Source organism: Perognathus longimembris, chromosome 4 (assembly GCF_023159225.1).
Source record: "Perognathus longimembris pacificus isolate PPM17 chromosome 4, ASM2315922v1, whole genome shotgun sequence".
Classification (NCBI taxonomy): Eukaryota; Metazoa; Chordata; class Mammalia; order Rodentia; family Heteromyidae; genus Perognathus; species Perognathus longimembris.
The window spans coordinates 41,536,402-41,608,490 of NC_063164.1; the positions used below are offsets into that span (position 1 = coordinate 41,536,402).

The 72,089-nt window shown below is 35.1% G+C and overlaps 1 long non-coding RNA gene across 1 annotated transcript; it reads right to left on the reverse strand.

The window, feature by feature from the left end:
* Positions 1 to 520: 520 nt before the first annotated feature.
* On the reverse strand, positions 521 to 16,965 carry LOC125349956. The gene is made up of 3 exons (XR_007210661.1): positions 16,828 to 16,965; positions 897 to 899; positions 521 to 532 (listed from the first exon to the last, which is right to left on the reverse strand). It is a non-coding gene; the product is annotated as an uncharacterized LOC125349956 (long non-coding RNA).
* Between the last annotated feature and the right edge of the window lie 55,124 nt (positions 16,966 to 72,089).

Below are 72,089 nucleotides of genomic sequence, written 5' to 3' on the forward strand. Positions count from 1 at the left end.
CATGGGAATTTTCTTTATCCACACCAAGTGTTCTTGGGAATGCTGGGGCACAGGAGGCAAAGCTCGTGGCCCTGGGTCTACTAGAGTCAATACTTCTGCTCCGGGCTGGAGGGCTGCCTGGTCAGCCAGATTATTCCCTCTAGTCACCGAATCAACTCCCTTTTGATGACCCGGACAGTGCATAATGGCAATTTTTGCTAGTTCCCACAGGGCCCGGATGAGGCTTTCTTGATTGCCTCAAAGGCTTTTTGCATGTGCTCAGTCCAATGAAACTCTGGGAGGTTTTTGGTGGCTTCATATAGAGGCTTGGCCATCTCAGCGAACCCAGGTATCCACAGCCTGCAAAAGCCTGCTGTTCCCAGGAACTCTGACTTGTCTGGCTGACTTAGGCACAGGGATTTTTAACACAGACTCTTTACATGCATCCGACGAACCAACGCTTGCCCTCTTTCAATATGAAGCCCAGATAGGTGACTTCAGGTTTTCAAATTTGGGCCTTTTAACATTCTAGTTTGTAAAAGCTTTTTCTTGACTTGCTGGGGAACTGATCTTTGATGACCTAAAAAAAGGCCTATATTACCTTTTGCAGGCCTTTAACAGATCTCAATAAGGACACAATCTCAGGTCTACAAGCTTTCTTTCCTGAACAGATGTATCAGCTTAAAATTCTCACTGCCAGTTAGGGCTTTAAGTAGATGTGGGGGTTGGGATTTTAAACTATCCTCTCATTTGACAAACTTATCCTAACTACCCACTATCACAGATGACTGGCAAGTTCCTGCCCAGTAGACAGACATGGGCATTAGAAAGGCATGCTTATGAACTATTCTTCTAGGACTTCCAGGATTTGATTAACTTTTGAAAGACCAAACAGGAGTGACTCTAGGATCTGACACCATCTCTGCCATCCAAGCAGCGGCTTACTGCCTCTGGATGCTCCATCACTTTTGTCCCAGGAGGAGTGACTTTTCACTGGACTTGGACTCAGGGCCTGAGTGCTGTCCCTCAGCTCTCCAGCTCAAGACTAGCACCCTACCACTTTGAGCCTCAAAGCGACTCATGACTCTGTTCCCAGCACTTCTGCTGGCCAACTAGAGATGAAGACTCTCACAGGGACCTTTCTCTGCTCAGGCTGGCTTCGATCTGCAGATTTCAGATCAGTGAGTCTTACAAGAGGCCACATTACTCCAATTAAAAGCAACAAGGTGGTCCACACAGAAGTAGTTTTTAAGCATGCTCTTACCTGGAACTTATTAAGGACCAATGTTACATCTTGACAAACTTGTAGGAATCACCTGTCCTCTGTGGGCCTGCTGAAAACTGTTGCAAAAAACCTACAAAGAAACTGGAATGGCAATTAAACATTTGGTAGCCATAATTCTCCTTTTCTCACTTTGCGATAATCATTTAGGACAATTTTACTTCCAAATTTCTTATAAATGTATTCCAAAGCCTTTTTACTAACCTCTGCTTTAACACTAACACTTTGACTTTTATCTGCATTGGAAAAATTCTGAAGCTTACAGGCATTCTGAAATCAGGTGCCACCCTTTGCCTCTGGGCTGCTTGTTTTAAAAGAACCTCTTTTTTTTTTTTTTTTCTTCAGTCCCAGTTACCACATGGCATGAAGACCTTTGAGCTCAAATGACAATTTTTCCTTAATGCAAGAATTACAATTACAAAATTAGAAATACTTATTCATTTAGCTTTCCAATAAATTAGTGAGAAACGTTAGCCAATATTGCCATTTCTACCTACATACATAGAGTTAATGAGAGTTTACTTCTATCCCCACTAGTTTAATATATATATTCTTTAAAATCCAAGTGAAAAAATAGCATAGGAATCGAATCACATCAGATAAATAAACTTTTCAACCATTTAAAAAAACTTTTCCAATTCTTAGTACCTCAAGGGGCAGTTTTAGAAATTCCAGTGAAAAATCATTCATTTTTACCACAAGGTTTCTAATGTTCACCTGAAAACAAAGACGAAAGAAAGCCCACTATTGGCTCCATCCTGACCCCATAGGGCTTGATGAATTCACGCCAGCTTGCCCTTTGTTAAATCAATTATCAATTAAGATACCCACTTTTTTTGACTGCTAATTAAAGAACCCTGAGAAATCCTTTTTTAACTCTAGTTCCTGTTTTTTTTAAAAAAAACAATGCATTAATTTTAAAACATTTGGTAATGCCCAAACTTGATGACCATTTGAATTTAAACTTAAACTCATTCAATTTTACATCATACTAACAGTCTTGAACATGTTCACACTCACACATGCACACACATACATACATATTCAAAAGATCTTAAAGCACGCAAAATAAGCATCGGCTGTACTTTTTCCAGTGGCAAGAGGTATTTTTGTCAATCTTACTCCTCAACACCCAAATTTTAAGACAAAACCTTTAACAAATGATTTTAGCATTCTCCAGCCTCATTTTCTAGGGCTTGATAGTCTTAGTTAAACATTTTAGCACACCAAATAATTTTCTGCTGAAGGCGGCTGAGCAGGGTTCCGCCAGAGTTCTTTTTGCAGACACTCACACTGATTGTGAGCTGTCACCTGTACATCTTATGCAGGTTTGACACAGAAGAGCCTGTCAGAATCACAAACAACACAGACTACAGCGCTGGGAGGTGGGGTCACTCCCTGCCGCCTGCGGGTGGCTTGGGCTGGCCCCGCATCGGCCCTTGTAGGCTGCTGCGGGTCAGGACTCAGGGCTGATGCGTCCATGTCCTGGGCTGCCGGCACAGGTGAGTTGACTGGGTGGGACCCTCTGGAGCGGAGGGCACAGCTGAAATATTTTCCTGAGTCCTCCTCTTGTAGAGTTAACTGGGGTGGGGAGTATGGTGGGGGGAGCATTTCCTCCTCTGTGCTTCCTCCCTGGAGAACAGGTGGGTACAATTTCTTCTCTTCCTTCTTGGTTTCTCTCTTGTCTGGATGGCCCGAATGTGGGGTGTAGATTAGGTGTTGCAAAGTCCTGATCTTACCTATGTCAAAGCTCCCTTCTGGTGGCCAATTTTCTCCCTCAAAGGTGGGCCATTCTGACTTGCACAGGGTGATCCACTTATCTCCTTAAGCTCCCTCCAGTGACCTAGGAACAAGTCTAGGGGGCTAGATGGAGGTCCCCAAGATAGAAGGTTACCCATAGGTCTGATGAGATGTTCACTCCAAAAGGCTACAAAAAAACAAAACAATTAATACAAAAGGAGGAAAACACACAGGCCTGAGAAATAGAAAATCTACGAGTTGGAGATATCCCAAGTTTGGCTACGACCTCCTGCAAGGGTGCAGAAGGAGTGGACCCAAGTTATGAGTTGGAGTTCTCCCAAGTTGTCCCACACCTCCTGCAAGGGTGCAGAAGGAGTGGACCCAAGTTCAAGGTGGGGTTTCAGGGGTCCCCTTTCAAGGGTGGTGAGTCTTGGGCATCCCTCAGTCTCCCCAGGATTGCCGAGTAAGAGTGTCTGCTTCAACAACCCCTTCAAGAAATATGAGTCGGAATGGCTGTCCTCAAAAAGGAAGCAAAGCAGAAAAACAGACAAATTACAGGACTAGACAAATGAACAGTGTTGTTTTCTTACCTTCGGAGTCTGGGGTCTCAGGGGTCTCTGGGGCTATCCTGGACGAGCCCCCAACTGTTATGTCAAGTCCCGAGATGACCACCAAGAAGGCCACCAAGACTCAGAAGTTCCGAAATGCAAAAGCAAGGCTTTATTCAGGCAAGCTGCAACTCGGGCCTCATCCTACCCACAGACACAGCGGAGGTTAGGAGGTAGCCCCGAGCTGCGATTGCACAGAACGTATAAAGGCAAAAAACAAAGTTACAGCCATCAGGTGTTCAGCAAGACAAAAAACAAAGTTACAGCAATCAGGTGTTCAAGCAAGCAAGATTAGGACACGGGTACAAATCTGATTGGCTCAGGGCTCGAGGCATTCTGGGGGCAGTTAGAGTTAAGCATTCCCAGGCTGTTAGAGTTCTTAACTGGCTGGGCCCTAATAAGCTTGTCCTGGGTTTGCTCACAGGGCCTGCTTATCTCAGGTTCGCGTGCTAAAGTGGGGCCTGACTTCAAAATGGTTTTAGTCTGGCTCTTCATAGCCAGGCACCAGTGACTCACGTCTGTAATCCTAGCTTTTCAGGAGGCTGAGGTCTGAGGACCACAGTTCAAAGCCCGTTCTGGCAAGAAAATCCATAAGACTTTTCTCTCCAATAAGCTAGTCAGAAAGAGCCAGAAGTAGGTCTATGGCTCAAGTGGTAAAGCACTAGCCTTGAGAACAAACAGTCTCAAGGACAGTGCCCACATCTTGTGTTCAAGCACCAGGACCAGCAAAATAAATAAATAAATAAAATATAAATGATAAAACTTTTGTGAAGTATTAGTCCATGAAATTGAAATAGAAAAGTTATAGAGTGATTGATTATTTATCAAAAATTCTTAGGTATTCCTAAATATTCTTTCCATTCTTCCACTACAACATAAAGTATGACCTTTAAATTTTTATTCTAAAAAACAACGGAAATTATGCCATTATTTTATAATTACCCCCTCTTTTTTCGTTAGTGATGCAGTTTAAACTCAGGGTGTGGCCGCTGTGTCCTGAATGAGCCACAGATCCATTTTGTGGATCTTATGCCTCAAGAAATAAATATAAAATAAAAATCTAAAGGAAACCAGTCACTACTACAATCAATGTACAAAATTACTCAATTACATTACAACATTTCTTGTCCTTTTTCAGTCAAATGCTACCCTCTATCAATGAAAAATAATTGAATAATATTCTGTTAATATGGTTTGATTTTTTAAAGAAACAGCATGTAAATCTACATTACTAATTGAATGTGGATTGTTTTACTTAAAATAATGTGATTAACATCGCATGCTGGTGTGTGATTGTTGTTGCTGCTGTGAGTTCTGTATAGATGTATCATAGTAGTTTCGCACACTCTCATATGAAACAAGTATAAATTGCTTCATAATTTTTTAGGATGACTATAAATCAGTCTTTGCAAACAAACTATTTTCCGTTGACTGTCAAATGCATTCATTTGTAAAATACTGAGCTTCCATTTTATGAGTCTTTCCCTAGACCTAAGGTTAGATGGACAAAAGAACAATGAGGTTGCCATGAGGCTCATACAGTCATAGCATGCAGTATAGTTTGTGGAATCAGAAATAACTATGAGACTTTTTGTTAATGCTTGAGTGATCCAAAAAAGATTAAGACCAATAAAACATTGTTTCATTTGTAAATCCTATCAGACAACATTTTCAAAGGAAAACTTCCTAAATCTTGGTAGTCTCATTTGGAAAACATGATTGAATAAAGTGAATTGAGTGGCTGTTTTTTTTTAATTTATTATTATTGTTTAACTTTACAGCACATATAACACCACAAGGAGCATATTTTTAAGAGTTGGTCTTTTCAATTTCTGCTCAGGTTGCCCTGGGACCATAAACAATTCTCCTTACCTCTACCTCCTGAGCAGCTTGGATTATAGATATGATTCACAATGTGCATGATCTACCATTCTTTTATCAGTACCAGTTTCAAAATATTTAATATTCTATTTCACTGTATATAAACAAATGATTGAGTAAAAATGAACTTAAAATACTTTTTGACATGGAAAAATTAAGTTCAATTTTGTAGAACTTTAAGAATGGTATTCAAATTTTAGAATCTTTAGAAAAATCAGACCTTAATATGTTGTTTATGGAACATTGACCTTAGATAAACATTTAATCCCTGACATATCGGATAATTGACAGATTATTTGCTATACAGATTTTTGTGTACAACTATTTCAGATCATTTTCTTTGACTTTTCAAAACTTCTTCCTAGAGAAAGAGAACTTTATAAGATACCTTAATATGAATCTGAAAAAAATTTAGAAGTAGACCAAGAGTGGTGGTCTGGAGTAGACATGGTTATTTTATCTGTGTGAAGTCACTTTTTCAATTATTCTTTGCTGTAATCTAAAACTGGAAACATTTCGTCTAAAACAATTTTGTATACTCATTACATTATATAGAAGCCAAGGAAGGAAAGAAAATTAAACACAGTATGAGCAAATAATTATTGTACATATAATGATTTATTTTCTGACATCCTCAACAAAAATAGCTTGCTAGTAGTGACAAATAAATTCTTTTCAAGCCAGGTCTAAAGAGAATGTTTTAGGGAGAAGTACAGGAAGTTCTCGCCTAAAACTGACATCATATATGTCCAGAGATTTTCTATGAATGACCTAATACACTTATTTTATAACTAAATCTCAATTTTATTAGCAAAACTTGAACATAAAATTGAAATAATTTATGCATATAATACTTTCTGAATATAATTTAAAATTGAAAACCACTATAAGTTATATATGTACATTTTAATGTCTCTTTGGAAACTCCAATATGCACAATGAATTTTGTAGAGGAGGTATTGACTATTTCTCAGTTAATTTTTCAGTCCCTTTTAATGAAAATTCTCTAGGATTGATTATAAAATTCTTCTCAATATCTTCCATATCTTTCCTTAAACACCAGTTTAGAAAACCTTTGTTTAGAATTTGAAATTCATTTTCTCTTGGAAGCTTATTTTCTTTTAATGAATATATTTTTGTGGGGTTGTTTATGTGTCTTAGTTTCTATAATTTATTTGCTTGTTTTGTGTAAGAAAGTCACTTGGGTTTTGTTTCCATCAGAAGTTGGCCATCTGCTTCCCAGGTGTTTCCAGCCAGAAACCTGGCGAAGCCATCCATTATTAAGACCTGCCTGCAATTACTGGAAAAAAATAATATTCTAGAGGAAGTTAGTAGGGCGCCTGTGGCTCCAGCCTGGAATCCTAACTATGCAGGAGGCTGAGATCTGAGGATTGGGATCAAAGCCAGCCAGGCAGAAAAGTCTGTGAGACATTAATCTCCAATAAACCACTCAGAAAATGCCAGAAATGGCTAGAGCTCTAGCCTTGACCTGAAGAATTCAGGGACAGCACCCAGGCCCAGAGCTCAAGACTCATGACCGACAAAATTTTTAAAAAGAGGGAGTTAATTGTCTCTTGGATTTTGTTTGTCTTTTTATTATCGCTGACTTTTTTTTTTTCAAATTTTTATTATCAAACTGATGTACAGAGAGGTTACAGTTTCATACATTAGGCATTGGATACATTACTTGTGCTGTTTGTTACCTATCATTTTTTTTTCTCAAATTTTTATTATCAAACTGACGTACAGAGAGGTTACAGTGTCATACGTTGGGCATTGGATACATTTCTTGTACTGTTTGTTGCCTTGTCCCTCATGCCCCCCTTCCTCCCCCCCTTTCCCTCCCCCCCCAGTTGTTCAGTTCACTTACAGCAAACAGTTTTACAAGTATTGCTTTTGTAGTTATTTCTCTTTTTTTACCCTGTGTCTCTCGAATTTGGTATTCCCTTTGAATTTCCTACTTCCAATACCAGTAAACACGGTTTCCAATATACTCAGATAAGATTACAGAGATAGTGTAGGTACAAACATAGGAAGGTGATACAAAACATCATCAATAATAGAAACTACACATACACATAGGACGTTGAAAGTAGTTATAACTGTGATATATCACTTGTTTCCATATCATGGAGTTCATTTCACTTAGCATCATCTTATGTGTTTCTAAGGGTATAGCTATTGGGCCTTGTGATGCTCTGCTATGGCTTGCCTAAACCTGTACTAATTATTCCCAATAAGGGAGGCCATAGAGTCCATTTTCTTTGGGTCTGGCTCACTTTACTTAGTATAACTTTTTCCAAGTCCTTCCATTTCCTTACAAATGGAACAATGTCATTCTTTCTGATAGAGGCATAAAATTCCATTGTGTAAATGTACCACATTTTCCTGATCCATTCATCTATGGAGGGGCATCTGGGTTGGTTCCAGCTTCTTTTTTTTCTTTTACCGAGGGCTGGCATTCTACCACTTGAAATACAGCTCTACTTCGAGCTTTTTGCTGGTAAATTTGAGGTCAAAGTTTCACGTTGCTCCTGCCTAGTCTGGCTTTAGATGGTAATCCTCAGATTTCAGTCTACAGAGTAGCTAGTATTACAGACATGAGCCAATGATGACAGTTTAGTATGAATGTTCTGAGTTCAGTGTATGTTGGGAAAGTTTTCTGCACCAAATGGTGAGATGCAAGCACTTTAGAATAAACAAATAAAAAATCCAAACCATCAAAAAAGGATGCTAAAACAATTATTTGAACTAAAAGTAGGAAGATTAATATGGTACAGAAAACCACTACACACAGTCAAACAACTTGATAAATGTATATCTATTTATATCAAATATATTGATATTTATATATGTTTGCATATATTCTCCACATTCAGAAACATTACATATTTACATAAAAGTTTGCAATGTCAATTATATAATATTTCAACATTAGAAATTATATTGAAAGATGAAACCTAGAGATTAAGAAAGAGCAGAATAATAGGTATAATAATAAAGATAAGAGCAAAACTAAATGAAATAGACAACATACAACATAGGCAATTATTAACATTTTCTCTTTTAGTAATTTTCAATTAAGACATAGAGAAATGATCAGAATTTTAACTAAGACATGTACATTTCTACAAGCATTAATGGCACCTAAAGACCAAGAAGAAGATAGTCAGTTGAATGTCAAAGTAATAATTCCCATAAAATGAACAGTTTCTCGAAAAATATGTTGAAATGAATTGTATTGTCAAGGAACTTCTTTATACTGCCCAAGATCTGAAGAAGGAATTTTGCTAAGTTCAACACTCCTTAAAGATGCAAACTCTTATCTAAGGGAACTTGTATTATTTGATAAATTTATTTACAATAAATATTTTTCATCCTATTAAATGATACAATATTTAATGTTCTTTTAACTCAATTTAAATTTATTTTAACAATTTTTATAAAAACATTATATTGGATTTCCCATATAACAAAATATTTTTAAATTTAACATAATACTTTTAAATATCACCAAATTAAAACTGACATATTTGTTCAGGCACCTATAGCTCATATTTTTAATCCCAACTATTCAGAAACCTGACATCTGAGGATCATGGTTCAAAGCCTGCACCAAAAATTCTTAGGACTCTTATCATACAAAAAAGCCTGAGGTGTAGCTGTGGCTCAAATTCTAGCCTTGCTCAGAATAGCTCAGAGACAGCTCCCAGGCCCTGACTTCCAGTTCCAGGACTGGCACAGAAAAAGAAAAAAAAAGAAGAAAGAAAGCCCTGTATTATTTAAAAATTACTTGGTTTTGCACCTTATTTAAAAGAATGTATATCAATAACATTAATTAAACACAAAAGAAAATATGTTAAAGTTAGTCAAAATGATAATTGAAATAAGACCATTTACAAGCTCAACATACCAAATAAATTAAATGCAATATCATAACATCGAATACAAACTATACCTGAAAGTAGATTTAAAAGACATGACCTTGTCTACATTGGTAATTATAAACAATTCTATGGGAAGTTTCATTTTAGGCAAATGACATATTCAGGACATATTCAAAGTTCACTGGTCGGATGGCTCAGTATTTTTAAGGTATCTGCATTCAGGTTTCTCCCCTTCCCCCAGCAATTCCTAAGAATCTAACTCTAGACTGAAAAAGCAAAATGACATAACTTAAATTGAATCCAAAAGAGTTTTTCATTGTTTTGGCCCCAGCAACAGACTTGTGATTGAATTTGACTTGGTCAATCTAATTAAAGAACTCTCAGGATACTGGATTTGAAACAATGTCTCCAGACAAATCATCTTCCTCTCCATAGATAGAAATTAAAAAAAAATGTGTTACCATTTCTGGAGGCCATCTTTGTTAATATAGTGGGCTGAGGCTGAGGTTAGTGGGACAATTTAGGATGAAACTTACACTTTGTAAAGAGAAAATTGCAGAAGAGGAAAAAAAAACATGAAGATCATTCTCTGGTGAAATCAAGTATGGTGAGTCAAATCTAGGAGGAAATACCTGCTAAAGATGGCATTCGGTAATCCCTGAATTGTTTACATCATTAGGAGTCTGATTTTACATATTTTGAAATACTATTTATCGTACGGGGGAGAATCACAGACTCGGAATGTGTTTTCTATTATAATGAAAAGGAAGATATGCTGCCTTAAGTAGGCATACTTCTATTTCAGAAACCCAGAGACAGAAAAAGTCCACCAGAATGTTCTTTTTCTACCTCTATACTTCAGCTTTACGGAATGCCAGGTTACTTAGGATACAGGCATGTTCCCTGAGAGATTTTGCTTCTGATACAGGAAAATTATGATGTACGGATGTTTCCTGAAGAGGAGAGGACTCAATCTAACCATTGGAGTAGTGAAAGTATTTCAATAAATGGGAGACAAGAGAGAAATTTCCCAAGGAAGAAGTGGACATGATCAATGATATAGTAAAAGATAAATCATTTCAAGAAAATCCATCAGAAATCCAGCTTGCCTGAAACTAGGTAATCATTTTGGATAAGTACAGGACAAAGTTTGGAAAATAAGTCAAGACAGATGTAAAACCATTGAAATCTGTATTTGAGAATTTCCTTTGCTACTTAAAGAAATAAAATACATCAAGCATTTTGGGGGGTGGCACAGTTAGAAGAACGCAGTCCCAAGAGAAGATGGTAGTAGTTAAAGCGTGAATAATAAGTATAGGTGTGATTATAAATATGCCATTTTTTGAGAAGTGGTTGAGAACAAAGAATTCTGGGACTTCCAACTGGAGGAAATCTTCACAAACAAACTGGAACAAAGTGTTTGGTAACTCAATTAACCCCAGATCTCTACACTTATAATTTCCTTCACATTACCATTTTCCACAAGACTTTTCAGTGGCTGAAATGGCCAAATAGACCTGATCTTGGCTGTTAGTTTAGCATGTCTGAGCTTCATTCTCCTTACCTGTGATATAGGGAACAATAATCATATTTATCTCTTAAAGTTCTATCACAGTTAAAGAGCTCTAAATTCTAAAGTAGCACAACATATAAAGTACTCCTACCAAAAACAGAGGAGAAAAGTTAAATATTCTGGGTGCACTACTCTCTTTCATTAATAAAATGATATGTTGGCCAACTGTTATGTGCTGTCACCAAGACATACTTTAGGTATGGAATTTGGCTTAGTTTTCATGATACACATCAAAAGGAGCTATTACTCTACCTGGTCTTTATGTAAAAAGACTGAAGATAGGGAGATTTTGTGTTCTTTTCAGTGTTATACAACCAGTAATAGTGAAGCTTGACTTTGAGCAATGAGCTCCTGGATTGTGTGTGTGTGTGTGTGTGTGTGTGTGTGTGTGTGTGTGTGTGTGTACGTGTGTGTGTGTGTGTTTTAGTCCTGGGGTTTTTACTCAGGGCCTGGGCACTGTCCTTGAATTGTTTTGTTTTTTTCTTTCCTAAGGCAGTACTGCTCTACCAATTGTACCACAGATCCACTTCTGGATTTTTGATGCTTAGTGGATGGTAAGAATCTCAGAGACTTTCCTACCCAGGCTGGCTTTAAACCATAATTCTCAGATCTCAGCCTCTTGAGAGTCTAGGATTACAGGCCTGAGCCGCCAGGGCCAGGCTACTACTACTCAACTTTTTAGCCTTAATATGTATAGCCTCCATAGAGATTCCTCTTGATAAAATCATTGTAATAGTTTGCATGTCAGTATCTGTACCGTTATTGTGAATTCCATGTAATTTATACTTTATGAGTACAACAAACACATGAATGTCAGCAGAAATGAAATTAATTTGTGGTCAAATAGCACACTGCCTAGCCACTGAGCCGCTATACTTCTTCCAAACTAGAACCATTTGTGCGGCACCTATGTGTTTTCCTTTGACATTACAAAGTGATGCCACAATTACAATAATCAGATGTATTTTTTTCTAATACAGATGTACTTCCATATGCTATAAGGTCTATCTGCCATCATGAGCCAGTGAGTCATAACGATAATTCCAGCTACTTGGGAGATTTGACACTCAAGCCAAACATTTGTAAGATTCCATCTTCAAATAATCTGTATGAAGCAAGACTGGAGTCATGGCCACTATGGTTTATTAAATAGGTCAAATAGAAAGTAAAGTATCAACTTTATGGTTTAAAAATGAATAAAACTTTATTATTAGGGATGCAGCAATTCACAACATTGACTCTAAGCATGGACTCTCAAGGCTTCTCAACCCCAAATATTGATGACAGAGTTATTGTATTTAAACATATCTTAAGTGGAATATGGATCTGTATAATTTTATCTTGTTCTTAAATGACTTTTAAATAACATAAAATTTTCTATTGTTGTTTAATATCCATTGACAATTTAAGCCTTCCTCATACTTTATGTCAGCTGTCTGTCAATGATATATTTCCTTATCTTATTGTGAAGGACACCTATAATATATCTAGTATTTAGGATCTAGAAATGATAACTTATCATGTAGTCGATACCTCTTTCATAATACTTACAAAAGACATATAAAGCTGGGTGCCCAGGGCTCACAGATAAAATCCTACCTATTCTAGAGGCTGAGATCCCAGAATTATGGTTCAAAGTTGCCTGGGCAGACAAGTCCCCATGAGACTCCAATTAACCACTCAAAAACCAGAAATGGTGCTATGGCTCCAGTGGTAGAGCACTAGCCGTGAGCACAAAGAGGCTCAGCGACACAGCCCAGACCCTGAGTTCAAGCCCCACAATGAACAAAAAATGACACATAAATTCTCAGTATTGATAATCAGAGGAAATAGTTGTTAAGGAACAAATGAAAGGACTTCCACAATCTAAGTTTAAGAATATTAAAATAATTATAGCTCATCGGTTTAAACTTTGTTACACAAAAGGAATGTATATTTTTGAAAATGGTAAATGAAATCATTAAGCTTCAAAGTAACTAAGCTGTGTAACAAATATCCCTAAAAATATAACTCTTTTTTAATTATTAGAATATAAACATAGTGAATTTAATTTTAATAAGCACATCAGAAGAATTAATAAATTTTCATGACTTTCTTATGTTTCGTTTTTAGCTGAACACATTTCATTTTCAGTTAATGAAATCTTTTCCTCTATCTCTCATGATTTGTTTTATGTATGAAAATTACCCTAAAGAGAAAAGTATGGTGCCTGTGTGTAAGAATACTACTTCCCAGTCTGTAATTTTAAAACAAATGTAAGAGGAATAGTTACTTTTCTGGGACTTTTAAATTCCTGAAATATATTCCAAAAAACTCATGTATGTGCAGTAAACAATTTTATTCCTTTAATAGATTGTAAGGGTGACGGTAATGCCTACATTTTTCTTATCCTGTTTTAAATATCCAATTTGGCTGTGTAATAATTGTAAAGCTAGCTTTAAATTTTTACAATACCATATCAGTATAGGAATTCAAGCACAGTGATCTCAGAAGCAACCAGAAAAGGTATACCCTGTCTTTGCCTGTGTCTATATGGTAGTAAAGTAGTATTTTATTGGATAGAGAGCATATTTTTTCGATATGCAAATGTGCACCCAAGTTCTTAAATGCACTGCTTAAAAATGATAGCTTTTAATGAACTTTCTGTTCCCTGTTCATTCTAAAATTTATGTTACTATATTTTACTATCATGAGACTCTATGTCCTTGAATCCCAAATGTTCTAGTTAACAATATAAAGCAAGATCCAGAGACCACTGAGCTAGTTACTGACGTTAAAATATCAAATCATTTGGTTCAACAACTGTCATAATTTTTTGAGAAAAATATGGTTTTGGAGATCATGCTTACAGAACATACTCATGATTTCAAGCCCACACAGTATTTTAATTCCATAAGGTGTGTGGGTGGTTATTTCAAATTGACATAGTTTTGTGTTATTTTTTACATGCAAAATTATTATCAGATGAAGGGGAAATTAAATATTCTAAATGTGACAAAAATCCTCAATGTTCTTGATTTAATTAGTAATTTTTACCTCCTGCAATAATGTACCCAGTTTTTGGAAAATGAACAACCTCAACAACTTTTAGATTAAAAATAAAAATAGATATTTGTGACAATACCCAAAGAAATTTTCTTCTGTTTAAAGACTCAATATATAAATAGAAGAAAAATTGCCAAATGATCAAATCATTTGACTACACTTTCAAACCATTCACTAATACTCACTGACAAAATGTTATAGAATTTCATGTTAACCTTCATTTAGTTGAGCTTCTTAGGACAATTTTACAATAATACATACGTGCATGTGTATATACACATATATAATATAGATTAGAAAATATATGCAATACAGATTTTGCTATTATTTTGATATGATTGAATATGTTAACTGATAGGTAATTAACCCTCTCTTTCTAAACAAGAACATCAAAGTATTCTTAACAATAGCCCAAAAGAGAATAATGTGGAAAAAGCTGAGTAAATCTATGTCTAGTATCACAAGGCTGGGTATTACATGCAAAATCACTATTGCCAAGTTACCACAGATACATGCATGACCTTTCAACATCAATGAATTTATAATAATATCTTAGGATTCATAAATTGACATTCTAAATTCTATTAGAAAGAGTTTGTGTACTGTCATAGGCAGAAATGTTAACTTTACATGACTAAATTCTGAATTCCTCTACACTAAAGCTTCCTGGGTTTTTGTTTGTTTTTTTGTTTTCTGATGTATTCTGAGGAAATATAGAATATCATCAGTACTTCATTTTGCACTTTTTCTGAATTTCTGTGATATGTCTTCAGTATTTTGAGATTTTCAAAAGTTTATTTATATATATTATGTCTTCTACAAGTGAACTTCTTATATCTTCTTAAAATTTTCATCAAATTGTTTTTATTTTTAAAACCATATTGGAGTTAGTGTTTTTACTACTTTTGTGTTTGTGTCTGTTTGTGCCAGTCTTAAGACTTGAACTCAGGGCCTAGGACTCAGGTTCTGGCTCTGTCCCTTAGCTTATTTGTTCAAGGTAATGCTGTACCGCTAGATCCATAGCTCTACTTCTGGCATTTTTTGGTGGTTAACTGGAGAAAAGAATGTACTATGTGGAAGCATTTTTTTTCTTGCATTTTTCTTCCCTGTGGTTTAGCTCCTGTTGTCAATGTAGTTGATTTTGGTGGCCTGGGTATTGTATATACATTTATCTGTATTAGGAGAACCTCACAAAAGGATAGAAGGATAACCAATGCAACAGCAATACTTAAAGACAATATGTTGTAAACTAGCTGTACAACTGGGGAGGGAGGAATGGGGAGGGGGAAGGTGGGAGAAAAATAAGGGAGAAGGTAACAATTTGACAAGAAATATACTCACTACCTTACATATGTAACTGTAACCCCTGTGTATATCACCTTGACAATAAAATTAAATTAAAATAAAAGAAAGGGAGGAAAGAAGAGAGAGAGCAAGAGTGGGGAGGGAGAGAGAAAAAGAAATTAGCCTTTCCAGTCTAAGAACTATGAAAAATAATTTTATTTTCAGATTAAAATAAAAAGAATCACACCTCACAGACTTTACTGCCTGGGCTGGCTTTGAACAGTGATCTTAAAATATCAGCCTCCCAAGTAGGTAGAATTATGTGCTTGAATCATTGGTGCCAGGTCTTGTTACTCCTTTAAATTCTGGACAATCAACTTGATTCAGTTTTCAGAAGGCTGTTCTCCAAATCTGTAGTTAGTAAAGAGACCAGAGCAATCCTTATGTATTGAGAACACTTAGTAATCAGATAACAGCACCAGGCATCACCTCCAACATGCTCTCAAGGCAGCAGTGCCACTTGAGAGTAATGTACAAGTGCCATTGAAGTTCAGATTCCTTGTATGGATTTGCAAGTATTTGTTATCTATAAGAAAGAAGGGGTAAAGAAAAAGCATGCAGGTCAATAATTATAAAATTCTGTTCATTCATTTAGGCCAGCAGGTCCTAAATAGTCATATCTCTAACCAGCTGATTTTACATTTCCATGAGCTGAGTGTTAGATAGCCCATGACCCAATATTCTGTAAAGGAATGCTCTCTACAGAAAATTTTAGTGAAAGGAAATCAAGATTTATCTTTTCTCATCTGGGGGAGGGAAATTATTAGCTTGAATTTTTTCTTTTCAATAAGTTTTGCAAAGCTATTGCATTTGCATATCTATGGCAGAAGCAGGAGGACCTAAAGTTTGAGGCTAGCTAGCCAGGCTACCTAGGAAGTTCAAGGCGAGCCTGAGCTGCCTAGAGACCCTGTCTCAAAAAATCAAGAAAAAACTAAAAAAAGGGCCAGGAATGTAACCAAGTGATACATCATTTACCTACATATTCAAGGCTGTGGGTCTGATGCCCAACACCTCTAAACAAGTAAAATCTGTTAGGTTTTTAAAGTAGGTAGCCGGTAAAGGAGAACACCACGCGGTATTCAGGCAGGAAAGAAAGTTTATTACCGAACTGCTGGCCTGTGGCCAAGATGATCCATGACGGGAGAGAAGGGAGAGAGAGAGAGAGAGACCCTCACCCAGCCCTGCCTTATATCTAGGGCAGGGGCAAGGGGTGTGGCCAGGTGGATTAGGAGGTGACCTCAGGGAAAGTGGAGGTAACTGCCTCCAGGTCTGCAGGTTACCCAGGTAACTAGGAGGAGACTTAATGAGGTGGGGGCATCTACATGGAGCCCTCTGGGAGAGGACCTAACAAAATCTCCAAAACAAAAAACTACCTATGTAAGTATTTTGTTTACACACACACAAACACAAAAAAGAAAATTCAGGATGGTCCTTCAACATAGCAGTTAAAGACAAGTTGTTCTGATTAAGTAATGACACCCCCAAAACTCATTCCTTACATGTAGGCTCAATTGTTTTCAGTATTGGGTTACTGGTTCCACAAAAGCCAGAGAAACAACCTTGTAGTAATCAGAAGGTTACCCAACTGTACATTGTTTACTTTATTGTAAATAATGGTGAACAGTGGTCAATAAATAGTTTTATATTCCGTTAAAAAAAGAGAGAAGGGATCTGCATTTCTAATTTCATGTTTCTAAGATAACCAGCCATCATTACCGTACTGACAAAATTTACCAAAAATTCAGATGAATTCAGTGAGAGGTATTCAAGTTCTCATCTTCACTGAAATCCATCATCCCCATTGATTTAAAAATAAAATTAACTCTTTGCTCCACAAACAGAATAAAAAGTAAGCCAAAACCCTTTCCTACAACTTCCTGATGAATTTGTCTTATTTATGTTATATTATTGAACAAAAAATGTTTTAGGATTGAACATATTCTTCTACTTCCCTGAAGTGCTGCTACCATTAATTCTCAGCAAAGTTCTTTTTTGTTTGTTTTTTTATTTTGTTTTAGCTGTTGCTGGCCAGGCAACTTTCTTCATGTTCAAGTCCATTTCTCAGGATAATTTGACTCACAATGACAAATGGGACAAAATGGTTGTGTAGTTTGCACTCCAACTTCTCTCTGCCCAATCCAATTTGTAAGACTTTCTTCAGATGCTGGGGTATCATACTGGCATCTCTCTATAGTGAGTGTACTTCTGAATTTAAATCTCTTAGACCACATTTGCCAGAAATCTGGAATGGAGATACAGAATGTACACAGATTTCCATTACTAGTTATATTTGGTTGGTTTCTTTGGGGTTGCTTGGTTGGATTTGAGCCATGGTATTGTTTGTATTTAAACTCAAGGTCTTACACTTTTGTGATTGTTGGGCAGGCATTCTGCCACTTGACTCATGCCTCCACTCCTAATTGATTGTTGATTGATTGTTGTTTTTTTTATTCAGATAAATTGTCACATATTTTGCCCAGGACCAATCCAGCCTACAATCCACCTACCTCTGCTTTTCTTGAAGACAGCATTACAGGTCTCAATCATATCTAGATTTCTTTTTTGCTAGTCCTGGGGCTTGAACTCAGGGCCTGAGCACTGTCCCTGGCTTCTTTTTGCTCAAGACTACCACTCTGCCACTTGAGCCACAGCATCACTTCTGGCTTTTTCTATATATGGGTGCTAAGGAATCGAACCCACGGCTTCATGTATGCGAGGCAAGCACTTTACCATATATTCCCAGCTCCTTGGATTTTTTTTTCTGAGACAGAGTCTTGCTAACTTTTGCCAGGGATGTACTCATACCAAGATATTTCCCTTCCTCCAGATTGTATACCTAGGAATTGTAACCTGGTATCACCATATCCAATCTTCCATGACCAATCTTAAATACATTGATAATACATAAATTACATTGGTAACTTTAAACTTCTGATAATTATTCTCTCCAATGAATCATGAGTAATAAGCACAGGGAACTAACTATAAGTAAACAAATAGCCTTATGAAAGCACAACTGCAACACAAAGTGGAAACTATTACCAAGCAAAAGCCAATCACGACCAATACTTTGTAACATAATAGGATTCAAACAGCAAATTAGTAGTGTTGTAAAAACACAAACAGAAGCATTCAGGCCACATTTTACACAGTAATTTAAAATGGACTCTAAAATAAATATAAAAATACTCTAAAATGAAGATCTGAACACAGGAATAAAATCTTTATCATTAGAGAGACTGCTGTGTGTATGGCTCTCCTAATCCTAATAAGCCACAAACTATATATTTGAAATGTGAAATACATTCATCACAAAGGGAAAATATGGTTTTATGGGTTGCATAACGATGGCTAGATGTGTTCTACAATAATTCATGGTTTCAAAAGAAGACAAAATATTTCTATGTAATAAATCATATCAGATGATCTCACAAAGTCTTCTGTATTGAAAATAAAGAATAACTGATAAATTTGGAAATTCTGAGGCAAACTCCAAGTGTTTTAAAATAACAAATGTTCATTACAGAAACAGTGACATCCCAAGCTCTGAGGAAAGACCAACATCCTACAAAGTGGGCTGCTCAGAAGTACATGACCTTTATATTTATATTTTTTTCTTGTCCTGGATGTACGATATTATATTTTCAAATTAAGTAATCACATATAAGAATTAATTGCACTGGTCTGACCCTATGCCAGTGTAAAGATGGCACTTGGCTCTGGCAGTGGGGGAAGGGTTAGCTTCCAGAAGCTGTTCTGTGGGCATGAGTGAGAATCACAAGAGCCTAATAGCTATGCCCCTATGAATGCAAAAGATAATGCTAAGTGAAATGAACTCCATGCTATGGAAATGAGTGATATATCACTGTTTTAATTACTTTCAACATGCCATGTGAAACTGTAGCTTCTATTGTTGATGATCCTCTTGTATCCCCTTCCTGTGGTTGTGCCTGCACTATCACTGTATCTTATCTGAGCACATGGAAACTGTATATACTGGTATTAGAACTAGGAAAATGCAAGGGAATATCAAAATCGAGACACACAGGATAAAAAGACAAATGACTACAAAAGTAATGCTTGCAAAATGGTTTGGTGTAAACCAACTGAACAACTCATGGGGGAGAGGGGAAGGAGGAGGGGGCATGGGGGAATAAGGGAGGAGGCAACAAACAGTACAAGAAATGTATCCAATGCCTAACGTATGAAACTGTAACCTCTCTGTACATCACTTTGACAATAAATAAGAAAAAAAATTAAAAATAATTAATTGCATTGGAATCGTCTAATAAAACCTCATTTTAGTCAAATTTCACATTTAGAGAAAATTAACACTTAATTTTTTATATTTATACATACATCTACTACATTGTAATTGAGAATGTATTAAGCATACAGTTGTAGGTGATTTTCTTCAAATGCACAAGTTCTTACAGATTTCATCATTAAACAAATGGACCCAACTTCTAAAATGTCTCTTTAAATGTTCTCTTTATATAATTACTACAGAATAATAAGTTGTGTAACAATAATTCTAGTTATGACATCATAATAGAATCTTTTAAAGCACATTTTTCAATCTTAGACTGAGACTTTGTATGCTACAATGCTAATGGTTAATATATTGCTGACCTGAACTGAAGACAATCATTTACTAGTCCCACTGCCTACTCCAACATCTCTTGTCTAAGAACTGCATCTTCCCTAATAGGCTATTAAGCATCACAATAAGAGCTAACTGAAAAGCTTTTCTTTTAGCTATTGCCAAAATTCCCTTCTCTTTCATTTCATATTTGCAGTAGAAATGGTATCATTACTGATTTGCTTCTAAATGAATGTTTTCCCACTAGGCCATTACAAAGTATGAGTACGTTGCTATCTTTTTAAAGAAGAAGAAAAAAAAGAGTATAAGCACATGATTTTTTTTTCATGTAACCATGCATTCAGTGTTGATGAGCTAAAATAAGGTCTGATGTAAACAGAGCTTTAAAAGCTTTGATCTGCTCTTTATTATATACTGCTAGAATTGGGTACTATTCCTGCCTCTCTAACATAAACAATCATATTTTATCAGACCAGATGGGGCGTGTTCAGGGTGATATGGCCATAGACAACAATTGTATTTTATCTTAACTTCAAACCACTGGTATGTAATGAATCACATTGCCTGTATCTTGTCAAAAAGGCTGTCTTTTATTGGAAAACAATATTATAGTTTATAGTTGAGCTGATGCTTTAATTAAAGACAAGTTCTTGAAACTAAGCATTGAAATGCAGTTAACACTAAATTATTTCTGTCCCAATTAACCTTGCTTGATGAAATCTCCCTATACTGCCCTCATTGGACTCATGTTGCCAACCTTCATCCCCAAGTCACGAGCCATTCTGTCATGAGAGTCACAGTGAATTTGATTATTAAGTCAGATGCTTCCAAATGCCTTTATTAAGAAGAGATAACAAACAGAGGGATAGCAAAACATTTAGAGAAACTATTAATTTAAATATTAGCTTTCCTTATTTCTTTGGATGTGTTCATGAATATTTCATAGCCTTGAGATACTTTTTTGAAATGGGAATAATAAGAGATAACATGTTTCATTTACTTCCTTTTAGGATCTGCTCTAATTTCTGTATGCATTTCACAATAACTCACAACAAACATACAAAGCTAGCATTATATAACCCATATTTTTTCTTTTCTTTTTATGATTCTGGGAATTGAACCAGGACACTATGCTTACTAACCAGGTGTTATATCACTTGAACTGTGTCTTTAGCCCCTTTCTGTGTTGGTAATTTTTGAGGTAGGGGCAAAATACTGCATTTCATATACCCAGACTGGACTGGCCTGTGATAATTCTACTTAGGTTTTCCTGTATCATTGAAAATGGCAATTGTGCACCATTGTGTTCAATCACTGTGCTTCTTCCATAATTGAGATAGCCCAATCATTACTTGAGAAGGAGTCTTCTGAACTTTCATTTGCCTTGACTGATCTAAAACTTCCATCTTCCCATCTCTGCCTTCTGCTTAGTTAAGATTACAGGCTTGAGCTACTGTGGCTGGCTAAATCAAAATTTTCTAGATCAGTAAACTAGAGATAATAATTCCTATCATTCTCATTCTTTTGGGCTAGATGGAACATAAATTTTATTAATATAACTGAAAATAAACTTTCTTGCCTAAAATGTACCACAAGACAAAGTCATTAATGCTCTTTGTTTTCATTTACTCCTTCTGAACTCTAGAACACTTGTCATCTCATGTATTTATTGTATTATGAATTTTTATTGTTCTCACCACACACATATATAGGTATGTGTGTGCATATATATTCATATGTATACATACGTGTGTGTGTGTGTGTGTGTGTGTGTGTGTGTGTAGATAGACAGACAGGTAGATAGATAGACAGACCAACAGACCGAAAGAACACATGAGACAACTCTTCAGAGAAAAACAAAGCATTAAAATAATCTCAATAGCATCATTTGACAAAGCATTCTAGACACTTGATGCAATGTTAACTGAATGGAACAGAGAATTGCTTGAACAGTATGAAACAGAGATTCAGAAATTACTCAATATATAGAAATGACAGAGCAACACTTAGATATATCTATTTATTTATTTTGCCAGTCATGGGGCTTGAACTCAGGGCCTGGGCACAATCGCTGAGCTCCGTTTTACTCACAGCTAGCACTCTACCACTTGAACCACAGCACCATTTCTGAGTTTTTGTGTGTATGTGGTACTGAGGAATCGAACCATGGCAAGCACTCTACCACTGAACCACCTTCCCAGCCTGACGTATTTATTCTTTAGTTTTCTTTTGACAACTCATCATGGAAGATCATATAGTACTATAATCAGAAGGTACATTTACATCCTCACTAGTATTCCAACATTATTTCAAATGCTCACTATTACAAATAAATGTACAAGTTATTCAGAATATCCAAAAATATGATTACATATTTAAACATTCAGAGTATGCTGACTGAAATAAGTACAAACCTTGAATTTGAACTTTTTTTTATTTTTGTTACTTTAATTTTTAACGTTCTGTTTTTTTGTTATGAATACTTGATATACAGAGGGGTTAGAATTACATGAATCAAGTAATTAGTACAGTTTTTTGAACCATGTCTCCTTATCTTTAAGTTGATCCTCTTTAGAATGAGACTTCAATACCAAACCAAGCATGTAGAAGTCATATAAAAACATACAAACAAACTTCTAACTCTCTTCTATAATCCCAAATATTGTTTACTTTGGCAATGTGCTATCAGAAGCTTTACTTTAATAGGAGGTTCATCTTCCCAGAGGTACCTGCAAGAGCAGATAGGAATGATCTTTCACTTTTAGAGAGTCTGAGGAAAAAAATTGGCTTTAGTAAGTAAAAGGAGTAATAAGTAAAGTGGTCATTCCAATTAAAAGTATGTACAGCAGATACTTCTGATAATTCAGTTTCTAAGATAAAACATGCTGGAGGGGATATGGCCAAAAGGGAACTCTACTACATTGTTGGTGCGATTGTAAACTTGTTCAACCACTCTGGAAGGCAGTATGGAGGTTCCTCAAAAGGCTAAACATAGGGCTCCCCTATAACCTAGCAGTGCTACTTCTGGGCATTTACCCAAAAGATTACAAGCAAGACCACACCAGAGCCATCAGCACAACTATGTTCATCACAGCACAATTTGTCATTCCTAAAATATGGAACCAATTCAGATGCCCTTCAGTAGATGAGTCGATCAAAAAATGTGGTACATATACACAATGGAATTCTATGCCTCTATCAGAAAAAATGGCATTGCTCCATTCATAAGGACATGGAAGGACTGTGAATAAAATCATACATAGACTCCATGGTTTCTCTCATTGGTAGTAATTTGTACACATTTAGGATACTCGTAGCAGAAGATCACAAGAGCTCAATAGCTATGTGCCTATGCATATGTGTATGCATATGAACACATCTCATGGTGCTAATTGAAATGAACTCCAAGTTATGGAAACAAGTGGTTGCTAATTATTGTTGTTATCTTCAACATACCAGGTGAAATTATGCAATTTTCTTTTGTCGTTCTTTCCCGTGGTTTTACTGTAACTGAATTTAGTGCCCTGGATACTATATATGTGTGTGATGTGTGTGTGTGTGTGTGTGTGTGTGTGTGTGTGTGTGTGTGTGTGTATTCGAACTAGGGAAGGGAAAGGAAATACCAAAATAGAGAAATAAAAAGAGAATCAAATTCAACAGCAATACTTACAAAACTATTTGGTGTAAACCAACTGTCCAACTCATTGGGGGGAGTGAGGTGGGGAGGGACAAGTGGAGAAAAATGAGGGAGGAGGTAACAAGTTGGATAAGAAATGCACTCATAGCCTTACATATGAAACTGTAACCCCTCGATAAATCACTTTAGCAATAAAGAAATGGAAAAAAAAAGATGTACACAGAAAAAAAGATAAAATACAATTTTCTTTCATTGGTGCTAAAGAGATACAGTATCAATGTCAGAGAATCTCATTAAATATCCCAATGGTGTTCTTATGACTGAGTATTACATTTAAAGGATGAATAATACAATCTTATGTTATTTTTCTTCTTAGATATTTTGTACTCTGGGACAGATTTATATAAAAATATAATTTGTACCTTAGAACTCAATTTACAGAGTAAAATAAATCAATATAATCAATATTCATTCATTTGTTCTCCCAATAACATTATCTTTGCCAGGCTGTGTACTGGAGACCAGGAAAACAACTTGAGTAACTCATATTCTTGGTTGCTAAAGATTGGATCTAAATACAGAAGTAAGTGTAAAAACAGAAATTGTAAAGTGAAAAAATTACCAAATTAGATATACAGTAGTTTATAATGTGTGGCCTTTCTGAATATTACTAGCATCTATCCCAAACATATGTTTAAACCCAAACATGGAGGCACATGACAGTAATCCCAGGTACCTTAGAGTAGAGAAGGGAGAAACATGATTTTGAGATCAGCCCAGATTAAGTTATCAAGAACCTCTTTGGTAGTGGTCTTCTGGAATTTCCCCTGAGCAAATACTTATACTTTTGCATTATATATAAATTTCAGAACATCCTAAATTCTTTGCCAATGTAATTGTGGAACCCATTTCATATATACATATATGCATGTGTGTGCATGTACTTTCTAAAAATTTTGGAGACATATTCTCCTCTTTGCTAGCAATATTTAAGGTGAATAAGAGCTATTTATTTTATTTATAGAGAAATGTATATTAAAGTTATACACAGATTGATCTACGGCTATTAACATGAATCTAGAAAAGAATTAATAAGCTACATATAATGAAAATATTCATTTGTGTGGGTTTTTTTTTGCTTTTTTCAGGTTTTACCTTTCTTGTTTATTTTAAAAAAATTAACGTCTAAGTATAGTATAGGAAAATTAGGAAATTGGGCATTTACCCAAAGGATTACAAGCAAGACCACACCAAAGCAATCAGCACAACTATGTTCTTTGCAGCACAATTTTTCATTGCTAAAATATGGAACCAACTCAGATGCCCCTCAGTAGATGAGTGGATCCAAAAAAATGTGGTACCTATACACAATGGAATTCTTTGCCTCTATCAGAAAGAATGGCATTGCCATCAGGAAAATATACAGAAATTTCAATACCTCAATTTCAACAGAGATAGGTACTATTAAATTTCTGGCACTTATCCTTTAAGCACTTACTGTAATCTTGTGTTTGATGCTACACACCATTATATCAATACTCATACTCAGCACATTTGCGTGTATAATTTATACACATTAACATCTCACTGAACATGAAGCCGTATTTGCTACAGTGATATTTAAAGCATTCTATTTTTTCTCTTCTTTTCTTTCTTTTTTTTTTGGGGGGGGGCCAGTCCTGGGCCTTGAACTCAGGGCCTGAGCACTGTCCCTGGCTTCCTTTTGCTCAAGGCTAGCATTCTGCCACTTGAGCCACAGCGCCACTTCTGGCTGTTTTCTGTATATGTGGTGCTGGGGAATTGAACCCAGGGCCTCATGTATACGAGGCAAGCTCTCTTGCCACTAGGCCATATCCCCAGCCCCTTCTTTTCTTTCTTTGTTCTCTTTTATCTGTTGTTCCACTTTGGGTATTTTTGCTAGATAACTGGAGATGGTCTCATAAACTTTCCTGCCTAGTCTGGCTTTGAACTGTGATCTTCATTTCTCAGCCTCCTGTGTACCCAGGATTGAAGAGGTTAGAGACAAGTACTCCACTTAAAACATTTTAAAGGCCACATTTATGCCATGTAGAATATCTCAAAAATTGATTCTCTGATTTTTATTCATGGCAAAGTTAATACTTCCATTTTAATTAAACATTATAAATTACCTTACACACTTTTTCAGTTGCTATCAGGAGCTCAAGCTGAATTGAAAGCAATGTGTAGTGTGATTGATTGATGACACACAATTGCTTATATTTTAAACGTTTTAAATGCATTAAAATTTTTAATCAATTACATGATATTTTGTGATTTTCTTTTAGAATGGTGCTGGGGTTTGAACTCAGGGCCCCTTCCTAGGCAAACATTTTCACGCTTGACCCATGATTCTTGTTCTTTGGGCGTTTAGTTGTTTTTCAAGTAAGTATTATTTTTTTTCCTATGACCTGCCTTGAAATTCAGTCCCCCTACCAGCTTCTCTAATGGCTGGAATTATAGGCATGTAAGACCACATTTTCTTAATTTGGGGGGTAGGTATTTACTTTTTGTTTGTGTTGCCTTTGATGCTACCTCTCCCCATCTTTCAAAGATATTTGGTTTTTTATTTTATTTCATGGTAGTATTTAACCTATGCCCTTGAGAAAACTAAGCAAGCTCTTCACTTCTTACCTACATGCCCAGTCCTCTAGCTTACAGTGGTGACGGAATGTTTTCCAATTCTTCTTAAATTTTATCTTTACCTTTAAGTAGCTGAACAAATTAGTTGTACATTCGTGCAATGAATCTTGACCAGCTTCCACCCTTTTGCCATTTTCCTCCATCCTTCCAAACACCACTATTCCTTCACTTTTCTTAATTTTATTACTATATTCTTCTGTACCTTCTTATTTTCATTCATCTACCCTTTTCCTTCATTCCATGAATTTCTAATTATCCACATCCTGGTGTTTACTTGGTCTGGTTGTGAGTTAGCATTTCTAACAAATTATACATTTTGAGCTCTCCTCTAAATATATCATATTTCAATTAATACATTTATGCACACTTGCATATCATGTTGAGGTATCTACTTATGTAGTTTTAAATTAATTCTAGATTCTGCATGTGAGAGGAAACATTCATTGTTAGTCTTTTTGGGCCTGACTAGCCTAACATGATTTTTTCCAGATCATTCTATTTCTTTATAAGTGATGCAATCTCATGATATTTTTAATAAGTGAGAAAATTCCATTATGTATATATACCACATTTTCTTGATTAGTTTGTATATTGAGGGGCATCTGCACTGATTCCATACTTTGGCTATGGTGAATAATGCTACAATGGGCATGGTTGTATAGATGGCTTTATTGTATCTCATTTGTAATCTTTTGAATAAATGCCCATGAGTGGAATTGCTGGATCATAGATAGTTCTGTTTCTTTCCTTCTTTCCTTCCTTCCTTCCCTTCCTTTCTCCTTCCTTCCTTCCTTCAGTCCTTCCTTCCTTCCTTTCTTCCTTCCTTCCTTCCTTCCTTCCTTCCTTCCTTCCTTCCTTCCTTCTTCTCCTTCCTTCCTTTCTGGAATTTCCATACTTCCTAATGTGTTCCAGAGTTGTTAAACATGTTTACATCACCAACAACAATATATCAGGGTTGATTTTGCCTATATCCATGCCAGCATCTTTTCTTGTTTGTAATCTTGATGATGGCCATTCTGACTAGAATGAGTTCATTTTGATTTGAATATCTTTTATGAGCAGAGATGTTGAGCATTGTTTCATGTGTCTGCTGGAAATACTTTTAAGAAGTATGTATTTACTTCTTTTGCCCATTTATTAATTGGATTGTTAATTTTTTGAGGATTTTATTTTTTTACCTCTCTATATATTCTAGATATTAGGTCTCTGTCTGATATATAGTTGACAAAGATCTCCCATTCTGTAGGTTGTCTTTTATGGTTGCTATATATGTGCTTTTCCAAGCATATCATTTTCAGTTTGATGCAACTCCACTTATCATTTTTTGTTAAAAATTTTACATTATTGTAACATTTCAATTTGAGAAAAGCTATTTCAGTATTAGAATGAAATTATACTTAGGAAATTGTAACTAGAGTCTATCTATAATCTGACTCAAGTGGTTTAAAGGACTGGGACAAAATGAGAATGAAGAGATAAAACATAATTGCAGTTGCATTTTAGAGACTTTCTAGTGGTTTCAAGTTGCTGTGATCACTTTTGCGTTCCTTTATTATATCTAGTGGCATCCTTTGATACATTCAGTGATTTGAATAGGATTTCTATAAGCTTCAGTATGTCTCATAGACATACCATCATACAAACAACAAAACTATGTAGTGAAACATGCTAAAACCCTAGATTTTAAAAGCAAGCCTCAAGTGAATTATAACATTTTACATGCTTAATTATTTTCTTTTGACACCCTTAAAATTATTCCAATTAAGCTAACAATGTAAACAGCAATGATTGGTAGATATCTGGCTTTCTTACAAACAACTGTGAACTGAAATCAAATGGCATTGTATCTTTGTACGAAAAATTACAAGAGATCTTGGTTCAAAAGCTTAAGGATAGAATCCAATAAAAATGAATGATTTGAACTAAGTTTAATGTTAGCTCTAAATCAATAGATACATTAAAAATGGAGAAAGATTTAGTCATAAACTAAAGCAGATCTTATAAACCATCTAGTATATTCATACAATGCATAGTTTTAATCATCCAGTATCTTTTCTCCACTTTGTAAATGGCAATACACCTCACATCTTTCTTTTTAAAATATATCTACATCTTTAGGTGATGCTAATCAAAGTATATGTCCACTCTTCCCACCTTTATTTATTATAAAAGATTATATAAAACTAGTTTAACCATAATATATTTCAAAGAGAACAAAGTTGTTTGTAACAGAGTCTAATTATAACTTAGAATTGTCTGGTACTATGAAACTTTATATATGTTTAAAGCTGTAGTGTTATGTTATTGAAAATGTGTATCTATCACAATAATAAAACATTAGTGCATAAAAAACAAGTGATGAAACAAAAAGATCAGAAGAGAGATGAAGAAATAGATACATGACAGATGGATAGATGACAGATAGATGTAGATGACAGAAAGCAAGCAAGCTCATAAAGCTAGATGATCCATAGGTAATAGATGATAATCATACAAGATAGATAAATAGATAAAATATATGCATAGATATACAGATGTAAATACAGGTAGATATTGACAGGTGGTAGGTAGACAGAATGACAGACAGATAGGTATACCTGGTGATAAATGTTTGGGTCCATTTTGTTTACTGTAGAGGTTGTTCAGAGTTATAAGAAGAAATATGTTTATTTTTCCAAAGCTAACTTTACATAAATTTCATTACTTTTGGTGAAATAAACCAATTATTTTATAATTATATAATACACTAAAGTCCCTGTATCCAATGATGCATTACCTAGGGGACATTATACATAGAATAAATGAACGCAGCAATTAAGAGTAAGGTAGAGTAGAAGGAAAGAAAACACATTGATTTAATTTGTTATCATGATTCTGTGTTGTCTTCCACTCATTTCAGCAAGGATCTGTCAAGTTTAAATACTGATCACTTAAAGTATTACTCATGTTGAAATTGAGTGATTCTCAACTTAATACTTATTCTTAATTGAAACACAGGCACTACAAATAAACCATAAATGCCTTGAAAAAGCAGTAAGGAGGTTCCTCAAAAGACTGAACATATAGCTCCCCCATGACCCAGCAATCCCACTCCTGGGCATTTACCCCAATGAACACAAACAAGACCACACTAATGTTACCAGTACAACTATGTTCATTACATAATTATTTACCATAGCTTAGATATGGAAACAACCAAGATGACCCTCAGTGTATTAATGGATCAAGAAATTGTGCTATACTTATAAGATAGAATCCTATGCTTCCATCAGAAAGAATGGCATTGCCTCATTCATAAGAAATGGAAAGACTTGGAAAAAATCATATTAAGTGAAGTAATCTAGACACAAAGAAACATAGGTTCCATTGTTTCCCTCATTTGTAATAATTAGTATAAGTCTACACCAGTGCCAGCAGAGGATCACAATAGATCAATAGCTATGTACATATGACCATATACAATGATGCTACCTGACATGAACTCCAAAAAATGGAAATAAGAGGGTGTTTTTGGTTGTTTTTGTAAATGTACTGTGTGAAGTAATTTTTTTATTTCATTTTTTTCCTTTCATTTATCCCTTGTTGTCTGTTTTGGATTTTGTTACTTTGTGTCTTACATATGCATTTATCTAATTTTGGGAAAGGAAGGGAATAACAAAATGGTGGGACAAAGAACAAAGGGTGAACCAATATAACAGTGATACTCACAAGACAATATGTTGGAGATGAACGTCACTACTTGGGGGAGGGCAGAGAGGGAAGTAGGAGAAAAACAAGGGAGGAGGTAACAGTGTGTGAAAAGAAATTACTCATTGCCTTATTTATGTAACTGTAACCCTTCTGTATATCTCCTGTACCATTAAATTAAATTAAATTTAAAAACAACACTTCTAAAACTCATGGAACTTCCTTCCCAGCCTCTTCCCCTCCCTCCCTCTTGTCCTTCTTTCTTTCTATCCATCCTTCCTTTTTATGGAAGTATTTTAGTTTAATCTCAGTCTGCTTATATGTATCTTCATCTCCCACTTGATTTACATCTATAGAGCTGGAGAATAGGGAATGAATAACAGAGCACAGAGGATCTGCAGTGAGAACTCTGCATGACACTAATGGGCATGGGCCACGGATTCATCCAAATGCTCAGAATGTACATCAGAATGAATCTTCATGAAAAGTATGGAATCTAGGTGATAATGATGTGTCAATATAGTTCTAACAATAATAACAAATGCACTAATTTAATGGGAATGTGTGGTAATGCATGTGTGGTAATCTCTGTGTCTTCTCTAATTTACTATACCTAAGAAACGTACTCACTACCTTTTGTATGAAGCTATAATCCCTCTGTACTTTGACAATAAAGAAAAAAAACATGTTGACAAGAAAATTAGATTCAGTGATATTTGAATTTGTAAAATAAAGACCAAAAATTGTTCATTGTTTTTCAGCAAAATTCAGAGTGGCTTGAAATTCTACAATACCTTGGTACTTCCAAAATTTATTTTGTGATATTGCACTGTCACAAAGGTTGTAGAAATTATTTCTTTCCCTAGGAGAGGGAGTAGAAGAAGAGGGAAATGTGAGGATGAGATGGGAATATGTGAAAGTAATTCTTTTAAGTGCAAAGGCTTCTTAATTAAGTAAACTTTACTGTATTTTCCTACAAACGATCTTGTTCTTTTTGATTGTTAGTCTCTGTTGCTTAAAATATACCATTGCCTCTGAGTTCGTTCTATTTCCTCCTTAGATGCAAATTTATTTTAAACAATCTTCTTGTAAGAATTTGTCAAATAGTAAATTACAAACAAGAAAATTACTTGTGCAATTTCTCTCCAGGCAACCGCAGTGAGATGACTTGGAACTATTCTAATTCCTCATTCATTTATGAAACTTGAATACTGTTCTTTCTACTCAGAGAATGTTGTGTGTTGGGTCTCATAAGTTTTACTTACATTTTTGTTTTACATAGCTAGAGTTGTTTTTTTTTTTTTAGATGGGGCATACATACTCTTCTCTCTAATTTCTTCCAATGGTAATGTTTTCTAAAATGTAGCATAGTATCATAATCAGGATACTGACATTAAGATCCAATCAAAATACAAGAATGCCTCCCACTGCTCTTTTATTGCAAGCTACTTCGTGTCTAAAAGAGTTGATTCTTAAGCATCTGAAAACCTTAATATATTTTCCATTTTTATAATTCATTGGTTTTTAGAAATGTTATACATATAGATCCATATTATCTTAGTTTGGAGATTAAGATTTTTGCTTGCATGTTTGCAATCACTATAATTTTCCTGACATTCAAATTGTGTTCCTTACCTGTTCCTTTAGTGTGGCATACCAAGGCAGGCATGTACCAGTGTTTAATATTTACCCTTTAAAATATTGATGTACACAGTTTGGACTGCTCTGATGATACATATATAGACTTTATTTCAGCAAGTCTTGTTATACTCCAGAAATTAATGCCCCAAATACAATTACATAGGTACATAATACCACATACATATGCAAGAGAAACAAAACTGGGCATTTCAAGTCAGTAAAGTATTTACTAAATAAATGATACATGTTTGCAAGTCTAGGACCCCAATTTTCTTGGTAAAGCTAGCTTCTTAGAACACAAAACAAAAATCAAATCTAATGCAAAACTTTGAAAAATTAGCCCTGTCCAGTAAAGGTAAATACATATTGCAAATCTTAGGAATTGATTATCAAAAAACATTTACTTGAGCATATAATTTAAATATATTTAAAGGTTTATAGCTGCTTATCAAATGACATCTGCCATAATATTCAGAGCACTGTTGCCAAGAGCCAATCCAAACCAAACCAAACCAAACAAAAACCTTGAATCTGAAAAACATTCAAAGTCCCATTAAGTTTAAAATCAATAATTATTTCCTCTGTACACGGTAGACATTTAGGTACTAATGGAAATAAATGACCTATATTATATAAACTGGGCATGTTTCCTAAAATTAATTTTGAATGTAATAATCCAGACACAAAATAAATATGTATCCTGAATAATCCACTCATAGACAAGATTTTAAAAAAATTATTCACTTATGCACTTGGAAATGGTGAGAATAATGTTTCTGTGTGGGAGTGATGGGAAGAGGAAAGAAGGACCATCCCCAGTAAATGCTTGTGATTCTAGTAGTTTCCTGAAATGTATTCTTTTTTCAGTGCTAAGGATTAAAACCAGAGCTTTGCTCATGCTAAGCATCCACTTTACCTCTAACAGATATTCCTATTCCCAAATAGGACATGCATTTCTTAAACTTTTTGTACTTCACATGGCTAGGCTGGGTCTGTTGTTTCTGTGTCTGTCACAATATTTTAGTTGAGGTGTTGTCTGAAGATGTAAACATCCCAAGAATTGCCTGGAAAGATTCACTTCTAAACTTACAAGCATGTACTTTTTAAGATTCAGTTTCTTAAGAGTTATTGGGTTGATAACCCAAATTTCTATGTGGCTACTGGACAGAATCATACCTAGATTTCTGGTCCCATGGGCCTTCTGAACATAGCTACAGGCTGAATGAGAGGCCATTGAGAGAGATTCTGTGTAAGGAAGAAGGAAAGCATAACTTTTTTTGCAATCTAATCGTTAAATACACATCATTATTAGCTAATGGACAGAGTCAAATTATTTTGTCTTAAAATAAACTATTATTATTGTTGTTGTTGTTACTAGTTGAGTTTGAAATCAGTCCTTGTGCTTCCATAGTTGGTAGGATATTGTGAAGCCATGCGGCCGGTCCCCCCCATTTCCCCCCATTTTTAACTAATTATTTTCTAGATACAGTGTCAATTCCTTCCAAAGCATGATCTACTTTACTCAGGCTCTCTGTTGTTGGGATGTCAGGGAGGTGCTATCATGTCTACTTTACCTGCATAGGTGCAAGAGTTTCAGCTTCTTTCTGCTAAAAGAAGTGTGGATGGAAGCCTCCCATGCAGATTGGGAAAATAGGTTCAAGCTCATTTGCCCAACTCTTTCTTTTTTTTTTTTTCTTTTTTTTTTTTTGGCCAGTCCTGGGCCTTGAACTCAGGGCCTGAGCACTGTCCCTGGCTTCTTCCAGCTCAAGGCTAGCACTCTGCCACTTGAGCCACAGTGCCGCTTCTGGCCGTTTTCTGTATATGTGGTGCTGGGGAATCGAACCTAGGGCCTCGTGTATCCGAGGCAGGCACTCTTGCCACTAGGCTATATCCCCAGCCCTGCCCAACTCTTTCTTGAGAAGTGTTTTCCTTAGCTTTTACTCGTTAGATGAACCAAGATCATCTCATTCTTAGTTGACCCCGTAACTGGGATTATAGCTGTGACTCACAGGCTCTTGGCTTGTATTTATAGTTGAAGTGGACATTTTATTGGACATTAAATTGTGATTTGACATTTTTTTATTCTATACTGAGCTTCAAATAATTTTGAGCTTCCAAATCTTTATTTGTGTTGTTCTATTTTTGTTACTTGCATAATATATTATATATAATATACAATATATATTATATATTGCATTATATATATATGGTTTCCTTCTTTATAATTACTTAGCTTCTAGGCATTACATCATAGTTCTGATCAATTATAGAAAAGTCATTTCTGTTGAAAAAATATGCCACTGTCTTTCCTACTAGACTTTTTTCTGGTACTCTAAATACATATAAACTATGATGAATTTATTGTATTTTGTTTTGGTCAGCCTAACTTCTTATCTCCATCCCTCCCTGTTTTCCTCCCTCCAACTTTCTCGCTCTGTTTTCCTCTTTTTCCTTTCTTGTTTTCTGTTGTTTTTTCCCTGTGATTTCTTTTGGGCAATTTCTGTTGTTACATCAAACATACCATTAGATCTGTGATCAGTTAATCATTTTTAATGACATCATAGTTTTAGATTTTATATTATTAATTTGCAGCAGTTCTGTTAAATATTCATGATCTTCCCCTATTTATATTTCTCACTATAGGAACCCAATAGGCTCTTTTGTCTGTCATTTTCCTTGTCTATCATTTCCAGCTTTGCTATATATACTTATGTTTACATGGTAATAGCAAACACATTTTCATCTTGGTAAATTTGGTCATTTTTGGTTTGATGTTGAATACTTTTATAGATTGACTTTTTCCCTCATTGCACATGTTGATACTTCTAGATCTGGAAGCCCTTAGGGTGATTAAAATTAAATGAACTCAAGAGTGGAGCCCAGTTAGAATTGGTGTCACTATAAGAAAAGGAAAAGTATCAGAGTTCTTTTTCTCCATGTTTGTGTATTGAAGAAAGTTGAGTAGAAAGCATGACCACAACCTTCTTGCAGCCAGGAAGAACACCTGTACCAGAAACTTAATTTGCCAGCATGTTAATTTTTCTCTTGTGAAAAAAATTAACATTGTTGAAATGACTCTGTCAATGATATTTTTGTTGTGGCAGCCTGACTAGACTAATACAGATATTATGCCTGTTAAGTTGTTGGTTTTTATCTTTATTTAATCAGTTCTGCTTTCTATTATACCAGACAATGTTGTTACTTATGAGTTTACTTGATTTCTTTACAGGCTTGCTGAAGCTTTGCTAATGTGGTCTAAAGTACCTTCACTTAATGGATTGTTCATTCCAATTACTAAGTCACATCTCTTTGGGGATATTACTGATTGTTCCCTTGATCACTGGTTAGTTAGAACTCATCTCCTATTCGGTATGAGTTTCATGAATTGTTAAGCTTCTAATTCTCTGGTCTGCTTTTGCACAAATGAATAGAATCTCACCCTTTGCATGCACCACAAACACATAAGGGGATTCTGGTGTGCATGTCTGGATGTTTGTCTCTTTGAATGTCCTTTTTTGTTATTCTTCCTTTCCTTTGTACTTTCCTTTTCCTTTGTTACTCAATGTTCAGTTCACTGTGGCCTCTCCAAACTCTCAATTCTGTCTCTTCAACTTAGCAAGTCTGCTGAAACCTGGTTGAATTCTCTTTCTAGTCATCAGTTTGTAAATCCTGTGGGCCAAGAACTCTTGCAATCATTTCATTTGCTTGCCTTTCTTAAAGAATCAAAACTCTGTGGTGTCTGTGATGCAACTTATAACAGTGATATTTTTACATATGTTGTATACCTTTTATATATACATATATTAATATTATATTTATTTAATGTAATGAGTTTATATAAAATATGCAAATACATGTAATCTAAATATATCTTTCATATACATATTTAAAGTTGGATAGAAAATCCTCTTCCAGATCTGGGCTTTAAACTGAAAGCCATTAGTATGTATATAAAGTTACAGATGAGCTTTAGGTAAAGCATGTAGATATAAATCATTTCACCAAATTTATGGTTGTCATACTTGACTCTGTATCTCAAATGTTTGGGCCTCACTAGCTAGTTACAGTATGGCATAATCACTTCCAGGGTTTTCCCAAGAAATCACTGAGATGATCCATTTGAAAGATTTTGAAGAAAGTTTTGACATATGGTGCTTAAGAAAAGCTAATTAATAAAAATTTCCTTATGATTCCTAGTAATTCCACCTTACCTTTTATTCCTAAACCTCAAGTGAGAACTGAGAGAGTGGCCATCTTTATTCTGCGAAGCTAGCCCTCACAGATACTACCCTGACATTGACCTTGGATCTCTATACTCCAGAAAACTAAACTCTCTTAGTTAATTTGCATTACCTTTAGTAATAAATATTCTGTTGTATTTAGGTATGAAAGACCTAATAGACTATTACAGCTAATCATGTAGCCTTTTCTCATTATGACATGAGCTATTCTTTACATATTAAGTTAAGATGTAAAAATGAATAAAAACCTATGAGCTCACATCCTCACATTATTTGTTTATGTGCTCTGGAATTTATGTGCAGCCTATTTATCTCTATCTATCTGCATACCTACCTATCTGTCATCTATTTATCTCTACATAACATCTTTATATAATTAATACAAACAACAATTACATATTCCAAGTACTTTGAATATTCATTAAAGTGTTCTCTAAATGTTCGTAATATTGTTTGGCCATTGATTTCAATGGCCCAGACTATAGACCCAGACTATAGACCCAGACTATAGAATGGGAAACACATGAAAATTTAAGTTTCTATTTATGCTGCTTATACTTCTGGGTTTATTTCCTTTTGATTTGCAGTGGTTCATAAACTAAACTTGTATAATAAATTCTAAGAAAAAACTACAATGAAAAGCTAGTTTAAAATCCTAAAAGCACTACAGATAAAGAGTAACAATTTTCACATAATAAAAGAGGGTTTGCATAAAACAATGAGAAATAATGAGTCAACTGCCAAAACTATTAGTTTCCAAAATGTATTTTTTGTTTCAATAACAAAAATTATGGTAATCATGACAAATAAAAAGCAAACTGTTTTCCTTGAATGATGTTGTAATTCTCAGAAGTTTAGGCCAATTGTCCCTGAGAACAATTTGTTGCTCAGGGGAATATGAGGATGAGACTATTTTATTCTGTTTTCATAGAAATGTTCTTGCCCATTGAAATATTTGCTGTGGTGGGTAGAGTCAGAAAATCTTATTTTTGCTTTCTATTAAGAACTTTATAAATCAATGGAAGCAATGACCCGTTTTGTATTTACCAAGTAGATAACCAAAATCCAACCTTAAACTTTTATGGCCAGGGGATGTAAGGGTATATTTTATCTGCACAACTTTCACTTTGGTGCCATTAAATTTTCTGCTCCTGGAAATAAAACCATGTTCAAAGTCTTTATTTAAAGAAAGGAAATATATCTGGGCTATGGGTCTGCAAATACAGTCTACAGGCTTCGTCAGTGATGTCTGCTCTTCTGGAAAAGTCCTCACATGGAAAAGGACAAGTAGTATGCCAATGTGTGCCTATGTCCATGTATGTATGTAGTGTGTGTGTTTATATATATATATGTGTGTATGTGTGGCAAGAATTATTGATTTGAGATAATTTCTCTTCAATAAAGAAACACTGCCCATCTGGTTCACTTCACTTAGTATAATTTTTTCCAAGTCCTTCCATTTCCTTACAAATGAGGCAATGTCATTCTTTCTGGTAGAGGCACAGAATTCCATTGTGTATATGTACCACATTTTCTTGATCCACTCATTTAATGAGGGGCATCTGAGTTAGTTCCATATTTTAGGGATAACAAGTTGCGTTGTGATGAACATAGTTGTGCTGGTGGCTTTAGTGTGGTCTTTCTTGTAGTCTTTGGGGTAAACGCCCAAAAGTGGGGCTGGTGGGTCACAGGGGAGTTATATGCTAAGTGAAATAAACTCCAAGTTATAGAAACAAGTGTATACTATTGTTGTTGTTATTTTCAACGTGCCATGTGTAATTATGCCATTTTTCTTTTGTCTTTCTTTCCCATGGTTTTACCCCTGATATCGCTGTAACTGATTTTAGTACCCTGGATATTGCGTATATGTATATTGAAAGTGGGGAATGAAAAGGGAATACCAAAATGAGAGACAAAGGATAAAAAGACAAACTAATGTAACAGCAATACTTACAAAACTCTATGGTGTAAACCACCTGTGCATCTCATGGGAGAGAGAGGGAAATGCAGACGGGGTAGGAGGGGAAAAAAGAGGGAGGAGATAACAAGTTGGGGAAGAAATGTACTCACTGCCTTACATATGAAACTGTAACCCCTTTGTACATCATTTTGACAATAAAGAAATAAAAAAAAATCACTTGATCCAGGAAAAAAAGAAAGAACTTCCTTACTTAACTATAAAATCCATATTCATTAAATTAGTATGGAGTGTCTATTATTATCTATATTATAAATATGCCATAAAGCATATACAGTTTGGGGAGTATATGAACATCTCAAATCTTTCAAAGTGGATCAAGTAAGAATTATCTTCATTTTATATGTGAAGATTTCATAATAATCTATTCCAGCTACTGAGTTTTTTGGCAGTAAGAAATGAGATCAAATCTAAATCTAATATTTTATATATCCTAATTAGTTATCATAAGACAATAAATAAAATTATCACATTGTTTCTTATTTCATTCAGACTTATATTCAACATTTGTGACAAAGTGTGACCTTCATGTCCAGTATAGCATTATCTACTATCTAATTATGTATAAACACCACTTTGACATTAGCTAATTAAAGATATATATTTAATTTAAAATTATATTATTTAAACTTTACGCTTTATTCCTTAAACTGTTGCTAAATAAAATACCATTTTAAAAAATTAATGATATTTGGAAGTGCATTAAATATAAGTTATTCAATATTTTGAATTTTTTGTTATCTTCATAAATATATTTTTCAAATAAAAAATGTTTTATTTAAGAACCTTAGCACTTATTTTGTAAAAAATGAACAGCTTAACTTAAAAATAGGCATGGGAGGGAGAAATTTAAGAAAGAATGACAGAAAGGATAACACTGATCAAAATGCATTGTACTTTTAACCTGACATATGTAATTAAAACCTCTTCATACAACTATTTTAAAATAAGATTTAAAAATATTGGTTTATAAGTAAAAATTCTTTAGAATTAATAAAAAAAATGAGCCAGGCACAAGTAGTTCATGTCTGTAATCCTAGCTACTCAGGAGGCTGAGATTCTAGGATCATGGTTGAATTGAAGCCAGCCATGGCAGGAAAGTACAAAAGACTCTTATCTTCCATTAACTATCAAAAAACTGGAAGCAGCTCTCTGACTCAAAGTGGTAGAGTGCTAACCTTGAGCAAAAAGAGCTTAGAGACAGTGACTAGCCCCCAAGTTGAAGCCCCAGGACTGACCAAAAAACAAAAACAAAAAAATTAAAATCAACACATATAACTAAACAATGCCTCTTAATTCTAGCCAAGATTGGAGGTGTATGGCCATAATAAAATTCTCAGGAGCCTGAAGTAGGAACAATCTATTCCTTTTAAAAAATATTTTATTGTCAAGGAGAAGTTCAGAGGGGTTATAGTTACATACGTTAATTAGTGATTACATTTCTTGTCCAACTTGTTGCCCCCTCCTTCATTTTTCTCCCACCTTTTCTACTCCCCAATCCCCCTCCCCGAAGTGTAGATTTATTCTACAATATCTTGTCTTGTAAGTATTGCTGTTGCATTGGTTTGCTTTTTACCCTATGCCTCACCATTTTTTTTTCTTTTTTTTTTATTGCCAGAGTGATGTACAGAGGGGATATAGTTTCATACGTAGGGCAGTGCTTACATTTCTTATCCAACTTGTTTCAACATATCATGCCTCACCATTTTAATGTTCCCCTTAACTGCAAATATATTTTGACTTATTGTCTCTTGTTGTTTCCTTTGTTTCTGATGTGAAAGTCACAATGTAACTGCTGTCCTTTCTTTTGACTTTTCACACATATAATATTCTACTATTTCACTACACACATACCTATATATTTTAACCATGATTAGGTATAAGTGTAGTAAAAAGCTATGACATATTTTTACAGCTAAGAAGTAAGTCATTTAAAATTTTAAAAATGACCTAAGAGCATTATTAAACAGAAATACAATTTCCCCAAAACTAGTTCAATATCATTGAACAGGATCTACATTCTGGAAAGATGCACATATATAAGTATTTTCATATGTAAGTATATAAAATGACAGCATATATTAGAATTTAGTTGATATTTATGGTTTCTTCCATTTAAAAAAATAAAAAATCTAGGTTATTTTGTCATTGTGTTTTCTTTTGCTTCTCAATAGATTGCCATGGATAAAGAAAGCCTTTCCTCAATAATAACACTTACAAATGGAAAACTCCTTTGTTAACAGCATAATCACACTGTGGTCATGCCTTTCACCATTTTCATTTTCTATTGGTAATATAGGGTGATTTCACTTGTATTTAAAGAATTTAAATGATTTAGATTTTAAAAGTATATAAAAGAAGCATATTTAAATTCCAGTTGCAAATCTGACTGTACTGATTCATCATTTCCTAGTCCTATGAATATTTTAGAAACCTCATGTCCACAATCTTTTAAAGGTAAAATTGAATACTTACTCTATTATAGAGCTAGTGCAGGGAAAATCCTGAAGTAGAAATGCTCCATTTTCTTTTTAAACAGAAGACCTAAAAAGCAGAATAGGTCCAAATGTCTGAGTCTTAGAAATCTTCCATATCTAAACCTGAAATGACACGCTGTGACATTCAGTGACTAAATTTTAAGTCACTAATTTGGAGCTTATATAGGATATTTTTTTCCCCTAATGATTGGCATATATTTCCTGGACATCTTTTCAGTGATATGTTACACATCTTCAGCTTCTTTGTCATTTAACATAGAACAAGCCTAGAGGGTTATTTTTGTTGTTGTATAAGAATGAAATTTGTGTGCCCAAAATATTTGGGAAATAAAAAGGAGCTCAGTAATATAAAAGTTACTTTGTAACAAAAACTATCCAATAAACAAATATTGATTGATGATTATCCTAGCAATATCTGAGCTCCAGGGATAAAATAATAAAAGTAAATAAACACTAATGAACACTACTAGTTGGCGATACTAAGGAAACAATAACTAACAAAAATGCATCAAATATGAGTTCAGAAAAGATTAAGTTTTAGAATATCCAGACATTTGGAATGGCTGTCTTTAGAACATAATAGACAGATGGAGTAAATTAGGAAAACATTTTTCTAATATGTCTTGGAAGAAGTCATCCATCAATGTCTGGATAGACGTATAAAAATGGACAAATATATAGATAAGTACACAAATATGCAGATAAATATAAATGTATACAGATAAATATTTCTGGAACTTAAGGTACATTATCTGATATTTTATTTTCATACTTTTGGCTTTTTCTGTTTTCGTTCTTTTTTTTTTTTTTTGCCAGTGCTGGGGCTTGAACTCAGGGCCTGAGCACTGCCTCTGGCTTCTTTTTGCTCAAGTTGAGCACTGTACCACTTGAGCCACAGCACCACTTTTGGCTTTTCTATTATGTGATGCTGAGGAATGGAACCCAGGGTTTGATGTATACGAGGCAAGCTCTTTGCCACTAGGCCATATTCCTAGCCCCTTGTGTTCATACTTTTGTAAGCACTTTTTCAGTACAATATCCAGCAATCATATCCATCCATGAAGCCACTTCAGTTTATCTGTGTGTGTATTTAAATACACTTTTGCAATTGCATATGTGATTTTGTAATAATTGTATTTTATATTATTTTAATTTTATTATTTATATTTTCTTAGTTCTTAGTTCACTACATTCTTGCTATATGTGTGTATAATTTTGCAAGAAGACTTCCCTTGAGGAACTACTGCCAAGAGACTGTATATAGTTCAGTATTGTACTGTAGATTTTCCGCACACATTCTCTATTTCTGCTAAACATGTAAAACCTTATTAAAAATCTACAGTGTTTACTTTAGCACATAAGCACATTAACATTTACCTCGCTTTTGAGGAAATATTGTCATTTTGGGAAAAATATTTTCCCAAAATTAAGAACAAAGAAACATTCAGCAGATCACATGAAAATTTAAGCATAACTGACAATAATGTGTGTTGACTGAAAACTTCCATGAATCAAATTGATTTCTGTAGAACATTCCCAGGAAACAAAATTTCATTTTTAAAACTTTTTAAAATGTTTTGTTTATTATTGTTGACTCTACTGGGTCAAAACCACATGTAATAAATTTTTAATAAGGTGGAATTGCCTTACTAATATTCAGAAGAAATATGATCTAAAGGTTTACCTAATGAAAACAAAAGAGGATCTTGTATGTTTTATCTTTAATGCTCAACTTTAAAATATGTAATGGATAAAGTAATTCAAAGTAATTCAAATCTACTTAAATCGAGATTTGCCAAGAAGGAAATTATCTAAAATAATTATCTTGGAAAAGACATAATGAAATAGTTTTTCCCTTTTCTTATTTGGTCATTTTAACAAAATGAATGCACATAAAAGAAAAAAAATAAAGGACATCTTTACACAACCTCACAATTATGCTTGTCCAAATATAGTTGTCAACAATGTTTTCATTCCAAACTTAATTATTTTGTAATGATGCTACTAATGTGAAATAGTATTGATCTTATTACTTTCCTTTGACCACTAGAGAAAAATATTACAAATCATGTGGCTTAAATCATACAGTTTTTGTCATACAGTCCATAGCATTAGAAGTAGGAAAGGGATCTCATTAGCAAAAACAAAGGACATGGCTTGAGTGTTACACTCCTTTTTGGAGGTACTTAGAGAAACTCCAATTATTTTCTGACTCTTAAACCCCTTTGCTCCATCCAACCACCTTCCTCCCATCAGCAATATTATACTAAATTTTGCTGATAGTGCATCAAGATGCCTCCCTGTACTGCAATTGAATTTGATTCCATTTGTATAATTCAGAATGACCTATCTATTTTAAGATGAGCCTCTAAACAATGATTATTCCATCTGCAACAGTAATTCTTTTTTTTTTTTGCCATGTAACCCCATATAGCCACACATTCTGGGCATTAAATGTGGGGTGTTTTGTGGGACATGTAGGGTTCATACCACAGAGTTAGTCCTAAATCCTAGAAGGTGTAACTTATTATATCTATCAGACCTTGACTATTGGTTTAATGTTTTATGTAGAGTTACATGATATTAAACAAAATTATTTCTTTGATAATGCCCTTATTTACCTGTGTTCCTCATGGTTGAAGAAATTAAGAAAGTTGATTTGGTTTAATATATGGTCAGAATAAAATAATTTTCAAAACACTAGTATAAAATAAAATATATGTGAATGAATCTTTAAAAAAAATTGAAAACAGAGCAGGTATTCAGTGGCTCATGTCCATAATGTTAGCTACTCAGAAGGCTGAAAGCTGAGGCTCATAGTTGGACGCTAGGCCAGGCAGGAAAGTTTGTGGTGCTGTGATCTCCAATCCACCACCAAAAAGCTGGAAGTGGAGCTGTGGCTCAAGTGACAGAGTTCTAACTTTGTGCATAAAAAGCTAAGGGATAAGGTCCAGGCCCTAAATTCAAGCCCTAGGGCAGACACCAATAAATAAATAAATAAATTCCTGAAAATACATCAGCATTCTACGACTCATTTAGTTTCTGAAAATATGCTAAATGGACAGTCAAGTAGAAAGTATTAGTATCATCATATTATATATCAGCTAAGTAGTATTCACATAATTTAGGAAGCTATGTTATAAAAATGAAAGAATTCATCTTTCCAGACATCCCCCAATTAGAAACTTTATCTGATAAGTACTTAGCTTGCCTTCCCTACAGTCAAATCTGTCTCTTTGTAACTAAAATAACTGATGAGAAAAATGATGCAAGTAAGCACTGGATGGTAAAAGACAAGAAACATACTTGGACCTGAAAAATTGTAGAGGATTCTAGACATTCACACAGTGAGACCAAAGGAGGATATTTTTAGGAGAGGAACACAAAGGGTCATATTTGAGCTAGGTGCACACAATCATATGAAATGATATTTACTGAAATGAACTCCAATAAATGGAAACAAGAGGATTTTTTGTTTGTTTGATTTCTTTTATTTTTTCCACAGCTGAAGACCAAAGTCAACACCTGAACCTTCCAGGCAAAAGTGATCTTCCACTGAGATAAATCCCCAACCCCTCTTTTTCTCTCTCTCCTTTATTGCTGTTTTCATTTTCTACACCTTTTGTCTTGTATGTAAGTTTTTCTATTTTGGGAAGGATAAGAGGGGAACAGAGAAAAGGTGAGACAAATAGTGAACAAATGAAGCAGTGATACTCACTAGACAGTACGTTGGAAATGAACTATACAACTGGGGGGGGGGATAATGGGAAGGAAAAACTGGGAGAAAAGGAAGGAAGAGGTGATACTGTTCAAAAAGATGTACTTTGACTTATGTAGCTGTAACACTTCTGTACATCACCTTTAAAATAACAATAGAAATAAGTAAAGTAAGATAAACAAATTATGAGGACTGTTATTCTGTACTTTGTTCCAATCAACAAGAAGTGACTGATGGGCAAGAAAATAGAAGTAATGGACATACCGGAAGAAATTCAACTTGAGACCTTAGAATTTACTATTGTCAACATTACATATTTGTGCTTTCTCAACTACACAACCTTAGTATGGAAAGACATTTAAAAATTATAAATGAGAAATGAGAACAAAAATGCAAGTGGATACATTTAACAACAAAATAAAATTCATCAATAGAAAAGATATTAATGATTATAATATATTACTTTTATAGAGATAAACCTAAGATGTTGCTACACACAGTCATAAGAGAGAAAAAAGTACTAAGAGGATCTAAAGAGTTCCATTATGGAAATGGAATATTAAAGAAGAAAAAGAGAGCTTAAAATTCAAGGTAATTTATCCATATGAAGCTGTAAACACAGACATATCCAGAAAATTAATATAAAATTACCCTTGTGAAAAAATGTGTGTGAAATGACTATAAGCTATAGTTAATGCAAGGCAAAAATGCCTCAGACAAAGCCCAGTTTACTTTAAAATAATGATTTATTGCTAATAATAACCCATGAGCCCAGATCTACATTAACATCTCTGTCTGCTAAGGTGGGTGTCTACCCAGACAATGAAAGCTAGACTCAACATTGGTAAAAGTGATAATTAGATCATGATAGAATAAAAGATTTTAAGAAAAGATATTTTTAGAGAGCACTTAGTTGCTCTATAAAAATGTAAATCTTTGGACTGGTTGACATTCATTCAAAAATACTAAGAAAGGAATACTAAGGAATACTAAGAAAGGAAAGCTTGTATGGCTGTCAGTTTTCTTGAAAATATTAAAAAGAGTGGAAGTAAGGGAATGAGATAAAATTATGTCACCGCTTTCATATTAGAATCAAGGCAACATTTCCTAAATTATAGAATATAATGTAAGGTAAGGTGAGATAGTGATATTTTCAGTGTTAAAATAAGATCATCATTTAGAATAACTATGGTATAAAACTATATACATTTAATGTGCATAATTTGGTTGTTTAGAATGTACATATGTACTGGAGAAACTATCACCATAAACAAAGTAACAGATGCCTATGATACACATAATCTCATTTCCATCCTAATTACCATTTGGTGGTAAGAAAACTTTATATGAGCTCTACCCTCTTAAATATGTAAAGAATGATATAATATAATACTGGTAACCATATGTAACCATGTAGCCATGTGTTACATGACAGATACTTATCTTACATAACTGAACATTTATACCAATTAAATAACTTATTTCTTCTTCCAGAAAATACTAAAAGCCATTGTATTCTTTTTCTTTTCCTTTCCTTTCTTTCTTTCTTTCTTTCTTTTTTTTTTTTTTTACTAGTCCTGGGCTTGAACTCAGGGCATGAGCCCTGTCCCTGTTTTTTGTTGTTGTTGTTATTTGTTTTTGTTTCTTGCTCAAGGCTAGCACTCTACCACTTGAACCACAGCACCACTTCTGGCTTTTTCTATGTGGTGCTGAGGAATCGAATCCAGGGCTTCATGCATGCTAGGCAAGCACTCTACCACTAAGCCACATTCCCAGCCCTTTTCTATATGTCTGAAATCATCCAGTATCTTCCCTAATTTAATGTGTTTTACTTCACTAAATAAATTCCAAACCAATATTGACTGGATTTATTTCTTTATAGATGAGAATGATCCACTGTGGGTTTGTGCCATGTTTCCTTCAACTATTACATCTGCTGATCGGTGTTTGGGTTGCTTCTGCATCTTGGATACTTTGGATAAGTAGGTAATGAACAGATATTTGTTTCAGATTCTAAGAGAATGTGACTTCCTTTGGGTGGGTTGGAACTTCTGCAGCCCACTCTAAATTTTTTAGCCCACTTTTATTTATTTTTCATTGTCAAACTGATGTACAGAGAGGTTACAGTTTCATACATTAGGCATTGGATACATTTCGTGAACTGTTTGTTACCTCCTCCCTCATTCCCCCCCTCCCCCTTACCCTCTCCTCCCATGAGTTGTTCAGTTGGTTTACACCAAACCGTTTTGCAAGTATTGTTTTTGTAGTCATTTGTCTTTATCCTGTGTCTCTCGATTTTGGTATTCCCTTTCACTTTCCTAGTTCTAATACCAGTATACACAATTTCCAATGTACTCAGACATGATAAAGTGATAGTGCAGGTACAACCACAGGAAGGGGATACAAGAGGATCATCAACAATAGAAGCTACAGTTTCACATGGCATGTTGAAAGTAATTACAACAGTGATATAACAATTGTTTCCATAACATGGACTTCATTTCACTTAGCATCATCTTATGTGTTCATAAGGGCATAGCTGTTGGGCTCTTGTGATCCTCTGCTATGACTAGCCTAAACCTGTGCTAATTATTCCCTATGAGGGAGACCATAGAGTCCATGTGTCTTTGGGTCTGGCTCACTTCACTTAGTATAATTTTTTCAAAGTCCTTCCATTTCTTTACGAATGGGGTAATGCCATTATTTCTGATAGAGGCATAAAATTCCATTGTGTATATGTACCACATTTTCCTGATCCATTCATCTACTGAGGGGCATCTGGGTTGGTTCCAGATTCTCACTATGACAAATTGTGCTGCGATGAACATTGTTGTGCTGGTGGCATTACTGTGATTTTGTTTGTGGGCTTTTGGATAGATACCCAAAAGTGGGGCTGCTGGGTCATAGGGGAGTTCTATGTTTAGCCTTCTGAGGAATCTCCATACTGCTTGCCAGAGTGGCTGAACCAGTTTACATTCCCACCAACAATAAAGTAGGGTTTCCTTTTGGCCACATCCCCTCCAACATTTGTTATTGTTAGTTTTCTTGATATAGGACATTCTTACTGGGGTATGAAGGAATCTCAATGTTGTTTTGATTTGCATTTCTTTTATGGCCAGTGATGTAGAGCACTGTTTCATATGTCTCTTGGCCATTCTCATTTCCTCATCAGAGAAGTCTTTTTTTAAGCCTTTAGCCCACTTGTTGAGGGGGCTATTGGTTCTTTGTGGTTTTATTTTGGAGGAATGTAATTTTTTTAGTTCTGCATATATTTTAGATTTAAGGCCTTTGTCCATTGTTTGGCTGGTAAAGATCTTTTCCCAATCTTTGGGCTTTCTGTTTATCTTGCGAGCTATGTCCTTTGCCCTGCAGAAGCTCTGCAGTTTGATTCAATCCCATTTGTCCAACCTTTCTTTGATTTGTAGCATTTCTGGGTCATTGTTAAGGAAGTTCCGTCCTGTGCCAAGGAGCCCAAGTGTTTCTCCTAATCCTTCCTTCAGTGTTTTCAGGGTATCTGTTTTAATTACGAGGTCTTTGGTCCATTTGGAATTGCCTTTGGTGCAGGGTGATATTTAAGTATCTAGTTTTAGTTTGTTGCATGTGTTGAACCAGTTTTGCCAGCACCATTTGTTAAAGAGGCTATCTTTCTTCCAGACTATTGTTTTAGCTCCTTTATCAAAGATTAAGTAGGCATAGTTCTGTGGGTTCATTTCTGGGTCTTCAATTCTGTTCCATTGGTCTTCAGGTCTGTTCCGGTGCCAATACCAAGCTGTTTTTATTACTATAGCTTTATTATACAGCTTGAAGTTTGGTATTGTAATTCCTCCAGGACTGTTCTTTCTCTTTAGGATTGTTTTTGCTATTCTGGGTCTTTTATTGTTCCATATGAAATTCTGGAATGCTTCCTGTATTGCATTAAAAAATGGTGTTGGGATATTAATGGGTATTGCATTGAATTTGTAGATAGATTTGGCAATATTGCCATTTTGATTATATTAATCCTCCCAATCCAGGAGCATGGGAGGTTTTTCCATTTCCTTAGTTCTGCTTTAATTTCATTTTTCATGTTTTTAAAGTTGTCATCATAGAGGTCTTTCACTTCTTTGGTTAACGTTATTCCTTGTTATTTTATGTTTTTTGAGGATATTGCAAAAGGAGTTCATTTGAGGAAACTATACTATTTGTGCCTTGTAGTTGCTCACCTGAACCAATGCAATGGCAATACTCACAAGACAATACGTTGGAAATTACCTCCACTCCTCTGGGATGAGAGAAGTGAATGTGGGAGAAAAATGAGGGAGTGGATAGCAAGGATGACCAGAAATGTACCCATTAACTTACATAGGTAACTGTAACTACTCTGTATATCACCTTAAGAATAAAATTTAGTAAAACAAAGTTCACTCTCACATCTCTTTCAAAGGAGGAAATATCAGTGACCTAAGAGCCTTCCTATGTGCAACCTTTAAAGGTTCCATCACCTTCCACATCCCAACATAGACTCAACCTCTGGCACATGAGCCTTTTGGGGGCAAATCACATCTGGAACACTCCATGTACTCATAACCATTACTTACATTTGTCTGTTCATGTGCATGTATAGTTATGTGCTTCTCATGGCCAGACAGAGGCCATTGAACTGTGATTTGGACTTGTATTTCTCAATAATGAGCATCTTTTTATGTATGTGTGGGCAATTTGTATGACTTCCTCAGAGAAATATTTATGTAATTCCATTTTCCTTTCATTAATCAGGTTATGTTTGTTTTTAATTGTCATATATAATATTAATCTTTTAATAATATGGGTTTGAAAAAATTAACTGATAGGTTTCCTTCTGAGTCTATTGTTTTCTAGCTGTGGAGAACATTTATTTTGATGTTGTCTAATTTGTCTATTTTTGTTTTTGTTGCGTTTATTCTTGATGTTCTTGGCAAGAGATCTTGCCAAGCCCACCCACACAAGATTTTTCTCCTATCTTGTCTCCTTGTGTTTTTATAGGAGGATATGCCAACTTAAGAAAAGTGGAAGACAAAATGTAATCTCCTCCATCAGTGCAGAAAAAAAGATGTGACTAAATTAAAAACATGACTTTATACAAAGCTCAGCTGAGTACATATAGACAAAAATTACCTCAAGTCAGTAAAGATCATAAAGGAAAGTTGGCAAATAATCTACTAGACTATGAACAATTGAATTTATTTTTACAATCAGGAACAAGCAAAGATACTCATGTTACCCAATTCTGAAAGTCCCAACCAGAGTAATTCATTGAAAAAACAAAAATATATTTAAACTGAGAAGAAAGATGTAAAATGATGAACTTAGTATTAAGAATACCAAAAAGTCAAATATTTCATAAACTTACAGTTGTATATGTACTTTTTTTTTGGCCAGTCCTGGGCCTTGGAATCAGGGCCTGAGCACTGTCCCTGGCTCCTCTTTGCTCAAGGCTAGCACTCTACCATTTGAGCCACAGCACCACTCCGGCTGGTTTCTATATATGTGGTGCTGGGGAATCGAACCTAGGGCTTCATGTATACAAGTCAAGCACTCTTGTCACTAGGCCATATTCCCAGCCCCTAATGTATATGTACTTTTTCATAGCCTATATCACTGCATAAAAATTTAAGTTATAAAAATATTACATGCATCACTTATCAGGGGAGAATGGAGCAACATCCATATTGTTGTTTTAAGCCATATTGTTCCTGGGCTATCAAAATGATACACACCTAAATTCCAGTCAATGAATTCATTTAGTTGAAGGCTCTCCAAGAACAGTAGCTTACAAAGATGTCCCTAGAAACAACATGGAAACTACAGTAGAAACTACAAATATGAAAAGCATACTTACTAAGAATTTTTGAATCACAGTATTACAACATATAAATGATGGAAGAATAGAGCTTTTCCTAACATCTTAGATTAGAATTAAGTAGGCTGTTCTTTTGTTCTCTGAAGTCACTGTGTTGGTTTCCCATTCTACACTGAGTCTGAAGGGCAAAAGGAGATGACTGTAGCAAATTAACATAAAATTTAAATATTTTATTTTTATAATATATATACATAATGAGTCAAGCACTATGGAAAACAATATAGTTATTTCTTTTTTAAATTTTTAAAAATTTTTATTTTTTCTTATTTATTGTCAAAGTGATATACAGAGAGGTTACAGTTTCATACGTTAGGCCTTGGGTACATTTCTTGTACTGTTTGTTACCGCCTCCCTCACTGAAAATACCAAAATAAAATTGTCATCAGGCACCAGTGGCTCATGCTTGTAATCCTATCTTCTAAAAAAATGAGAGCAAGAAGGACATGGTCCAAGATCAATCTGAACAGAAAAGTTCATAAGATTCTACTTTGAAAAACCCACACAGCTATAAATGTGGCACAATTAGTTGAGTACTGGTCTAGCAAGAATGAAGCCCTAGTTCAAATCTTAGTACTACTAAAAAAAAATTAATAATAATGGAATTGTCTTATGATTCAGTGATCTCACAGTGGTTGATTCTCTCCATAATGAGAATCTTGAACACTCATGTCGATAATAACATTATGCATGACAGTCAAGGGATTGATGCAAACCAAAATGATAAACAAAATGTTGTTTACCAATATTGTTCAGCCTTAAAACGGATGGATAATTTATCATTTGATAAAACAAGAATAAATCTTGAAGACTTTATGCTGAATCAAATGAACCAAACCCAAAGAGAGAAAGTAAGACTCTATTTACATAAATTATTTCATAGTCAAATTCATAAAACCAGTAATTACAATGGTGGCTATATTAATTAGTGAAAGTTTCAATTTTTGAGATTAAAAACAGTTCTGTGGCTGAATTTGTAGCACCAAGTAAACAAGCACAAAAATGCTGAGTTTGAACCCCAATATCATAAAATATAATAAACTCACAAGTTCTAGAGATGTGTTCATCAATAATGTGAATGGACTTATACACTATGGACCAGGAAACCTAAAAATGTTATAATAGCAAATTCTATAATACTTCTTTTACTGAAATTAACAATTGAAAAATCATGCTATATGTATTAACATATAGAACACATAGATAAATCCATATAATATGAATTTAGGGGTAAATAATCTATCATCTCTAGCAGTTATCATGTGTACACATATGAAACAAAGAAGTGGCAATATACCTCTCAAAAGCACATAAAGCTCGCTGGAAGGTAATTCTTGTCCAGAATGATCTCTTTTTATTTGATCAAAGCACTTTGTGCCAAATTAATATGATTTTTTTCTCTTCAGTTCTTATTTCTCTATAAAAGTCAATTTTCCATGGCTCATTTTTGGCATATCAAAGAAAAATTTTACGTTTCTTATGTGAAAAATATTTCCCATTTTTTATTCTTCCATAGTGACATATAAAGTAAGTTTTGCTGAAACACTATTAGAAACAAACTAATTTTTGGTATGTAAATGCTATGAGTGAATTATTTTTATTCCTTCCACAGAATTCATAAGAAAGTCAGCTTAGTCCTATCAGGTATTTGTCTCATAAAGCTCATTTTATCCACTGTCCCAAACTTAAGCACAGATAATTCAACGTAAGTAATTTAAATGATTGTACTTCAAGGAAAAGAAAAGGGAAAGTCCCCCGCCCCCATGAAACAAGAATATCACAGTCAAATCTAAAACAAGTGAGAGTGCTGAATCCTGTAGATTTAGTGGGGCTTAGATTTGCCGTAGCTGTTTTTCCTGCCAAGACAATCATAAACCTTAAGGTTGAATCTTAAGTCTTAAAGTTTAATTTGATATTAATAATAGATGTATTAGATATGTGTATAATAATTGGGCATACTATACAATGACTTTTTGAAAAATCCAACTTTGATATGCATTCTTATTTCATCAATTAAGTCATTATGTTATGAAATTGAAGCTTTATAAACCTAGAAATTAAAGAATATATTGAGTAGAAGTTGTGTTAAAATATTTATTGTTCTTTTTTACATTAAATTAAGTCTATTTTAAATATATTATCAATGGTACATTATATTATATATATATATATATATATAATTTAGGTATACTTTTAGGAATTTTCTCTCAATGAGACGATACCCTCCCTCCCTCCTTACCTACTTACCTTCTTTTTCTCCCTCCCCCTTCTCTCCCTCCCTCCCTCCTTTCTTCCCTCTCTCCCTGCCTGCCTTCCTTATCTTTTAAATTTCTCACTTGTAAAATAATATAAAAAGAAGACTGTGGAGAATGTGAGGTCAAACATAATATTTTTCCCCCTCTGAGAAGCTTACATATATTATGCAAGATACCTACAGATCGAATTAAACCAGATCTGACTGGAACATCAAGGATGCATTTGGGTTACACCCAAGAGCCACAGCCATAGAAACTTTGTTTTACAATTAAACATGGCCTTTATTAACATTTAATATTTATTAAAAGCAGCATGGACTCCTTAGGAAACAGCTGAATATTTAAAATAGAAATTGTAATTTAGTTGTGATTTTATTAAAATGATACCCATGTTTTAGTTTGGGTTGCACATTTTAATAAGAAACTTGATTTGTATTTCAATGAAATAAAAAAATACACATAGTTAAAACATTTTTTATATACTCCAGGATTGCTAGAAAGTTCATAGTAGGAGAGGAATCCATATATAAATAAGAAATAGAGAAGTAAAAGGAGAGAAAAAACTGACCAAAAAATTAGCATCCTGATGTGTCAATGCTTCTCTTCAAATATTTGGACCTTTCTTTAAGATTAATTTAAAATATTATCATCTGTGTTAACATTTATTCTATAATACTTCCCTCCAAAATTTAACATAATTTATGAAAAGGAGATTTTGTGGGTTTCAATATTCATCAGTAGCCCATCTTTAGGAATTCCTGACTTGTCTCTCATTGTAAACAAATCTCTACCCTGGCTTAAAGGAATACATTTTCTCTAAAACTGCAAGTCAACATTTCTATTTCTTAAATCAAGTTTAGGGCCCTAAATCTTGACTTGTCTTCAGTCATTAGTGACAAATAGATATTTTATTTTCCTATTTATTTTTAATTTTTATTTTAAATGTGATGTAGTGGGGGGGGTTACAGTTGTTTAAGTCAGGTATTGAGTACATTTCTTTTTTAACAGTGTCACCTCTTCCCCAAATATATATATTTCCACAGTACAGTAGTCTTTGTAGATTTTTACTCCCTTCAATATTGATAAATTATTGAATTTTCATAACATTAATTATATCATTAAATTTATAAATTAGCAACTAAGATTGTAAGCATCTGAGTATGCATTTAGGGTTCTTTCCAGGTTCAAGAAATGATATAAGTTAATAAGTTAATTCCAGCTTGGTATTTACCAAAGTAGTTACAAAGGCAGAGAACATCCAGCCCATGAACATTGGTTTATGAATGTGTTATAAATATCCAAATGGCCTTTGGCAGAGAAAGTTTTTTCACCCCTAGAAACGTAATTCTTTTTTCAGGGTCAATTTAAATTTCTATTATAAATAATACAGACCATAGAGCTTAGATACACAATTCTCTGAGATAAAAGAATCATTCTTCAAGTTACAAAAGTGTATGCATACATGTGTACATATACATATGTGCATACTTCTTTTTGCTACATTAGTTTTTCAAGAATTTCATTGTGATATTTCTATACCACACATGTGTATAGTATATCATCATCATCCTTACTTCCTTTACTATTCTCTCTTTCCATTTCATTACTTCTTAAAATAAATTCAGCAGGCTTCTTTGATCTATCATACATGCAAAGAAACTAACTGACTAGATGTATACACATTCATATTTTTGAAAACACCATAAAAGACATTTAATCACAGTGGCATCTGAAGTGAACAAGAGAACAAATGAATATAAGGATTATAAGAATTACTAGTCAGGAAACTAATTGGCTACATTTTTTAAGTCAAACAAGAAAATAAAGAAAGAAAAACTACTGCAAGAGAAAGTTTGAGGATAGGAGAGAAAGGGAGTAAATGCATTAATAATAATATATTCTAGTATTTTCCCATTAATCTATGAAACTGTACACCTGAGATTAATATTGACAAAAGAAAGTATTTCTACCTATAAATTATGCAAAGTGCATAGCTTGAGGTGGTTTTTGACCCAATTTTGAATATAATTTCACAGAAAATGAAGATAAAACTGAATTAGAAATATTCCTACCTCTTTGCTGGTTTTCAAATATCTCCAATCATGAAATATGAACAGCAGTCAATTTTATTCTATTTCTTCATTACTCATGATTCATGAAAGGGAAATTTCCTGGTGCAGTGAATATAGCAAGCATTTCCATGAAAGAAAGCCCTTCGATGCATAATAATTTAGGACTAATCCATGATAAGTGCCCAACATCACTTTATTTTTTTAAGATCTTTTTTTTTTTTTATTGTTGCTTTCCTGATTCAGCCTTGGTCTTCGTGTCATTAACATATAGAAAGGCCATTGATTTTTGAGGGTTTATTTTATATCCTGCAACTTTGTATTTCTCAAACTCTTCAATGAAATTGAAAGAGAAAGTTCAATACCAGACACATTCTATGAAGCTATCCCAAAACCAGAACGGGACTCATCACGGAAAGAGTACTATAGACCGATTTCCCTGATGAACATAGATGCAAAAATTCTCAACAAAGTTCTGGCCAATCGACTTCAACAGTTCATCAAAAAAAATCATGCACCACTATGAAATTGGATTCATCCCAGGGATGCAAAGTTGGTTCAATGTACACAAGTCAATTAATGTAATCTACCACATCAACCGGAGCAAGGTAAAGAACCACATGATTATATCTCTGGATGCAGAAAAGGCCTTCGATAAAATCCAGCATCCATTTATGCTAAAAGCCCTGGAAAAACTGGGATTCCAAGCAACACTCCTGAATATAATAAAGGCAGTTTATGACAAACCAACAGCAAGCATAATTCTAAATGGTGAAAAACTAAAGCCATTCCCTTTAAAATCAGGAGCAAGACAGGGATGTCCGCTCTCTCCCCTTCTCTTCAACATAGTACTAGAATTCCTAGCCACAGCAATTAGGCAAGAAGAAAATATAAATGGGATCCAAATAGGAAAAGATGAAGTTAAACTTTCTCTCTTCGTAGATGACATGATCCTATACCTAAAGAACCCCATAGACTCTACTCCCAAGCTACTAGAGCTGATCCATCATCACTTTAATCTTTAACAAGGAATTAGGTTATTGTAGTGTTACTGGACTAAGAAAAGTCTCAGAAAGTAAAAGCAGAAGAAGATGGGAACAAAGACCCACAACCCCTTTTGATGTCATGTCTACAGTAATCTCAAGACTACTCCTAAACAGTGCTTTCACAATCTCCCAAATGCACTGCCCTACTTACCTTGACTTGCAGATATGAATCTACCCAAAGTAAAACCATGTGAGAATACAAGTTTGCTTGAAATACAATTATCTTTTCTTTAAAAAAGGAATCTTTTCCATTGAATTCATTTTAAAAAGTAAACTAAGGACAGTATGATTCATAATGCAGCTAATATTCCCAGATGAAGTGGAGACATTGGAGGCAGATGATTTTTAAACAATGTCTGATATGTTTTGTTTTGGAATGAAAGTTAACAGACTATTTTTGTACTCTATTGTGGGGCTTAAATGCTGGGCCTGGGAGCTGACCGGGAGCTCTATCAGTTCAAGGCTATTGCTCTACCATTTGAGCCAGAGTGCTACTTCCGTTTTTCTGGTGGTTAACTGGAGATAGTCTCAAGAACTTTCCTGCCCAGGGATGGCTTTGAATTGTGATGCTTATATCTCAGGCTCCTGAGTAGCTAGGATTACAGATGTGAGCCACTAGCACCTGGCCAACAAATCTTCGAGTTAGAACCATGCCCAAATATAATGAGTGAAAATAGTCATATCCCAAACTAGGATTAAATATAGTCCCCCAAACTAAGCAAAGATCTAAAAATATTATGTGAGAAAACATGAAACATGTAGAAATATTGTGTAATGTTAATGTTAAAGTCATGGCTAACTTGTACATATTAATAGCACAAACAAGTAAGCAATGGCTAGGTACATCAAGGTGTGGAGATACAGTAAGTACTAATTTAATTTTTTCAGCACTACCACATTATCATTCAATAATAGTTGTGTCATTAAGCTATATTCAGAGAAGTAGTAAAATATGAAGAAATAATTCCTAGGGAAGGATTAATTGGCAAGAAAGATAATTAACTATAAGAATAATAAATAATGTGGAACCACCTGTGATGATAATTCTATTAAGTAACTGCATTTTGAAATTTATAAAATAATAGGCAATGAACATCTACTATTCAAGAATATTCAAACATCAACTATTCAAGAAAAATGCCATACATGTAGGTAATGTGAAATGCTTGTATACTATATTCTATGTTGTTTAAAAGAGCAGCAACTGTTAGGATCCTAAATATTAGCAGAATAAGTTAACTACACCGTGACCTTTTAGAAGTGTGGCCTATTTTGCAGCAGTAAAAATAACTGAAAGGCACAGCCTAGGTACCACCTTCTTCACAGCAGTAATTTCAATATTCATGAATCAGCCATTGTGAAGAGATACTATATTATCCCATACATGTGTGTTAAAAAACTGAAAGGCACTTTTGTATATGTGAAAGTGTGCAAAATTCAGACAGGAAATGACTAATGCTGAATGCATAATTTTATTGCTTCTTCAGGAAAGGAAGAGAATAAGGTGTGAATGTAGAGGCTGGCACAAATAAAATATGGCCAATTGATAGATTATATGTATGGTGGTCACATTCTCTTGCAAAGGTTAGTTTTCTTATTGTTCTTGAAATTGTACAAATGCATATTGGTACATTCAATAGGTAGGTGTTCCCTGTTTAAGGCTAGTTTAACATAACATTTCAAATTAGTAAAACTCTGGGTCATTTTAACCTAAAGATTTTATAGTTGATCTTACAGATGAAAAACATGAGGCCCAGAGAGGTGATGTAAGGTAATTTAAGAGCTGGATAGAAGGCCCCATTGCTTATTATTATTTTTTGTAAAGGTGATGAACAGAGTGGTTACATTTATACAAGTAAGGTAATGAGTACAAATCTTCTTGAACATTCTTACCCTCTCCCTTATTTTCTCCAACTTTCCCTTTCCCAGTCCCCTTCCTCCCAAGTTGTAAAGTTCATTTCCAACATAGTGTCTAGTAAGTATCCTGTTGCATTTGTGCATCCTTTGTCCTGCTTGTTTCTGTGATTCCCTTTCCCTTCCACCGATCAGACAAAAACTCTACAAGGAAAAGGGAAGAAAAAAGTAAAGCAAAACAAAAAATAGAAATAACTCCAAAACAGAACATAAGAATCTCTTGTTTCCAATTCTTGGAGTTCATTTTGATACGATTCGTGATATATGGTCTTATACACTTAATGACTGGGCTATTGTGATCCCCTGCTAAGAATATCATGCACATATTCTAGTTACTATAAATGAAGGAAACCATGCAACATACATTTCTTTGGACCTGGCTTCCTTCATTTAGTATAATTTTTTCCAGGTCTTTCCAGTTCATTATGAATGGGGTAACATCATTCATTCTGATCAAAGTATAGAACTCCATGGTGTGTAGATAGCATATTATCTTGATCTATTCATCTACTGAGGGGCATCTGGGTTGGTTCCACATCTTACCTATGATAAATAATGCTGCAATGAACGTGGTTGTGCTAGTAGATTTAGTAGGGCCTTATTGGTGTTCATTTGAGTAAATGCTCAGGAATGGGATTACTGGGTCATAGGAGTGTTGTATTTTTAGTCTCTTGAAGAACCTCCACACTGCTTTCCAGGGTGTATGAATGAGTTTATGTTCCCACTCACAGTGTCGTGGCATTCTCTTTTGGCCACATCCCTGCCAGCATCTGTTATTATTAGATTTCTTGATAATGGTCATTCTAAGTGGTGTAAGATGGCATATCAATGTTGTTTTGAGTGGCATTTCTTTTCTGGAAACAGATGTTGAACATTTCTTCATATTTCTATTGGCCATGCTTATTTCCTCTTCAGAGAAATCTTTAAGTCTTTAGCCCACTTGTTAATGGGTGGTTATTTCTTTGATGATTTTTTGGGGGGAGAGGGTTATTTTTTTGAGCTTTAAGTATATTTTAGATATGAGTCCCTGTTATATGGCCAATGCAGATCTCCCAATATATGGGCATTCTACTTATCTTTCTAGCTATTTCCCGTGTCATACAGAAGCTCTATAGTTTGATGCAATCCCATTTATTAAACCTTTCTTTGATTTGTTATGTTTCTGGGTCTTTATTAAGAAAGTTTTAACCTGTGTCAAGGATTCCAAGTGTTTCTCCTATTCCTTCCTGCAATGTTTTCAGGGTATTTGCTTTTACCTCGAGGTCCTGGATGCATATGGAATTGATTCTACTGCAGGGTGATATATAAGGATCTAACTTCAAGTTTTCTACACATGTAGAGCCATTTCTGCCATCACCATTTGTTGAAAAGGTTATTTTTCTTCCATCCTGTTTTCTTTTCTGGGTTGTTGTTTTTTGGTTTTTTTTTTTTTTTTTTTTTTTTGGCTCCTGTATCAAATATTAGGTGGCTATAGGTCTGAGGGTTCATTTTTGGATCTTCAATTCTATTCCATTGACGCTCAGGCCTATGCGTGTGCTAGTACCAAGGTGTTTTTATTACTATGGCTTTTTAATAGAGTCTAAAGTTTGGTATTGATATTCCTCCAACACTGATCATCCTCTTGAGGATTGCTTTTGCTATTTGAGGTCTTCTATTATTTCATATTAATTTTTGCTTTTTTTCTTCTAGTTCAATAAGGAATGATGTTGGATGGATATTGCATTGCATTTGTAGATAGCTTTGGGAAGTATTGCCATTTTCACGTTGTTAATCCTATCAATCCAGAAGCCGAAGAGGTTTTTTTATGTTTCCTTAGTTCTTGGACTCAGGGCCTTGGCATTCTCCTTGAGCTTTTGTGTTCAAGACTAGCAATCTACCTCTTGAACCACAGCTCCATCAGCTCCATTTCCATCTTGTTTAGTAGTTTATTGGAGATAAGCCTCACAGACTTTTATGCCTGGGCTTGTTTTAAACTGTGATGCTCATGTTTCAGTCTCATGAGTAGCTAGGATAGGACTACAGGAGTGAGTCACCAGTGACGTTACCTTACTATATTTTTCTTTTTTTGTTCTTTCAATATGTATGTCCTAAATTAAATAATGTTCAAATTATTCACCATGTTAATGTGAATATAAATTTTTAACATTGTGTTTCATGTCCCAGCTATCAGCTTGATTTAGTTTGTCAATTATTTCTGAGTACCTTTATTCATGGATAATGTACTTTGAAGATGGGTTCTGAAAAAACCACATGCATATACAAAAGCTCTTATCTGCAGTAGATATTTTAAAAATACAAATTTTATAAATATAAATTCATTAGGATATTAATACTATTTATGCTATTGTCTACTCATTATACAATATTACTGGCAATCTTCCCATCTCTATAATTTCAACAATGTCTGACAGATATTAGATTTCTTAGCTAAGAGATTTTTGCTGTTTGGCAACAAATGGAATGGGATTTCAAAGTATCAGGCTGATTCAGCTGGTAGCATCCCACTTGAATCACACTTTCAGTCTGGGTTTTTGTTGATTATTTGGTGACGCGAACTTTTCTTCTGCTGCAGGTTTGAATTGAAGTCCTCCAGATCAAAGCCTTCTGGAGAGGATTACATGCGTAGGCCTCTGGGTCTAGACTCAAGAGATTTCTCTTCTGTATTCAAAACCAAGCATACATTGCCTAATAAAAAAATCCATCTGAGTGCTCCACAGGCACAACACAGGGCATTCTGTGGCCCCCTCTTTGCAGCACTAACATCTACCTGAACTACCAATACTTAGTTTCCTAGATTTCCACCTTGTACCATTTTTTTCCCTCTCACTTCTCTTCCTCATTTAAGGAGCCACAGTCTGGAACTCAGAATGACTGTGAATCAAGAGACCCTGTACTGACATTGTAAAGAAGCTCATTGTATGGTAGTCATTGTAATGTATATGGCCCAGAGCATCTAAGAGCTATGCTAAATAGACTGGTCCATCCAGACATGGACCTTAAGAGATGTCATAGGACAAAGGGTTGTAATGTTCACATCTGAATCAAAAGCAATAAAAGTGGCATATGTAACTGAGAATAAAGCCTAGACTTAAACAACAGTGGGAGAGGAGAGGGGCTCTAAAAACTGTTACATGGCTGATGATGGATTTTAATATAGCTGAAAGTCAAATTTAACTTTTGGAATTCTAGGTTAAAACAATGAGCTAAAGAATTATATTTCTTAAACTGTTAGATATTCAGTTTTCTAAGTTGTAAATTTAAAAAAATATGCTTAAATATTACTCTATGTCCAAATAATCATGAAATTGAAATCTTCAATCACTTCAAATTAATTCTGCTTCATTTCTCTGATTGTTTTAGTCTCCTATTTTGGCTGTTTCATTGCCTTTTGTCCCTTGCTAGAAAGTTTGCACAATATCTTTGACCCCACACACATCAAGAACTGAAGAGTAATAACTTAATAAGAATTGCTGCTGCCATTGCACTGTTTGCATATTGGTCAATAACATTCCTTGCAGCTCACTCTTCTGCTCAGTGGAAATCACAGTGAAATTAAAGCAATTTCTTCTCCTTTGCTCTCCATTCACTGAGGTTTCTACAGAAGTGATTTATTCTATTGGTGATGTCTTCATGTGATCCTATACAACCTCCTATTAAACAGTTACTATCCATTCAAATTCATCTGGAGAATACTCCCTGGTCCCTCAACTGGTCTTACATGCTCTGCATGTCTACAAGTTCCATTGCAATATGAAGGCTCCCCCTCCCCCAACCATGGCAATTGTTTCTATGCCTATGCGACGATTACAAATACAAAATGAGTATGTTTTTCTCCATGTTTTGTGCTTACTAGCACAGTATGAGTATTTATAAATGAGCTAAATAAATTAATCAACTGCATAAGAGCCTGACTTTCTAATAACATAACTTATACTAGATTTTAAATGAATCGTAAAATTAAAATTGAATGCTTATTCGGATAAAAGGGATTTCTGCAAGATTAAGATGGGAGACAGATTTAATATTAGAAAATTTAATAAAAAGCAGCTTGTGATAATAGACAGAAATCCCTGGATGCAAAAGAGAAACAACTGGATTCAAGGTTAAGATTACCCACATTACTGAAAGCCTGACCTTGGGTAATCTTTAATCTCCCTAAGTATTAATTTCCTAAATGGTAAAAAGTAAAAGATTTCTGTCCTATTTATAATAGAAGTATTATGATAGAAAGAGACAAATATAGCAAAGTGGATGGGCAGTCAAAGAATCACACAGATATGGTATACTAGCACAATATGAAAGTGAGAAATTAATATATGTTAAATCCATCAAACAAAGATATGGCCTAGAGTCTTAGATCCTTCATTTTTTTTTAAAAGTGAAGCACAGCCTGCCACATATGCCTTGGATTTAGCAGTAGGCCAGCAGTTCGGGCCAATAAATTTCTCTCTTTTGCCCAGAAAAAAAAAAGAAACACATGAATAAAATGCAATATAATGGGAAATATATATATATATATATATATATATATATATATATATATATATATATACTATTAGTTATGAAATGGAATTTTTAAGCATTTTCAGGTACAATGAATGTTTTACAGACTGTGCTTGTGGGACTGGGATGTAGCTCAGTGGCAAAGTGCTTGCCTAGCAATGCAGTGTTCTGGTTTCAATGCCAAGTATCAAAAAGAAAAGACCAAAAGAATGAAGTTAAGGATAAGATACTTGGAAGTAATGCTGTAAGAGTGGTAGAATGCTAGCATTGAGCAAAAGAGCTCAGAAACAGCATCCACTCCATGAGTTCAGGTCCCATGAAATCATTATTATTCTAATAAATATTAGAAATGTTTATTTCTAATTTAAGATCCAAAAATACCCTAGGTTCCAGAGAATATTAATTATGTGGATGAAATATATTAACTGAAATATTGTAGATTCCAGTGGGAATTCTAATATTGTGTTTCTTTAGAAAGGCAAAATGAAAGTTCAAAAAATAAAAACTAGGAATCTTGAAAGCAGTAGGGTGGGATCAAGGGGAAAAGAGGCGATATATAAAGAGAAGAAAGAGGGAATGCAGTCAAGAAACCAATACATATCCTTCAAAATTGAAAGAAAGAGGGAAGGGTTGGGGAAATGAGGGATGGGTGAGAGTAATGAAATGGGTAACATTGATCAAGATGGATTATATTCATAAAATGCTTTGTTAAATGGCAACTTTTTTCCACAAATACTTAAATATAAATTTTAAACCTGCAAAAATTAAAAAGCAAAATGAAAATAAAAGACTAGTATACCCAATCTTCTGGGAAAAAAAGCTGAGAGGAGGCAAGCACAAAGAGTCACATAATAAATTCCAAATATTTTCTGTGACAGTGATCAATATATGTATCTATTAAGTGTGCTTATATTTTTATGGTATCTCATCTAGTTTGGAGGATCAGGGAAGTGTTTCTAATGATAGAAGATCAGAGGTAAGATATGAAACGTGCAGCAATGACATAGGTGAGAGGGAGAGAATAGTGAAGGTGAAGAGAAGTGCTCCAAAATGAATTGCATTCTGTCTTATGAGCCATGTGAAGTTGTGTTGTATTTGACCAATTGAAGAAAGTCATTATGACCTAGAGTACGTCAAACATAGAACAAAGAGCATAACATGGGAATGTTTTGATCTATAAACATACTAATTCTAGACCACCAATCTCATTTTCATTAACCATTCAACATTATGTGTTGACACAATTGGTTCCTATGTATATTATACTCCAGCTCAGGCCAAGTTGAATATCTTATAAATCTTCTGTAAGATTTGAATCACGATGAAAACAAGGCCTGTTCCAGTTTCTTCTCCCTTTCTCCTTTCTAGTGTTACTTCACAAACTCCATTCAGGAGTGTCAGTGGACAGATGGCATATAAGATTCTTGGCCCAACATTCTGCTAGTAAAAGTAACTTGTCTGACAAACAAATTTCCCTGTAGCATAAAGAGAAAATGGAAAAGATGGCACACATGCCACTCTACGACAGTACCTTGCCTATATTTTCAGTGAGTCTTTGTGTTTTGCATTCATCTAGACTTAGTGTATACAGCTATGGGATAGGCTCTACATACTGTAAAGTTTAGTAAATTTGATTAGGACTGTTGGGGTTCAAGACCCCTCTCCTCACTTCTCCTGGGGAGATGCCCAAATCCCAAACTATGAAAGAAACTCTGCTCTACCCCTCCCACCGGCAGAAGGAGTAAAGCGTATCTTTGTGGACTGAGCTAAGCTGAGGAGAAATGCCGAAATCCCCTTCCCCGTCCGGCCCCTCACGTGTCCGGAGCCAACGCAGGAAAGAAATTCCGGGGAGCCAGTCTGGATGGTCCACCGGTCTCAAAAGAATCTTTACTCAGGGAGGGGCTTGGTAATGGTGGGAACGAAGAGGAGGGACTTGGGTTGACTAGCTGATTGGCTAAGCTGGGCTGCCCATCAGGTGATGTCATAAAACTTCCTCTATGGGCAGAGACCACAGCCCTCCAAGAGCTAGGTCTCTGGGGGCTCCTCCGCCATGATGGCACGCACGTGCTCGCCCCCGGGGCGGAGACTTCTCTTCCGGTTGAAGCCGGAAGATGGTAGCTTTTACACTGCCCCAGGGCTGGGGGAAGGGCAGCGTGAATCCCCAATATCTGCTCTATTTTGTTTTTTAAATTAGCAGGGGATACTGTAAACACATGGCCTATGTAGGCATAAGGCAAATGCTGACATGAAATATATATGTGGGGCCCCTTCCACAAAAGGGGTGAGGGGTAGGTAAGGGGCCATCCATCTGGCTTAGTACAGACAAGTTGGGGTCCTTAGCGTTTCTGCACCATTCAAGATAATGCGGGCATCATTCCTCTTTTGGCGGTGAGGTAGAAGCAGGTTGGAGCTCTGGCATCTCTGGTAGTTCACAGCAGCTGGTAACTTAAACACATGTGGTTAGTAAAACATACCTTTTTTGTAAACATTGAGACGAAGGCGCTAAACCTTTGCTCTTACTCTTTAAAACATTTTTATCATGAAACATTGAGGTTGAGTGTCAACACCCTCAGCTCCTATTTCCCTCCCACGGGACTCCCTAACAGCAGGGTGAAAGGCAAAAGGGAGGAACAGTGCAATTCCCTATTTCAATCCCTGTGCAAAGCCATGGGCAATATCACCACAGCAAAAAAAATCAAGCCACAAGAGACGCTCAAGAAGAGTCTAGAAAGAAGACAGGTTGCCTCCTACTGCTGTCACCATTGTGTGCAGGCAGGCTTTCTATACTCTCTTGGAAGAGCAGAAGAAATCCAGTATGGTCCTTGTTTTCCTAGAGAAAGCAACAAGACATTTCTCCAGAGCAAGTGCTCTGGGTTTAGTTTTCCAATCTGTAAAAGCATATATAAGGCTCTTTCCCACTGTTTTGGGAAGATTTAAAATTTCTTAAGACATTTTCTTAAGATATTTAATATAAGCATAACTATTCTTAATTAATCATGGGGGCTACCCCCCTTCTCCCCTTTTCTTTTTTTTCTTTTATGACATAGAGGGGCACCAGGCTGGTCTGGGGATATGGGCGAAGGTCTTTTCTTCTGTAGCTACTTCCTGATGAAAGGGGGCGACGTAATCAAGGGCCCCTGATCAGCCTGGCACTGTCCAGTGTGGCTGGCAAAAGTTCCCATCATTACCACGAGAATGGTCACTAGGGCCAGAGTGCCATGGTCTCCTCTGACCAACTCCTGCATCTTGCCATACCCACAAGTTTCCAGGGCTGGGGCCTCCAGGGTTCAGGTCTATGTTAGGGTGACGGCTATGAACGGCAAGTCCCCAGGCGGTGATCTCAGCAAGAGAGGTTATTCTGTTAAAAAGACTTTTGAAAAGGTCAGGCAAAAGATTGATAAGTTTATAGGGCTAGTTAACATGAATGGCATAGAACATACCCTGGGCATAAGCCAGGAAAGTTCCATTTGGAGCATAAACCCAATTGTAAAATGAACAGGTAAGGAGGAATGACTGAAAGAAGTGTTTAGTGATAGAAAACCGGTTTGGTGTAGCCAGACAGAGGTAAAAAATAAATAAATAAATAAATATATGTATATATATATACATATATATGTATATATATATACATATATATATACATATATATATATATTTATATATATATACAACTGGCAGAAAAAAGGAAAATGGACAGGTATTATTTCTCTCGATTTCCCAGCTCTGATTCATTTTGAAAGGGTGAGACAAGGCAGCTCGGTTTAGGATATGACACCATTCTCCTCTCACTCCACTCCACATTCCCGTCTCCTGGACTGGCTAAGTCCCGGGAGTTCCAGTGCTTGTTTCTGGGGTGGTATGCTCCCATCCGCATTTACGGGCTTTGAACTTGGAGCCTGAGCACTGTCCCTGAGTACTTCTGCTCAAGGCTAGTGCTCTACCACTTGAGTCACGGTGCCACATTCAGCACTTTGCTGGTTCTCTTGAGCCAAGCTCTCAACCTGGCTCTTTGCTGGTTAGCTGGGAGGTGGAGTTTTAGAGAGATTTCTCTTTTGCCCGGGCTGACTTTGAACTGTATCCAGGCAGTCTTAATCATACAAGCCCTTTTTATCTCCAATTGAGAAACAGGAGAACAATAGAAATAATCCATCTGTAACCTATTGAGAACTGACCAAAAATCATTTGTCAAAGTTTTGCTGTAACTTTTAGAGAACATGGCTAGCTCTGTGACCACCAACATAACTATGATGTTTTTAACCTGGAGTAACTGTTATGATAGGACTATTCAAATCCTCACAAGACTCCTAGATGGTTTGAGCAGTTTCCAATGTGAAAGAGAGAGAGAGAGAGAGAGAGAGAGAGAGAGAGAGAGAGAGAGAGAGAGAGAGACCAAGGAATCGTTAGTAGTGAAACCAGGCAGCTTGGGAACAGACAGCTAGCACATGCATTGGACCTGCATCCTGGGAAGCAAAATGTTTAATTTTGGGTTAGGAAAATTTAGGTTAATAGTCACATTTGTATGAAACGATTCTGATTTCTTGATCTTGAGAGTTTATGAGAACACAGGAGAGAAAAAAGGGAAGGCAAAATCTTAATTCATGCCAAAGAATTGTCAGGACTAGATATACACTTGACCTTTAACGTACTGAATATAAAGAATAACACACTGGTTTTATATCATTGTACTTATACCACATGCTATATATTTGAATCCTTTTGGAGCTTTTCTTAGACATACTTGCTTTCACCTGAACATGACTGACTTGGGTTGAAAACCTATTTTTGTTTTGCTTTTAAGTTTTAGCAGACAGACATACAGACACACAGACACACCAATGAACCTTGAGCGCTCTTAAAATTGCTTTTTTGATTGGTCATTTAAGTTTTCTGGAATTCCAGTGGCAAATGGTATTATTTTGCCCATAATACAACCATGTAGTTGATAAAAAACAAAAACAAAAAAAAAACCTTTTTCAGTAAAGCAAAATTTTCACAGGTTATCTGAGAAGCCACATTTTGAGAAACTAGTTTAGCCAAAACAGTTTTTTTTCAAATCACATCAGACAGGCCATCTTTCCATCCATCCAGAAAAAACTCCTCCAATTTTTTTTTTTTTTTTTTTGTATCTTTGCACTGGTAATTGTAGGAAATCCAACCAAACTACTTACTGCTGTATTAAAACTCATTGTTTCCCTTTTTATATCTCCAATTACTCTGTTTTTTTGTCGGAAATTTGGGGCCTTTAGGACCGCCCCCGCTGCTGCCGCTCCTGGGGCCCAGCGCACACCCCGCTTGTTAACGCAAGCAGGGCGCCAGCCCAGGTGGCCGCAAATGCCTTGCGCTGTCACCGCCCGAGGCTGCACGGCCCCCAGTGCTTCCCTGCTGTATCTCTGCAGGTCGTGTGCCCCGCTCCACCCTGCCTGGCGCGAAGTCGCCATGGCGGGACAACTCCTTCAGCACTGCGTCCTGGGACTCGCGAAGCCCTGCGAGCCCATCCCTGTTCTCTCTCTATGCATTTGCCCCCCCTCTGGACGGGCACTTTCTCCTCTGCACCCAATCACTTAGCGAAGTCTGTGGGGTTACTGAACCCCGAAATTACCGGCTGTGCATTCCTCTGCCTGCCCCACGTTTGGTGCCAGATGTTGGGGTTCAAGACCCCTCTCCCCGTTTCTCCCGGGGAGATGCCCAAATCCCAAACTATGAAAGAAACTCAGCTCTACCCCTCCTGCCGGCAGAAGGTGTAAAGCATATCTTTGTGGACTGTGCTAAGCTGAGGAGAAATGCCGAAATCCCCTTCCCCGTCTGAAATTCCAGGGAGTCAGTCTGGATGGTCCACTGGTCTCAAAAGAATCTTTACTCAGGAAGGGGGTTTACATAATGGTAATGGTGGGAACAAAGAGGAGGGACTTGGGTTGACTAGCTGATTGGCTGAGCTGGGCTGCCCATCAGGTGATGTCATGAAACTTCCTCTATGGGCGGGGACCACAGCCCTCCAAGGTCTGGGTCTCTGGGTGCTCTGCCGCCATGATGGCACACAGGTGCTCGCCCCTCCAGGGGTGGGGACTTCTCTTCTGGTTGAAGCCAGAAGATGGGGTTGGCTAGCTTTTACACTGCCCCAGGGCTGGGGGAAGGGCAGCATGAATCCCCAACAAGGACCTTAAAACCAACTAATCTAATTGAAGGAGATTAAATCTCTGCTATTCATAGAAACAGTGTTCTATTTCTCATTACAGTGATGGAGTGAGAGATGAATAATTCACTTTTGAATGTTTATATATTTAGCTTCACCATCTGGGAAAATAAGTTAATGGTATTGAATCCTAGTAGGTTTACAAGATTTCTGCATCATTCTACATGATTTTGATGATTTTACATAGAGGTTCAACTTCTGACAATTTTTCAATTATAAGTCTTCATGTTTTAAAGTTTACAACATCAACTTCATACTTCAAATATGCCAGGTATAGCATTTGAGGTAGATCTGTATCTTGTGAAAATGAGCATGAGGAAAAATATTGCCGCACTGTAAAGTCTTCTTGACTATAATGGCAAGACAAGATCTACTGGCCTTGGTGCTCTCTCCTTTTCTCTAGAGTCTTCCTACCATGCTGATAATAATACCTATTTCATACATTGATTTGTGTATCTTGTCATTCCTTATAAACATGGTAGTTGTAATAACATTTTTATAATTAATGTTTATCATGATGGGGTTATTTTTATTCTTCTAAATGAGTCAGTATTCTTTACTTGCATTACTGGTTTTGATGCTCACATTTTCACAGATTTTCACAATAGAGGTCCCTTCACTGGTCTTGGTATTTTTTGACATAACTTCACTCATTTCTGAGTGTTACTTTATGGTACTAGAAAGGTATTCTAAGCATGTCTTTTACTTTTCTTGTAGTAGAAATTAAATTATCTGGTTCACATCATAGTATTGATTTCTGAAAAGCTATTAAAAATTCAAAACTTAGTGGTGAAGACTTGAGAAGTAACGAGATATTTACATCATCTCCAGGCTTCCCCTACACGCATGGTGTAACAGCGTATTCATTAATTTTATTGGAAAAATTTAACTTTACAATGATTAAAACTGACACATGCCATCTTAATAAAGTGTTAAAAGTTGATTAATGGCAAATAAATATGAAAATGATGTATCAAGGACATGTAACTTTTCAAATCACTTATAAACATAATCTATATATTTGGAAACATAAATTATCCTGAGGGATATTCTTCAAAATATGTGGCCTAGTCTTTGAAATGCCAGGCTCTTCACACACACACACACACACACACACACACACACACACACACACACACAACACAGAGAGAGAGAGAGAGAGTGAAAGAGAGAGAGAGAAAGCAAACATTTGTAGAGGAAGGAGACTAAATAAATGCTAACAATGTAATTTCTAACCTGAAATAAAATTTTCTTTTACTATAGAGAATATTACTGGAACAACTATCAACTCTTAAATTCTTAAAGTTATCTATCATTTCATCATTGATGATTCTCTCACTATAGTAACTAGAATAAAATTAGGATAAACAGCACCTCAATATTAGGAACTAGACACAGAGAATTTAGGGTACATAAGCTTCTTGTATGCAACTCCTTTTTAAGGCTTAAAAATATATAGTACAAAGCTGGGCAATAGTGGTCTACACCTGTAATCCTAGCTGCTCAAAAGGCTGAAATCTGAGGATCAAGGTGCAAAGGCAGTCTGGAAGGAAAATCCACGAGACTCTTGCCACCAATTCACATTAAAAAAGCCAGAAGTATATCAGTGGTTTTAGTGGTAGAACACTAAGCTTGAACAAAAAAGCTCAAGAACAGCACTCAGGCCCTGAATTCAAGTCTAATACTGGTAACAAACAAACAAATACCCTCAAAAGTAGGTGTAGTAAAAAATAGTAATGTTTGGAAATCTACTTAGAAAACATACTCACATATTTTTCAAAGTTTCAAGTCTAATGTTAAAAAGTTATTATCAGTGATAAAAGGGAAATAAAGAATTTAAGTGTTATTTGATGCCCATAGTGACCTTTACTATATCCCAGTAGTGTTTTATGTGTCTGAGTTCCTAAAGCCAGATAATCATGAGTTTATTTAACACTTTCATTTTTTATAATTCAACGATCATGAGAAATTAACTTAAATATTAATGTGGCTTTATTTGGAACAATAATATAATTTCAGCAGGATTAAAGTTTTATAAACTCAGTAAAGAAATAAATGGATCAGGCACTGAATAGAAATATGAAGCAAACAGAGCATTTGCTTATTGATTTCAACATCTTACATTGACAGAAGGAGAAAGTTCATAGGACATCCGTTATTAATTATTTACAGTTCAAGGTTGCAAAACTTTAAGAAGGAAAATTTAAAGATCAACTTAAATCAGGTCATATTTTTCACTAGACTTTCTTCTTCCACTAATGATGGGGTGGTTTCTTCCCACATACCTTCTATCTCTACATTTTTTGAGTCCCTAATGGGCATTGATGGTTCCCTCCATAGTCATCTGATTTTAAAAAAATTCCTGAACTTTAATGAATGATTTAGAATGTTTTAATATATAGAAGAAGATTTCTTATTAATTTATGTTTTTAAAAATATTTTCTCTGAGCATTTCCAGTCAGGAAGTAAAGTGATGAATCACAGATATTGGCAGTCTTCAGTTTGATTAATAATTGAATACTTTTCTACCTAGTACTTAACATGGCAAAATATATATAAAAAAGCATAATTCTGAAGGAATTATAACATTTGCAGAATTAAGTAAAAGGCAAAGACAGCTAATATGGTAATAAAATAATTTAAAATACTTTGAAAGTAATTGTAACTGACATTTACTACAGTTCAATTTTATGTGTGTGTTTGTGTGTGTGTGTGTGTGTGTGCTCAGAATATACTTTGGAAGCTCATGTCAATGGGCGGTTATGTATAAAACACATTTTATATGTATGATCTACACATATAACATTATATATAGTACATATACACTCATCATTCAGTAATTATTTACTGATACTGTTCTTGGCTATTGTCTCCTATACAGATTCAAATATTAGACACAGTCTGCTTCTCAAAATATAAATAATGATATATTTTATTCTGAAATGATGTTACTGTGGCTTTATTAAATTTATGTAAATGGGAAACATTTTCTACCACTTTTGCTCTGTTCATCTAGTTTCATAATATTTTTTGAAATGTTTTTGTTTTGTCTTATTTTGTTTTAAGCATATGTCAGTCTTTGATTAAAAACACACTACATTCTTTTAGACTTGGTGTTAAAGTCTAAATATGTTGGTTTATAGATATTTGTATTATTCTACCTTATATATTAAACAGAATGTATGTTTATTCTTATTTCTTTTATAGGTTATTTCCTTGTTAACTACCAAATTGGTTAGAGTAGATGAAACTGTTTATTCATATATCTAGTGAGAAAATACTTTCTGTATCCCCAGTATTCTTTGTCTTTGCCATACGGTGATATAGTCTTCCATCTTCACCATAAATAATTGCTTTAGTTTTAATTGCTGAGGATTTCTACAGTCATCAAATATAGTCCAAACCTTGATGTGCCAGCCAGGCAAGTGTTGGCTTATATAGGTTGGAACTAACCCATTTAGAGAAGAGTCTGACCTGCTCAAGATAAAAAAAGAGCTTACTTAAGAAACTTCTCTGAGCATAGCAAAATATTATGAATCATGAAATAGCAGGTGAAGAATGAATTTGTAGGTTTTCATAAAAGGTTCATTCAAGTTTGCCTTGCTATTCCTAACTCATGATTCTTGGAGTCTGGGATACTTTTGTTTTAATACCAATAGTATCATATTCATATAACTCTTTATTTGGTTGGGGTTTTGTTGTTGTTGCTTTTTTGTTTTTGTTTTTGGCCAGTCCTGGGCCCTGATCAGGGCCTGAGCACTGTCCCTGGCTTCTTTTTGCTCAAGGCTAGCACTCTGCCACTTGAGCTACAGTGCCACTTCTGGCCGTTTTCTATATATGTGGTGCTGAGGAATCCAACCAGGGCTTCATGTATAGGAGGCAAGCACTCTTGCCACTAGGCCATATTCCCAGCCCCCTATAACTCTTTAACCACAATAAACAGATTTTTTAAAAAAAAATCATAAGTTAGCAGAAGCAATGTACGGAATGCTTCTAAACTTTTATATGTTTTCATAAGTTAGTTAAAACTGGGACAGGAAGAGACTGAAATGAGTTTGAGCAAACTAATGTGAAGGAGATAACACTAAGAGTGAAGTAGTTAGCAGTTTTGTAAACAGCAAAGAGTATTTAAAAAGTGTGATTGTCAGAAAGTGACAATGAAAGAAAAGAGGGGGAAAAGTATCAGTTTTAAACTGGGAAGAAAAAAAAAAAGCCTACATTAAGAAGGCCATAG